Here is a 71,554-nt window from a genome sequence, read left to right on the forward strand (position 1 = left end):
TATTCTTAATTTTAGCCTCTCTTTTTTTTCTTCCCAAAAATATGTACTCTAATTTAATGATTAAGTTGTTGTTCGGTCGATGATTTGTCCGATCTTTCCGGGTAATTATCTGAAACCCACGTTTTTAACGCTTTTGATTAAACACCAACAATTAACGAATGCAATAAAGTTCTAGCTTTCGTACTCTTTTCTGCTATAATAATAATAAATCTCTCTCTCTCAAAAAAAAAAAAAAAAAAAAAAAGATTGAATTTGTTGTGTGCACAATAATACAATATCTTAAATTAAAATTTAATCACATATTTACACAAAAATACTTTTGCGAAGATTTCAATCTTATTTTTTTTTCCTCTCACCCACTACCATACTTTGTCGTAGACGTTAATTTCTGACAAATTTTGATGGACGTCGACAGTTTGCGACATCCCTAAATATTTTTCGGACGTGTACTGCCACAAAATCTCTCTAGCCACCCCAACATTTTAACTTGCCAAAAAATGTACGATTTTGTAGCGATTAAGAGCTTATTTAGTATTTATTAAACGGTTTAGATAGTTTAGTACGTGTTTAGAATGATTTATAGTGTTTTTGTAATGTCTTAAATTGAAACTAACTAAACTTGGGGTTTAAATTTTGGAGAAATTTGATATGGTTTACGATGGTATTAGATGTTTCTAATAGGTTCTGCGATGGTTTGCATAGATTGCGATAAAATTGATAGGGTTTCTCATGTTATTCAATCAAATTTTGGCAATGATCGATGATGGTTTGCAATGGTTACCGATTATCTAAAATGATTGTTTACGTGCTATTTCTTTGTGGTGGTATGTGACGATTTCTGATAGCTTGGGATTATTTACGATGGTAGCCGATGATTTGTGATGCTGACACATTATATTTATATTTTTCTTTGGGCAGAGATGGAGAACTTTCCAGGTTGAGCCATATACGATAGGAGCACGAGCCTGAAAATAGTAAAATTCACGATTTTCTTGTACATAAGATTGAGCCAGCTACTATAGGAGAAATAAATTTTGGCGTAAGGTTGGTGAAAGTCATATTTGGATGGCTTAAATACGCATTGGTCATTGGTTTAAGTATGGATGATGGAACCGTCAAAGGACGATGACAAGCATTTAACGAGTAACATGTGCTTATGGAGTACTTGAATGATGTGAGTTAAGTCGAGTATATAAACTTGGTTAGGGCATTCTCCGCCTATACAGGGGTTGACGATGATTACAAGCTCGGTCTTTGCATCTTTGTCGAGGGTTATATACTTGGGCGAGAGAACAACAAGTACATGCACACGAAGGCTGGGTATGATTCAAGACCTTCCTTACTTCTTGAGTATACCTTGGCACTACTACAAAAATGACTTTTAGAAGCGACGTAAGAAATTAGAAGCGACTTGTCGCTTCCACTGTAATAAACGAAATTCCAACCATTTTATCTTGAAAACTTCAAAATTTTGACATTAGAAGCGACATTATTGCTTCTAATATTTTTTTTAACATTAAAAGCGACTTTAGAAGCGATTTGGCGCTTCCAGACTACCGAAAATTTTTGCTCCTTATTTTTTCCGCCAAATTTTTTTTTCCCCAAAACACCGTCGTTTTATCAATATAGAAGTGACATTAGAAGCGACTTGCCGCTTCCACGTCTTTGAAATTTAGACTTCTTATTTTCTCCGTCAAAATTTTCTGTTTTTTACAAAACGATGTCGTTTTGGTGACCTAAAACATTAGAAGTGACTTGTCGCTTCTAACATCTAGGTTAGACTATAAATATGCGACTTCATCTTCTTCACCTAGCCAGAGTTAAAAAAATCCAATTTTTTTTTCATCTATCTCTCTCTCTTTCCGATTATGCTCCGAAATTCCGGCCACCATCACCCACCGCGCGTCGATCACACACTGCCACCATCACTCTCGCTGACCACCACGCCCAGCTGCCGCTACCGTCCTCTTTTCTTCTCTCCACCGCCGTCATCTATCTCTCCTTCCTTTTTTCCATCACCCTCACTCCAATCACCAACACCACCACCCTCCGCCATCACCACAACCACAACCACCCTCTTTTCTTCTCTCCGTTGCCGTACTCGGAGTCTTCGCCGCTGTCCTCTTTCTCTCCGACCTCAACCTCTCTCTAAGAATCGACCACCACGCCTCAACCCTCATACACTATCGTCCAGACTAGCCCCAGCCATCACGCCACCATCGTCCTCCTCATCTCAGGCGGAGCAGCGCCACCACCGGTCCGGGCCCGCCTCTGAGCCTCGGTATGCCTTTATCTCTCTATGTCCATCTCTCTAACTATCTCTCTTTGTCTGTCCCTCACAACCCAGATACTCCGCTCACGTCGAGCTCCGCACAGCCAGCCTCGGTCGTGTCGAGCTCCGCGTCCACGTCGTCAGCCTCGCAGCTCCGCCTCGTCCCGTTGTCGCCTCAGCCCAGTCGAATGCAGCCCCGTAGGTGAAGGTAATTAGTATTTATTTATGTTAATTAAGTTAGTTGAAATTAAATAGTTTAGTAATTATTTAGTTAAGTTCATTATTTATGTAAATAATTTTGTTAATTAGTTATTTAGGTAATTATTTCACATGTGAATAAATTGTTAATTAGTTATTGGATTAATACATTTGTTAATAAGTAGTTAATTTAATTAACTAGGTAATTTGTTTAATTATTAAATTCTCGGTTAATTAATTAGTTAAATATGTTTGGTTTTAATTTGTTAATATGATAATTGGTATGTTAAATAATTTAGAGAATTGATTAATTCTTAGATAATTAGTTCTGATAACTTAATTTGAAATTGAAATTGTAATAAATTAGGAAATTTAGAATTAATTAAGTTAATATTGTAATTATAATTGTAAAATTACCTCGTTTAAATTTATTGATTTGAATTGTTATATTGATGTTACCGAGCCATTGAAGCTCAGTTTAGGATTTAGTTGTTCAGTAGGATAGTTCTGCCTGGTATATATGTTTTTATAATGAAATTGCGGGTTTTTGGTTTGTCGATATTTTAGGGGCAACTCTATCAAAATTTATAATTACGTAGTTTAAAAACTCATTTTCTCAATCATTGCAATTTTTCGACATCAAAATTTAAAAGTAATGTCTGGTCTCGTTCTCAATATTGCAATATGTCCGCGAGCCTAGGTGGTGGAGACAGTGATCCGCCGGAGACACTTGCGTCTAGAGTACGAGGTGTCACGACGGGTGTCGGTTCTCAGAGGGCGAGAAAGGGAAATAAAGTGATCATGATCTTCGATCCAGTTCTACGAGAGTTTTATTCGCCCATGAGTAGGGCGCAAGGCGATAAGATCAAGAAAGGCGAGATGATTGGGACGTTTTGCCAACAATTTGGGGGGCATGGTATCAGAGCACATTCCTCCGGAGACACCATCGTGGAATGATGTTACGTCGTAGTAACAAGCAGCGATTTTGTCTGATATTTAAGCAGAGTTCGACTTTGTGTAAAAGGACATGGAGATTGGGGAGCTTCGTCCAGCGACTTGCCATCGTACTCCCATCGAGAAGACGATCATCCGCGACACGAAGAAGCGTGTTTGTGATGGAGAGCGAGCTTTGGCGCTGGCTAACAAGCCGAAGACGTTGACTGACATAGACTGGATTGCTGTGTTGGACATGATGGACACTGATGACTTCAAGGTAACAATTGTCGTACATTTTCTGAAAAATAATATTGATACAAGTCAGAAAATTGACTCAATGGAGGTTTCTGCTTGCATTTCTCGGATCATATGCTCAATCTGACGCGTGGTTAATAAAAAAAAGGTTTGACAAGTTCTTAGGCAAGTACGTTTAGAAAACGTTATATATGACTTAACGGTATCCAATTATACTTTCTTGGGAACTTGTAAAGCCTTTTATCAAACACATATCACATTGAGCATAGCAGATCCGAGAAATGTAAGTGCAAACGTCCATTGGGTCAATTTTCTAACTTGAAACAATATTATTTTGCAGAAAAGTCTGAACAGAACAAAGTCAACCAATCCAAGAAGACCACACAAAGTCGGCGTGGAACGATTTCATTCGCTGAGTATTGATGGATGAACGTAAGTTTTATTCAACTATAACTTATTCAACTTAATTAACAAGATATATATAATAATTTGTTATCTACATTCGCAGAGGCTGCCTAGTGGTTTGATGCTCGTACCGCTCATTGTGTGAGAGAGACTCCATCAAACCACTGATGGGCACTAGACTATGCCTATTACTGAAGAATATCATGTAAGTTTAATTATTTTGTTTACACGAATGCTTATTCATCTCAATTAATGTAATTAATTTTAGAATTATTATACGCATGGCCGCGTCATAGAATAGCTAGTTGATATACGACGGCAAGCTCAGGCGGCAGGGCAATCCCCGAGTGAAGATGCTATAGAGGAGGCTACGATGGCTCAAATTCTTGATACACGGCGTGATTGGGCTACAGGGATAGGACCATTGATCCCGCGTTTAGATATGCTAGTAACCCAGGCTCACGACTTCGATGCTGAATCTTCATCAGCAGCTCGAGACACGACGCCCGCGCGAGACGAAGATATGTAAAAAATTATGGGGAGAAGTAAGAGACCTAACTGCTGGTATGACGTCTTGTTTAGGCATAGTGCTGGACCGCTCGACCCAGAGCTTGCATCGAAGGTGAGCCAGATTGCGACCCGCTACGGATCGCCGTCATCGACTTCCCCGCGTACATCCGAGCGTACCTCTGACCAGCCACAACGATGATCACCCAAGGATCCTGGATCTTCATCGGCTCGAGTACCATGTTGTGGCCCGACCCTAGTAAGTTCGAATATGGACCAGCTGGAAGACGCGGAGGAACTCTCAATGTTGATCGTGGTTATTATTATCAGTATTTAAATTTAGACGTTTTATTATGTTTTTCAGACTTTTTATTATGTTTTTCAGACTATGTTTATTTTGTTATGAATGCAACTTTTATGTTCATGTTTTTGAAAATTAAATTAAATGAAATATGCTAATTTTAATTATAATAAGAAAATATATTCAAATAAAAAAACAGCAACATTAGAAGCGACATTCTGCTTCTAATGTCGCTTCTAAGTTTTAGAAGCGACTGAACTTTAAAAGCAATTGTTCGACCTTTAGAAGCGATTTTGGGATAAAACATTTGTGTCACTCTCGACCGACACGATCCACCATCATAAAAACCACAAGTAAAAGTTAGCCAACCCGAGTATCAAGAAAAATGAGGCAAAACGTTGACAAGTAACTGTTGTCAATGGTGCCCACAAGAAGAGTAGTAGTGTCTATTTATGTACATTTGATGTCATATAGTCTTACGAAGACTCTTGCTTGTAATTGCTTATTCATTTAATAATAAAGTTGAAACGTTCATTCATTCTTTCTTTGTTTGAAGCTTTATGATAAAACCTTAGTCTTTTAGTCCATAAACAAACTTAACAACTTACGAAGAGACAAATGTAGATTTGCATGAACAAACTCTTCGTAGTTTGCTTAAAACGATATATTCGCAATCTTAGGGTCAAAGGACTATTGACCTCAGCACGATTGTTAGAAGAATCTATGATGTCTGGTTATGAGGCATTGAGAGTTGGGGACTCTATAGTTCTTCTAGGTATCTTCCGAAGGTACTGAATTGACCAGTGCACTTCTAGAGACAATATAAGAATAAACCATTTAACCTCTTATGTCTCGAAGTCACTATGTATGAATTGCATCATGCTTACCTTAATCCTGAAATGAGACATGCCATTTCACACCTTAGTATTCTCATTTGAGAAAGTCAAAGTTCGGACTCACTATGTGATTCCGAACAAGGCCTATTGGTGAAGTACTAAGTTGTGAGTCTGTCATGAGTAACTTTGTGAAGTTCTCATAGATATGGAATTCATGTACAAGATTGCTGAAATGCAATGTATGTCACCTCATGCTTTGTTCCTTGGAGTGTGAATAAATGAACTGGCCAGTGTCCAAATTGAGTACTGACTCTTTTGGATGAAACAATGTGACTTGTTAGCTCCTCGTCAATACATTGTTTCTAACTTATTCACAAGCGACAAAGGAGTTGAGGAAATAACAGCTAGAAGGGTAAAATGGTAATTTAGTAAATCCCGACTAGCTGATGACATTCATGAAGGGTAAACATAGATAATATTCAGTGGATTCGCTCATCATAATTTGGTTGAATTCTTGAGTAGAAAATAAATTCATTTGAACCGAGAGATTTTCAGTGTCAACTCTTTAGTGGAGTCAGTTGGCATTAAGCTAAACTTGGAAAAGGTTTGTGAACTTTTGAGTCCAAGTGTTTAGCTCAAGCTTTGTTCATTTGGATCCATGAGGTCACTGTCACGAATCACATCGATTAGGAATAGTTAAACTAGAAGCTAAGTCAAAACAAAAACGAGACAAGTTTTACGAAAATTGTCAAAATGGTATTTTAGTCTTTTTGGACATAGGACGAAATGAATGTCAATAAATTATTTTTGACATTGTCATATGATGACAAATGAAATAAATATTACTCAGCCATATTAGTGTAATTGGGCCTTGAGGATTAATTTCATTTCATAGAATTTTACTTGAAAATTCTTAATGGGCTTTTCTTATGTTGTCATGAACAATTGAAGAAACATCTAGAAGCTCCTTCTAGAAGCTCAAATTTCGTCCAACCCAAGGAAAATAAGGCTGAATTTAGTTCATGCCATAGTGGGAAAGAGAGTTTATTTTGTGCATTGATGTATGAAGATACTTGCCAAAAGAAAAAGAGGAAACAAATTTCCTTTAGAAGGAAAGTGCATTTTCGGCCAACTAAGAGAGAACAAATGAGGAAACAAATCCAAGGACTTGCATGACATGTCATGAACGTCCAACATGGGTAGAAAAGAGGAAATAAGATTTGCTCATGCCTCCCCTATAAATAGAGGCCTCATTCCTCTCATTCTAGTCATCCCACATAAGTTAGAGATTGAGAGCTTCTCTCTCTAGACCTTGTGGCCGATCCTCTCTCTCTCCCTCTAGTTATTTTCGGTTTTTGTTTTGGCACCTAGGTCCTCATTTGATCTAGTGGTTTTAGCTCTTCGACTCTGAGACTTGTTCTCGAGTCGTCGTGTTTAAAAGTGCCCACTCACTAATTCCTTTATTTCGAGTGATTTAGTGATAGAAACTTTCGTGGTTGCTTGAGGTGCCGATGAAAGGAAGAGAGACGTGCTGCGAGGGAGACGAGCGTTGCAACTTTCCAAAAGCTTCTCAAAATTCAAGCTTCAAGAAAGGTTAGTAAACTTCTTAGCTCATATTAGTTTTTAATTACATGTACTTGCACTTGTCTAGGTTAGTAAAAACTGTTTTTACTTGAAAAAGAAAATTTTTAAAATTCCGCCGCTTCCCGAAGCGTTAATTATTTTCTTAAACCCTAGATCGATTCCAACAAATGGTATCAGAGCTATGGTCAAAGAGATGCATGTACATGTTTTTTAAAATTATGAGCTTGAAAATCGTTTTCGAAAGTTTACTAATTTTGTGACAAGTTAAAATTGTAATCTTAGATTTTTTTTAATTTAATGCTCTTGCCTTTAAATTAAAAAGCATGTTGATTTTCTATGAGTTTGGGATGTTTTTAAAACACATTAGAATCAGTTCTAAAAGTTTTTAATTTTTTATATTGAAAAACGTGTTTTAAAGGTTTGAGAAATTTCGAGTAAAATTTTGTGACTAGTTTTGATATCTTGCTAGTTTCTTATTTTTACTTGAATCGTTTTATGCATGTTGTTATTTCTTTTATTCTATTTTATTACCCTGCTAATAAAACACAAATAAAAGCTTTAAACAACATCTTAAAACGTTCCGTTACACTCAATTCTTTTTCGCACCTAAAAAGGACCAAACTTTAATTTATTTCTTTTTCTTCGAGCTGGAGTAAACCCGCATTAAAAGTTGCATAACTCTCTGCTCAGAAATAGAAATTTAATGATTCTTGAATCAAATTAAATCTCTGTCCATCCTCTGTCCAATGCCACCGGTTTCGGCTCAAAAGGACATCGGAACCGCCAGATATGGCGATTTTACTCCGAGGTGCGCGGCTGTCTGAAACTCTAGTTTTTTAGAAATCCGGATTTTCAAACCCCACTACCATGAGTTATAGAACTCTAATGAGAAAATTTTCTTGAGCAAAAATGTTTTTCATATGATTATAAACATGATGTGTAAGATTAAAATGTTTTGATTTTTGAAAGTTTAATTGAAATTGAATTTTTACAAAACTAGTTTGAATTTTGAAAAACCGTTTTCACTTTCAAACTTGAAAATATTTTGTCATCCAAATCAAATAAATTTTCAAAATGTTTTCAAAACTATATCTATATCACATATGTTCAAAATCTATATGCTCTTGAAAATTTGAGTGGGAGGTCTCCTTGTAGACAAGCCGAAAAATAAAAAGATGTGTAATCTCAAACTTTCAAGTGTTCGAGTGAGTTGAAGTTCACACTTCCCTCACGCACTTTCCCGAAATAGAAAATAGGAAAAGATCGAGTATGTACCTTGTGCCTTTATGCACTAATACTGCTCTGAACATGTCGATCTAGGATTCTCTTCTAGTTGTCCGCTCTGTCGCTCTCTAACTAGGAAATTTGTTTCCGAACTTAAAAGAGTCGATGAACCAACTCCAAAAACTAAGTGGGAGGGTTATACTTGTTGTTTGTAACCCACGATCCCCAACACTAATGAAAAGTGCAAGTGTCGCCGGACTAAGAGTCACCCTCGTGGCCCTCTCTTAAATGAGAGTACTCAAGGGCGCTTTGCTCTGATCATTGCTCAATGAGCTACGTCCGAGAGTGAGACGATGATGACAAGACCTCCCCTCGGCGGATTGTTTTTCAAAGTCAATCTTTTAGACTAAGTGGTTGGTTACACACTTAGACTCAATCCCTAGTAATCCTCCCTCGAGGCCCTGCGAAAGGATGTGAGTGATCAAACCAATTTACAAGGTGGCTAGTCAAAATTGATGTATTGACATCTTGGCTATGCATTAATGATGAGTCATTTACTTATGAAAGGAGACTCGTTGCGGCCTTCCCTCGAAGGAGTAAAGTGTCATTTCGTTCATACCACCTTTGGATTTTATAAAGTCTTAAACAAACTTAAATCCTAAACCAAAGACTAATCATAAACTTGTTTCAACTTTTATAGGCAATATGTCTCTCAACCATCTCTCAATCTTTCTTTCCTCGATCAAACTCGAAAACGAAAACTACGTAGATTCGAAACGTAACCTCGACATAATACCTACCATTAACAAGCACAAATGGGTATTCACCACCCCGTGTCCTCCTATGACGAATGATGATTCAACTCAAGAGGACAATGACGCCTTAGCGGCCTGGCTTCGATCCGATGAGATTGTGAGGTGCTATATCTTGGCATCTATGAACAATATGCTGAAAGAGCAACATCGTGACATCGAGACTGCCGCCGAAATGCTCTACAATCTCCTTGAGATGTTTGGAGGGCAATGACGTCAAACAAGGCAACAAGCAGTCCAACAGTTTATGAACTGTCACATGAAGGCTAGGACTCCTGTTGGAGACTTTATGATACTGATCATTAGTTTTCTGAATAAAATGGAAATCCTAGGATCTAAGATTGATGGGAAGAATGTCATAGATATGATCTTAGAAACTCTCCCCGCATGTCTTGATACCTCCAAGATGAACTACTCCATAAACAAGCTAGAGTACACTGTTACCAAGCTTATAAAGGAGTTTCACACTGCTGAAGGTCTCACTAAGAGAAAGAGGAATCAAGGAGAGGCACATGCTACTGAGCAAAGAGCCTCCGCCTCTGGAACTAAGAAGAGACCTCACAAGGCCGATAAAAAGAACTGTCCTGCCAATCTCAAAGCAAAGGAACATAGTATTGTACTAGTTACCGAAGCATGCTTAGTAGCTGATAATGTATCAACGTGGATTCTTGACTCCGCTGCTACTAACCATATTTGTTGTTCCTTGAATGGTTTCAAGAAAACCAAAAGCTTAGAGGAAGGCGAGTTCTGTTTCAAATGGGGTGATGGGAGCCTGGTGTCTGCAAAGGCTGTGGGATCCGTGACGCTGTCTTTTGAAGACCGCACTTTAAACTTGAATAATGTATATTTTGTTCCTACCTTTGGGAAGAACTTAATATCCGTTGCTCGTCTTCGTGAGCAAGATTATTGTTTAAAGTTCATTAAGAATGGAATTCGTATTTCGTTTCCTGATAATTCTTTTGTCACTGATGCATGTATGAAGAATGCTCTTTTCTACATCTATCCCACTCAACCTTCTCTTTTAGACACCGAAATAGATAACGATCTAATTAGGGAGCCAAAGAGGATCAAACTTTCTGAATCCTCCGATCTAACAAAATCAACATACCTCTGGCACTTAAGACTTGGTCATATCAGTCTAGATAGGATTAAGAGACTTGTGAGGGATGGTCCACTCCAAGCCTCTGCAATAGGTTCACTACCTACTTGTGAATCCTGCATAGAAGGAAAAATGACTAAGCGACCTTTCTCCGATAAGGGTCGAAGAGCCACTGAATTGCTGGAACTAATACATTCTGATGTATGTGGACCGCTCAACCAACAGGCACGTGGTGGATACGAATACTTCGTTACCTTCACTGATGATTACTCAAGATATGGGTTTGTCTATTTGCTTAAACACAAATCCGAGACCTTTAACGTATTTAAGGTCTTTAGGGCTTTAGTGGAAAAGCAAACTGGCAAAGTGATCAAAACCCTTCGATCTGATCGAGGTGGTGAGTATATGTCTGGAGAGTTCGATGACTTTCTTAAAGAAGAAGGTATCGCTTCTCAGCTTACCGCACCTGGCACACCTCAACAAAACGGAGTGTCAGAGAGAAGAAACCAAACTCATATGGAGATGGTTAGATCAATGATGAATTACTCATCACTCCCGCTTTCCTTTTTGGGATATGCCCTCGAAACAGCCGCCTACATTCTGAACCAAGTTCCGTCCAAAACGGTTCCTGGTACTCCTTATGAACGATGGACTGGCCGTAAAGTGAATCTTGGCCGCATCCGAATTTGGGGTTGCCCTGCACACGTGCTGAGGCAAAAGACTAGCAAGTTGGCTAGTAGGTCAGAATTGTGCCTGTTTGTAGGATATCCAAAGGAAACCAAAGGTTTTACTTTCTATAGTCCCGAGGATGATAAGACTTTCGTTAGCACGAATGCTCGTTTCCTCGAGGAGGACTTTATGAAGGATGCGAAACCTAGAAGCAAAATTGTGCTTGAAGAAAAGTTGGGTGAGGAAGCTTCTACCTCATCTGTAAGAACTGTTCTTACCCCAACTGAAACACAACCTAACTCATCAGAATCTCGTCAAGTAGTACTTCGACGTAGTGGGAGGGCTACTCAAAAGCCTGACAGGTACATGTCTTATGGAGACTCTCTTGTAGCCGTCTCTGACATGGATGATCCTGTTTCCTATAGCCAAGCGATGGCTTGTTCTGAATCAAACCTTTGGCTTGACGCCATGAAAGTTGAAATGCACTCGATGTATGTCAACAATGTCTGGAAACTTGTAGACCTTCCTGAAGGGATTAAACCCGTAGGGTGTAAGTGGATATACAAGAAGAAAAGGGGTCCTGATGGGAACGTCGAGACGTTCAAAGCACGACTTGTGACGAAGGGTTATACCCAACAAGAAGGGATTGACTATGAAGAAACCTTCTCGCCAGTCGCGATGCTTAAATCCATCCGCATACTCCTATCCATAGCAACAGCTCTCGACTATGAGATCTGGCAAATGGATGTCAAGACAGCCTTTCTGAATGGCAATCTTGACGAGCGCATTTACATGGCTCAACCAGACGTTTTCGTGGATAAAGGTCAAGAGACCAAGGTTTGTGAGTTGCTTAAATCCATTTATGGACTAAAGCAAGCATCTAGGTCATGGAATATTAGATTCGATGAAACTGTAAAGAGCTTCGGCTTTGAACAGTCAATAGATGAGCCTTGTGTTTACAAGTTAATACACGAAGGAAAAGTTGTGTTTCTGGTACTATATGTCGATGATATACTACTCATTGGTAATGACGTGGGTAAGTTATCTGAGGTTAAGGTCTGGCTGGCAAAGCAATTCGATATGAAGGATCTAGGAGAAGCCGCGTACATTCTGGGGATCCAAATCTTTCGAGATAGGAAAAACCGGACCCTGGCGCTCTCTCAAGCATCTTATATTGATAAGATAATGGATCACTACTCGATGCAAGACTCCAAGAAGGGCCAAACACCCTTTAGGCATGGAGTTTCATTCTCTAAGGACCAGTCTCCCAAGACTGCACAAGAGATTGAAGACATGAGGAAAATTCCTTACGCCTCTGCCGTAGGAAGCCTCATGTATGCTATGCTTTGCACTAGACCTGACATCTGTTTCGCCGTTGGCGTAGTTAGCCGTTTCCAATCTAACCCTGGACCCGAGCACTGGATTGCTGTTAAGCATGTTCTTAAGTATCTTCGAAGAACTAGGAACTTGATGCTTACATACTCAGGTACTAACCTGACTATGACGGGATATACCGACTCCGATTTTCAAGCGGATAAGGATTCCAGGAAATCCACTTCTGGATCTGTGTTCATCCTTAATGGTGGAGCTGTTGTGTGGAGAAGTATTAAGCAATCTTGCATTGCTGACTCCACAATGGAAGCAGAATATGTGGCTGCTTGTGAAGCATCCAAAGAGGCTATATGGCTTAGAAAATTCCTTAAGTATTTGGAAGTTGTTTCAAACGTCGACGAGCCCATGACCCTTTATTGTGATAATAGTGGGGCTGTCGCTAACTCAAAGGAACCTAGAAGCCATAAGCGCTCTAAAAATATTGAGAGGAAATACCATTTGATTCGAGAGATCGCGCAGCGCGGAGACGTGGAGGTGAAGTAGATCTCTGGCAGATCCATTCACCAAGGCCCTAGCGAACATGGTCTTCGACCAGCTTCGAGAGGGATTAGGCATGTAGGACTACTCACATCTTCTTTGAGTCAAGTGGGAGTTTGTTGTCAATGGTGCCCACAAGAAGAGTAGTAGTCTATTTATGTACATTTGATGTCATATAGTCTTACGAAGACTCTTGCTTGTAATTGCTTATTCATTTAATAATAAAGTTGAAACGTTCATTCATTCTTTCTTTGTTTGAAGCTTTATGATAAAACCTTAGTCTTTTAGTCCATAAACAAACTTAACAACTTACGAAGAGACAAATGTAGATTTGCATGAACAAACTCTTCGTAGTTTGCTTAAAACGATATATTCGCAATCTTAGGGTCAAAGGACTATTGACCTCAGCACGATTGTTAGAAGAATCTATGATGTCTGGTTATGAGGCATTGAGAGTTGGGGACTCTATAGTTCTTCTAGGTATCTTCCGAAGGTACTGAATTGACCAGTACACTTCTAGAGACAATATAAGAACAAACCATTTAACCTCTTATGTCTCGAAGTCACTATGTATGAATTGCATCATGCTTACCTTAATCCTGAAATGAGACATGCCATTTCACACCTTAGTATTCTCATTTGAGAAAGTCAAAGTTCGGACTCACTATGTGATTCCGAACAAGGCCTATTGGTGAAGTACTAAGTTGTGAGTCTGTCATGAGTAACTTTGTGAAGTTCTCATAGATATGGAATTCATGTACAAGATTGCTGAAATGCAATGTATGTCACCTCATGCTTTGTTCCTTGGAGTGTGAATAAATGAACTGGCCAGTGTCCAAATTGAGTCCTGACTCTTTTGGATGAAACAATGTGACTTGTTAGCTCCTCGTCAATACATTGTTTCTAACTTATTCACAAGCGACAAAGGAGTTGAGGAAATAACAGCTAGAAGGGTAAAATGGTAATTTAGTAAATCCCGACTAGCTGATGACATTCATGAAGGGTAAACATAGATAATATTCAGTAGATCCGCTCATCATAATTTGGTTGAATTCTTGAGTAGAAAATAAATTCATTTGAACCGAGAGATTTTCAGTGTCAACTCTTTAGTGGAGTCAGTTGGCATTAAGCTAAACTTGGAAAAGGTTTGTGAACTTTTGAGTCCAAGTGTTTAGCTCGAGCTTTGTTCATTTGGATCCATGAGGTCACTGTCACGAATCACATCGATTAGGAATAGTTAAACTAGAAGCTAAGTCAAAACAAAAACGAGACAAGTTTTACGAAAATTGTCAAAAGGGTATTTTAGTCTTTTTGGACATAGGACGAAATGAATGTCAATAAATTATTTTTGACATTGTCATATGATGACAAATGAAATAAATATTACTCAGCCATATTAGTGTAATTGGGCCTTGAGGATTAATTTCATTTCATAGAATTTTACTTGAAAATTCTTAATGGGCTTTTCTTATGTTGTCATGAACAATTGAAGAAACATCTAGAAGCTCCTTCTAGAAGCTCAAATTTCGTCCAACCCAAGGAAAATAAGGCTGAATTTAGTTCATGCCATAGTGGGAAAGAGAGTTTATTTTGTGCATTGATGTATGAAGATACTTGCCAAAAGAAAAAGAGGAAACAAATTTCCTTTAGAAGGAAAGTGCATTTTCGGCCAACTAAGAGAGAACAAATGAGGAAACAAATCCAAGGACTTGCATGACATGTCATGAACGTCCAACATGGGTAGAAAAGAGGAAATAAGATTTGCTCATGCCTCCCCTATAAATAGAGGCCTCATTCCTCTCATTCTAGTCATCCCACATAAGTTAGAGATTGAGAGCTTCTCTCTCTAGACCTTGTGGCCGATCCTCTCTCTCTCCCTCTAGTTATTTTCGGTTTTTGTTTTGGCACCTAGGTCCTCATTTGACCTAGTGGTTTTAGCTCTTTGACTCTGAGACTTGTTCTCGAGTCGTCGTGTTTAAAAGTGCCCACTCACTAATTCCTTTATTTCGAGTGATTTAGTGATAGAAACTTTCGTGGTTGCTTGAGGTGCCGATGAAAGGAAGAGAGACGTGCTGCGAGGGAGACGAGCGTTGCAACTTTCCAAAAGCTTCTCAAAATTCAAGCTTCAAGAAAGGTTAGTAAACTTCTTAGCTCATATTAGTTTTAAATTACATGTACTTGCACTTGTCTAGGTTAGTAAAAACTGTTTTTACTTGAAAAAGAAAATTTTTAAAATTCCGCCGCTTCCCGAAGCGTTAATTATTTTCTTAAACCCTAGATCGATTCCAATAGTAACATGCACGCCATCTAGTGTTGGCCGACCCGAGTACTAAGCAAAAGGAGGTCAAGTATACATTGACGAGTAACATACGCACCATTCTATGGTTTATTAAGTCTGTAATAGTTTCAAGCTTTTCTTCTATTTAAGCTTGTTTGAGACTTGGTTCAGTATGATTTGTTGGTTCTCTCTCCTATCCTTTCCTTTCTTTGCCTTGATTGAGGTAAATAAGGGTGGAAATTTTGTGAAACTCTCTATCATATCTTTCTATGAAGATTATGTGTTTTCCTTATGGTTTGCCTTATATCTCTAGTAGTCACTGTGACATGAGTATGATTACTGCACGGTTGTTGCGTACCTTTATCAGTCACTGTGACATATAGATCTTGCTAAGAGCTCTTCTGTCTTCCTCGGTCTTTGTTGTTGACTGCTTAGTGAGTTTCAATGTTTCATTGGACGTAGTGTGTTGTGCCTACAAAAAATCATAGTGGGTTTGTTGTTACGTTGAGTTGGCTGTTTATGTTTTGACAAAACTCTTGTTCCTCACGATATTGGAAACATCAGTCTACAACATGAGATGTTTACTTTACACGTCAGTACTGTGACATGGATTTCTGCAGACATGCCTTTTGTCTGATACGCTTCTGCGATTTTGCCGATCATCCAATGAGAGTTCACTATGTGCATTGGAAAACTCTAGCCAATGAAACTACGTTGTCTTTTGTCTTATATTAGGTTCGCTTTCCCTCTTTGGTAGGGTTACCCATCTTGATATTTTGTTGCAATCGTCATCGCCGAAATACTTCGTCCTATGTGTACTTTATACTCTGATTTTGTTGACAGCCATTGTTAGAGTTTTCTCTGAGAGTTAGTTGTATGTTGACTTTTATTCCCTTTTAATTAGGTAAAAACAAATTAAAAAAAAAATATTAGTTAAGTAAGCCACAAAACTAAGAGAATCGCTAAGAGCATCTCCAATGGAGAACTCTAAAACTCTATAAATAGAGTTAGAGTTCTCCAATGATAAAAGTACTAAAATTTTAAAATTCTATATTTGGTGTAATCTTGACACCAAATGAACAGTGTTACATCAAATTTGGTGTAACACTATTCATTTGGTGTCAAGATTACACTGTTCATTAATCAATATGTTTTTAATTGTTTGAAGTTTTATTTATAATCCAAATTAAATTCTTCAATACCACTTAAATTAGGCCAATAATTAAAAAAATTTATAGATATCAAACCATATTAAGCATGTTGTATTATCTATGTAATGAAATTTTTAACATGTTGTATTATCTATGTAATGAATTTTATTATTTTTCACTTTTATTTATTACATTTTTATTTTTAAATAATTTATTATTGATTTATACTATATATTACACATAATTAATAATTGATAAATAATTATAATTTATATATCTAATTAGACATTACAAATAACTGATAAAATTAAGACACTTAATCTAAAAGCATTGGAGCAAAAAAACATAGAAAAACACCAAATTAACATAGAAAAACACTAAAAAAAACATATTACTAGAATATTCCTTTTAGTGTAAAATATGGTGAAATACATTGGAGCAAAAAACATATTTGGTGTAAAAACATCAAATTTAGTGTAAAAATTACACTAAATTTGGTGTTTTCAATGGAGATGCTATAAAGCCAACTATTGGTAAATTTTAGGTAAATAACCACAATGATTACGTGGCAGCATGTGAATGATTTACAATTTCCAATTTTGTCATTCTTTGTATTTTTACATGTATCTGTGTATGAATTTGAAATTTATTAGTCATTATTACGTTCAATTAGTTTCAAATCCTTTAGAATTAGTATTAACATATTTTTCAAAATACTACCCTTCTCTCTCTCTCTCTAAAATTCTCAAATCTCTTCTTCTTCTCGCCGGTGATTCTAGTGAGGGCGAAGGGGTGGGGTTGTACCACTTATCAACGGCAGCGAGGACACCACGGGATCCGACGCGGTCGAGGCGAAAGGCGCGGCGGGAAGGACGTGCATGTGCCTGTGAAATCGTGTTTCACCTTTGCTTTTTGGGTTCGATCGATTGATGTAGTTCAATACGGCATGGTGTGGAAAACCATTGTCCTGGAACCAAGTTATCCGCGACGGAGAGAGAGAGCCAGAACATGTTTCCTAAATCAGATTCAAATGAATATGTGTAAATAGCTATAAATAAGAGTTGCAACATGTATAAAAAATGGTGTACTTTTTTTTTATCTAATAATAATAATAAAATAATTCATTAATTGTTAGTTCTTGAATTCTTGTATTAACAACGTACATGTTAGCAAGTTGAGTTTGATAATACGGGAAAAAACCTATGTTTCAAAGGTTGACTACAAAAATGAAAATCAATAACTGTAAATAGTCGTTTATAACTGCTCGAATCAATAGCTATTTTAATTAATTATGGCGAGAAGTTGGATATAATATTTCGGTCAATTTACGTGTGTTAATAATAGTTTATGACTATTTATCAAAATATTACCAAAAGTTGGCTGAATGGTAAAACGTAAAGTTAAATGAGATAATTAGGCTAGTAGTTTACTTTCTTTTTAAAAAATAAGTATAATTTTATTTTATTCAGAAAATAGTCCATCTGGCTGAAATAAACTAATTTAATTAGTTTAATTAATTAATTAATTTTTTTTCTTCTGTTGGGCTATTTTTTTTAATAATATGAAATATTAGTTAGAATTTTAAAAGAACCTAAAAATTAACTAATTGGAACAAATTCATAGCCATATATATGTACTCGACCCTTTAAAAAATAACCCATCGAAAAGAGAAGTTCTGGAAAATAGAAAATAAGCAATAAATCTGAAAGAAGATAGTGCTTAACTAAGCAACCCATTTGTGCGTCAGAGAATTTCGAGTATGGAATCTTCCGTACAGTTCCAGGCCATTTCTTCCCGCCATATTTTTTCTTGCAACAGATACACAAGAGCTTCTTCTTCTTTATCCTGTTCAGTTCTAAGATTGAGCTCAAACAAGATTTTCACTGTAAGCCACTGAAATCTCTGATCCTTGTTACACAGTTCTGGAATTTCCGAGCATTTCTGATTCCTCTTGAGTTTTTGCTCTTCGTGTTTGGTCAGAAGAGAGGGATTGAGTGTTGCAATATATATTCCAAACACAATCAGTTTCGGAAAAAGCCCGAAGATGGTCAGTGATACGATAAAACCAATGTAGAGTTTCTCTCTTTCATCTTTATATTTCGATTGATTTTTATTTATTTATTTTGAGGATGGAAAAATAGGTGGGAGTGAAGAGAAAATAAAAATAGATAGAAGAAATATGTTGATATTTATCGGAGCTGGAGCGATTTGGAGTTCTGCTTCCAGAGATGGACTAGCCATGGCGGCCCAATTTACTGACAGTAGAAACTCTTCTCTTTTTAAGCTAATTTTATCAACAGATTGTCAATTATTAATTATGGTTCATATCTTGATGACATGATTTATATTTTCATTCAAGAATAATCTGCAACATTATTATACAAGGAATTGAGGCCTATATCAATTGAGATGTATAAGAATCAGTCTCAAAACCAAACGGTAGTAAAAGTAATCTTATAAACATTTTGACATACTGATTTTAGTTTAAATTCAACGAGGTTTAAGCTGATTAAATTCTCATACCGTGTTACGACTCGCACAGTTCTATCTCAAAACCAATGGATACTGAAACCCGAAAATTCGTAATCCTATAAACTTTTTGAAATGAAACTACCTTCTAGCTTCTTCGCAGGTCAAGAAATCAAGCATTATAAAATAAATCCAGTGTGGTACAACGTGCAGTTTTTTTTTTTTTTTTTGAAAAATGTTATTATCATTATGTGATGATTTCAGTGCCAGCACTGAGGGGAAAGGACTACGGGAAGACGAAAATGAGTTATCCGGATTACACCGAAACTGGCTCTGGTCTTCAATACAAGGTTCATCTCCAAATTGTTGTTTTTTTAATGGTGCACATTTGGGAAAATTATTATAATATTATGTATGTTTGCTGACAAGAATGCCTATAGGACTTGAGACCCGGAAATGGCCCAACTCCTAAGATCGGAGACACGGTCGTGGTATGTGATTACATGAACCTTTTTTTTTCTTTTCTTCTTCTTACCCTTTTCTGGAACTGATAATGGTTTGCGATACGTTTAAATGGGAAAATTTTCCAGGTTGACTGGGATGGTTACACCATCGGGTATTATGGCCGAATATTTGAAGCTCGAAACAAGACTAAAGGGGGTTCTTTTGTGGTACTGACTGAGATTTTCTTTTTTCTTTTATATTTTTTTCTTGGGCAAGCCCTTTTGAGTTCTTATAAGTTCATTGTCTTGCATTTTGACTTCTACTTCTTTGCTGCTATTAGGGTGATGATAAGGAATTTTTCAAGTTTAGAGTTGGGTCTCAAGAGGTATAGTTCTAGAATCCATTTTCTTTTTCATTGGTTGAACCATGCGATGTGATCTCTCGGTCACTGGCTGATTATTCCCAGGTAATACCTGCTTTTGAGGAGGCTATTACAGGCATGGCCGTCGGCGGAGTCAGAAGGTTCTCGCATCTATTTTTCTGATATATTATGCGTGTTCGCCGTTCTTAATGCTTAATTGTAGCCGTGATCCTGGAATTGCAAAAAAAAAAAAAAATAAATAAATAAATAATTGTAATGCAAAACAGTCTGTCAAGTCTTTTGTCATGCCGATTTGAATGAGTAATTTTTTTTTTTTTGGCGATTTTCACGAGATGGTTTGCAGCGATGCAGGATTATAGTGCCCCCAGAATTAGGGTACCCTGAGAATGACTACAACAAGAGTGGTCCGAAACCGGCCACATTCTCGGTAACGACCAACTTCTATTTCGCGTACTCTTAGAGCGCATAAATACAAGACACTTTTGTTGAATGCTGTGTTTGAATTCAAATTGTTGAATGCAACCATTTCAGGGTCAGAGGGCATTGGATTTTGTTTTGAAGAACCAAGGACTAATAGACAAGACTCTTTTGTTCGATATCGAATTACTCAAGATAATACCAAACTGAAATTCTTGCGAGTGCGATCGCACCTTCTTCCAAGGCTTCAACAAGAGGTTGGTTATTTTTTTTTTCTTTTATATCTTTTTCTCCTTATCGATTAGCATTTTTTTGGGTTAGTTTGGAAAGGAAAAAAAGTTGAGAAGATTTAACTCATGACTTTTGAAGTGGTGGTGTGTGTGTTTTTATTCAGGTGTTGAGAAAAAAAATTGTAAATCGGTGAAACTGTGGGCTTTTCCGTTGCTTGCTTTTGTACTCTTCGGCCGATATGATTTTTTAACATTTCTAATGTGATTTGCTGGGTTATTAAGTCTGTAATTTGTTTGTTTATGTAATTACTCAGGTAAATGTAGCTGAAATGGATGCTAGAGCAAGTTATATATGCAAGTAAAGTTTACACACACTGCACAGCATAACTTTTTTTTTTTTTTAATTTATAATTTTTTTACTCTTTTTTCTTATTTTATTTTATTATTTACTTCTTCGATCTTATTTTTCACATTTGGCCTCCTAAATTTGTTTTCTGGCTCTATTGTTGATCACTTGATGCCATCGGCTCGGCGTAAAAAACTTTCGTGACCCTCCGACCAGCTCATGAAGGCTTTTCGATTTGGCAATTGGCATGATTAGTGTAGGACTATGATCAACCAATAGGATGTTCTCGAAATCCGCAGGGAAATCCAAATAATAATAAGAAAAAAAATCTCCAAAATACTTGAAAAAAACAAACGAGGACTCGTTATGATTCAAGCTTAAAAGTACGTGATAAGTGAGTAAGAACGCACTTATCAATACCCATTCATAAGCTTGAGAGATCTCATTGTGTAGACTTGATAATGTACTAAATTTCAATATTAGACTTATTAATGTTTCAGCTTCAAAAATATACTTCACATTGTAATATGGATTATAGTGCCCATTAACCACACTATTTCAGTTTATTTATACTCTTTATTTGGTTTAATAATCTCATTTATCTCTTTTTTACTTCCGAAACTTAATTATCGCATCTAAAATATATTTTTGAACTAAAAAGTAATTTTTTGCTTTGAATGTTTTTAGCATATATCAAAATTATTGAAGAACACGTTGAATTTCACTGGAATCGGAAAGAAAAAAAAAACCTATAAATAATACATTTTTTTTAGAGTTCAACAGCTTGTTATTCGATAAATTTCAAGATTCATAAAATATATCCGAAAACACAAAGAACAAATAAAAAAAGGGAGAGTGAGCATACTAGCCCAATCAACCCACCAATATTAGGAGAATAGCCCAAGTTTGAATAAATTAAGTGAATAGTCCAATTAATATTTCACTGCCTAAATTACCCTCATATATAAGAGCAAAACTCAATTTTCCCAAAACCTAAACCTAAACTCGTTCTCATCTTCGTTCATTTCACGCCACCGATCCACTTCACGCCGCCGATAGCCGCCGATCCATTTCACGCCGCCGCGTCGTCGTCAATCGTCGTCCATCGTCGTTGCTGATCCCTAACGTCGCCGGCGAGATCCCCATAGACGCCGTCAAGATCCGCCATAGACGACGTCGATTCCGTCGAGCTCCGGCGGCGGCGATGCTCGGAGAATCGACGGCTCAGATTGACTCGAAAATCGGCGGCGGAGAGGAAATCGGCGGCGATGGAGGGGATTGAGGAGAGACACTTTGTAAATTCGCGAATCGGTTAATTTAATTAACCTACTGGGATGAGTTAGGTTAATTAATTAACTGATTCGTGAAGGATTTGAAATTCACAAAAAATTTACAAAAAATCATAACTTAAGTCAATTGATATTCAAAGCATTCAATTAATTAACCTAATTTCGAATTCAATTAATTAACCTAATTCCGAATTCAATCATTTAGTAAATTAACTTTACTCACAAAAAAATCAGAACTTAAACTAATATTCAACCAATAAGTTAATTAATTAACCTAACTTACTCCAGTAGGTTAATTAAATTAACCTATTCGCGAATTTACCAAGGGCGTTATAGTCTGAGCCGAAAATATGGGCTATTTGCTTAATAAAATGAAACTTGGGCTATTCCTCCCCAATAAGAATGACAAACTTGGCTAGTTACAACAAATTTCACTAAAAAAAATAAGCAATGTTTAGCCTGTAATGAATTTTGAGTGTGATGGATAACAAGTTATATACCTGTGCGTTGCCGCGGGAATTATTGATGCATTTCTAATGATATATTATATATAATTTAGGGCAGTGTAGCAAAATAGCCAAAATGAAATTATGAAATTTGTTTTTAGCCTATGTTTGACAATTTTTAGGGATATAGCCAAGTCGCTTATGTGGCAATAATTAAGGTCTGATTTGCCCTTATTTATTAACAAATTCGTCATTTTCTCTCTCTTATTTTTTTCCTACACATTTTTTTACATAAAAACTTCAAAAAACCATATCTATCTCATATGAACTCGAAATTGAGTGATTCCAAATCCTACGGATTCGTGACGCCGAGATCTTCAAAAATAGATCCATTTTGTTTGATGAAAAATCATGTTTAATACCATAGATGTAGAAAAATCACGTTACTACCTTAAATATGGAAATAACTGAAACTTTTTGAAATTATCGGCATAAATATAATTTTTCATCAAACACAATGGGTCTATTTTTTAAGATCTCGACACTACAAATTTGTAGGATCTGAAATCACTCAATTTCGAGTTCGTATGAGAAAGATACGAATTTTTGAAGTTTTGATGCAAAAAAAAAATTATTTGAAAAAAAATATGAGAGAGAAAGTGACGAATTTATTAATAAATAAGGGCAAACCAAACTTTAATTATTGACACATAAACCACTTGGCTATATCCCTAAAAATTGTCAAACATAAGCTATATCCAAAATCACATGTTTAAAGTGACCTAGTTAGTTACAATCACTACAACAAATATATGTAGGACTAAATAATTTGAAATCTCTAGTCAAATGTATTAACACATAGCTTACCAATTTATACTTGGATAAAATAAAATTTACATAGCTTTTTCTTTAAACAGACGTTATTAATTACATAATGAAAAAGTGGAAAGTTTTATTACGATTAATTGGTTTAATAAACGTAGCTGTATTTTTAGGGAAATAAACGTAGCTATTGAGGGGTTTAGAAGTAATTTTCAAATGAATTGTTTAGAAGTAATTTTTATGTATAATAAACGTAACTACTGGAAAGTCTTTTTTCTGAAAAATAGAAATCTATTATTAATCACAAACATTCTTGATTAATTACAGACTCTATCGAAGGAGGAAAATCCTCCAACCAAATGAGTTTATCATCTATGGAAAGAGCGTAAGTTGCTAACCCATGGGTTGCTATGTTGGCTTCCCTGTAGATGTGAGACAACTTTACTCCTGGAAAGTTAGATAATAAACTAGATACATCAGACAAAATAGAACCAAACTCATTTTTGAATGAAGATTTCCTCTCCAAAGCTTGCACCACCGTCTTAGCATCTTCTCCACAAAGTGGATAGGTAGAAACACGTCCAAAAAGCCGAAGATAAGCCGTAGCGGAAAGCGAGAGCTTCAGCTTCTTTGACCGTGAATTTGCCTGAGAGATTTTGAGTCAATGCAGTCATGACCAGTCCAGAAGAGCTACGAATAATAGCTCCAATTCCAACGAAGTTAGAAGATTTTGGAATTGAGGCATCGACGTTGAGCTTGTAGAGGTCGCAACTTAGGGGTACCCATCTTGTTTGGGAGCGGTCCTGTTTGGGGTCAGAACCGCTCGACAATCTAACAGAAGATGAGCGTTTGGATTGGGCAGCCTGAAATTCAAGAAGAAAATTTGACGTCCACGAAGTAATCTGGTAAGGGTCCTTCTTAATGTTTTCAAAGATCCTTTTATTCCTTGCATTCCATATAGACCAAGAGATACAAAGGAACAAAGAGAAGTCTTTTTTATTAAGAGAAAAGTGGACCGAGTGTATGATGTCATCAAAGTCAAGATTATAAAGCGACTTGAAACTTAGCTTAATGGTAGAGGTCCTCCAAATTTCTTTTCCGAATTTGCAATGAATGAGGATGTGACCTACTGTTTCCCAGGGTCCAGAGCATATATTGCATTTTGGTGATTGAATGATCTTGCGTCTGTAAAGTCCAGTGGCAGTGGGTATGACATTATAATATGCTCGCCAAATTAAAGATTTCACCTTATTGGGAACTGTTATAGAAAGACATAAATAAATTAAAACATGATATTTTGTGAAATTTGAGAAAAAGATTATCGTAATATAATTCCAATAGGCATAAGAACAAGAAAAGATGATATTGTGGGGCGAAAATTTAATACAGTGAAAAATATGAATTCAATCACCGAATATGTATTTGGTCTAGAACATCACTTAACTAAAAATATAAAAAATTCATTAGCACGGTTTGTAATAAAACATTCATTAAAAAACGTAATGAAAAACTCTTTCTGTATCTAAGTTCCCGGGCACTAAAAAAATAGCGTCGATGTTAAATTTATCTTGGGGGGTTCTCTGTTGAAAAAAGAGAAGAAAACTATTGGACGGAATAAAAAGTTCCAAACCGGGTAATACTAATCCTATGTTACAGAGGTCAAAATAAAGCAGATCTGGTTTTAAAATTTAGAATTGATGTACCTAGAGTATGTCATAATGTTTTCCACCATAAGTGAGTTGAGGAGCAGTCCGATGTGGATGCCTCTTGAGGTCTATGACTGGCTAACTTGTAACCTGATTTAACTTGGTAGTTTCCGTCGATCGTGTAGTGCCAAACTAATTGGTCACTATTATCCCTTAGACTTAAGGGAATAGCTTGAATTCGTTGGACGTCTAACTCACTGAATAGATGATGAAGCATATGCGTATTCCATTCTTTATTATCCAAAAGCAAGTGGGATACACTTAGGTTTGACCCTTCAGGTATACAACTAATAGGTCTGAACGCAGGTGAGGTTAGTATCCATGGATCTGTTGCAATATTGATACGCATACCATTTCATATCTTCCATCGGAGACCTTTTTGTAATAATTCATTTCCCCACATGATGCCACGCCAAACTATGGAAGGGTGATGGCCAATTGATGCTGATTTGAGGTTGGTATATGGGAAGTACCTGGATTTGAAGATTTTTGCGATGAGAGATTTGGGATTGTCCAGAATTCTCCAAGCTTGTTTTGCCAGTAAAGCTTGGTTGAAATCTTCGAAGGAACGAAAAACTAATCCACCATCTATCTTTGATCGGCATATGGATTTCCAGTTTTTACGGTGTACTTTATTTCCTTTGGATGTAAAGCCCCAATAAAACTTAGCCATCGCTGATTCAATATCAGAGCATATAGACTCCAGTAATTGAAGCAACTCATGCAGTAAATGGAGATTGATTGTATCACTGCTTTTAGCAAAATTTCTTTCCCTGAAAATTGTATCGAGACAGTTATCAAGATTAAAAAAACATAATATAAATGTATGTAATCAAAGATTCAATATATACAATATGCAAAAATAATACCAAATTAGTGTATCAGTGCATTCCAATATTGATAAGAAAAATGTTTTAGTTTAAACGTAGAGTTAAATGTGACAAACCGAAAAGAAAATTACCAAGTAGCAACTATAAGTTTATAACCAGTTCTAAACTTGATCAGAGCTTGTTATCAGAGTCCAAAATCAATTCTCATGAAATTGAAACTAACAGATCTAGAACCATTATATCAAAGCCAAAGGAAAAATTGATATCAGACATTTACTAATTTATGACGAAATAGAACAATATGTACATATACTAATAATAAGCCTAATACCGGTAACAACTTCCAATGACCCATAAACATTTTTCTATCTAATGATTTGTCACAACATATATCTTAGTCTCAAAGTCATTATTAAAATCAAACACAAACTCTGGGTAATGAACACAGTGAGTATAGTTGAGATTGGGCTCAGTGGCATATTAAACTATACAAGTTGCCAAGTAGAAAGGTGGCCAACAGTTTGAATAACCACGTAAATTATCCTAGAGAACAAACAATGCTTATGTATTAAGCAGAAAGCAAAACAACAGGAGTCATATTTTGAATTCAAAATTAAAACCACCAGTTCATTAATTAGAGTTCAATATTACAATAAAAAACAGGAGACATGTTTAGAATACATACATATATATATATATATATATATACATATATATATATGTATATATTTATGTTTGTATGTACAACAAATCAAGGATTTAAAAGCCGACGAATTTTCAGGAATTTCGCCGGGTAATTTGTTTCCGACGAGTCAATGGCCGTCGAAAGGGTAATATGTCGTTTCGTCGTTTTTCGTTTTTTGTCGTTTGCGTCAATTTTCGTCGTTTTTCGTTTTTACTGTCGTTTTTGTTGTGTCGTTTTTTTTTTTTTTTTTTTTTGCTGCTGTCGTTTTTTTCCTCTGTTTTTTTTAAGAAACAAAATAAGTATTATATACAATGTATCAAGTATTACATACAAAATATTATTACATATTTTAGTCTTCAAATATTTTGTGAAGATTCTATTTTGTTTGAAAATATTACATACAAAATATTATATAAAAAAATATTACATACAAAATAGCACAAATTTATAAAATATTATACATTAATAGCACAAATTTATAAAATATTATATATATATATATATATACAATTTTCTATTAAAAAGATTGTATACATAATATATTTTCTTTATATATGTTTAAAAATTGAAAAATATATGTATATATTACATGTATATATTTTAAATATATTTTGCCACATTTTTCCGTTCGGTTTTCCATGGAAAACGGCATTTGAAAACGGAAAATCGAATGCTCTTTTTCACAGGAGGCTCGAAACGGCAACGAAAACGACATTTTTTCCCTTGCTATAATTAATATATAAAAGTTATTTACGGAATTACTTTATATGCTATTTTTGGAATTACTGTAATTGCTACACTATTTTGGGGGTTTCTTTTAGTTATATAAGATAATGTGATAGATAATGGAAAATGAAAGAAAAAAATGCGGTTGATCGGTAAAAGAAAATGAAGTGTAGAAGTTCAAATGTATTTAGGTATAGATTTAAATAGTAAAATCTATTTTTACAATTTAAATAAAACTTAGTGTAATTTTATTAGTTGGTACACTATTGAGTTCACATAACAAAATTCCAGTTTTCGAGTATTTTGGAGTTTGTGCCACAAAAAAAGCTATCTGGTAAATTTGTTTTACCGTTGACGCCGCAAATTCCAGCGCCGCCGTGGGGTTTTGCCTCTCGACCCACGAGACTCTCCCTCAGTCTCGGCGAACGCCCACAAATCCCAAAAAAGAGATACAAGTTTGGGCCTTCTCTGATATTCGCTGTTTTTTTTTTCGAACAAAGCAAGAAGAAGAAGAAGACGAACCTGAAATTGAGGTAATTTCAATGTTGTTGAGACTCAAAATTTGTGATTTATGTGGTATGGAGTTATAACCAATTCAAATTTTCAGTGATTTTTGTGCCTTGGGTGTGAGTTATATCGGTGTTAAATCCATTATACTTGGTTCGGCAAGCAGATTTTTCCCCAGAAAAATATAATTTGATATTAGTTATTACAATCATATTCAAATTGGTTTTATTTATTGGTAGCGAAGCTGGTTCTAGGGTATGCTATAATGTCACTGTTGTGTGGCGGTCAAGGAATAATTTTGCATCCCAAAGCAACACCAGAGCATTTTAGGTTTGACCGTGACTCGCTTTATTCCAAGGTCTGTCTAGTAATCGTTTTCTTTGCTTCAATTTTTGTATTTGCAGTTTCTCACTTTTCTCTTTCTGCAATTTTCCGGTCATAAGGAATGTTATCTCAGGCGTTCTGTCGAAAAATTGCCAAAATTGATTTGTTCGAGTCATTGTAAGTCAATGCACTTTCTTCCGCTCTTTTTTTTTTATTTTTTATTTTTTTAACTAGAATTCCTTGATAATGACAAAGGCATCGAAGAATTGGTATATACAATTCATAGTTCAAAATTACCAAAGTTTTTAACACAATCTCTTCTTATTCGGTGAATATTTACATGCTCTATAAAAATGGGTCAAGCTCAGAATTTTTGTCGGTGATATGATATAATGTGTTTATTTCTCATGTTATCTACAATTTCTTACACCCTATTAAGTTTCTGAACTCATGTATTCGTTATTTAGGATTTGAACGCACAAGTTAATTCCCTATTAACTTATGGATTGATGATTCCATATCCTCATATTCTTTATCCTTCAGATGCTGGCAATAACCTTGTATGCTTCCCGTGGAAGCAAGGCGCTGTGTCACAGTTTTGTAGTCATTCAATGGAATATTTTAGAACACCACAATTGGAGGTCAAATCGCGAACCCACAAGAAGCTTTCGAGATATGTAGTTGCTAGTTCAGAACTCACCGGAACTGGAAATCCCAGTTCAGCTTTTCCACTATCAGGTTTTTCTGATTATCTTTTTCCTGCTGCTATCGATTATTTTTTTCTGCTTCTGATTCTCTTCACTTTGACTAAATGTGGTTTTTTTTTCTTTCTTTCTTTCTTAATGCAGAACTAAATATTGGTTCGAAAATTAGGGGGATATGCTTTTATACCGTTACTTCTGTTGTTGCAATTTTCCTGTTTGTGCTCATGGTGTTGGCTCATCCTTTCGTAGTACTCTTTGATGGATATAGAAGGAAAGCTCATCACTTGATTGCGAAATTCTGGGCAAGTCTAACAGTCGGTCCATTTTTCAAGATAGAGTTTGAGGGGTTGGAGAATTTGCCACCGTCAGACACCCCGGCCGTATATGTCTCAAACCACCAGAGCTTTCTCGACATATTTACGCTTCTGACACTTGGGAGACCTTTCAAGTTCATAAGCAAGACGAGCATATTTCTCTTTCCTATAATCGGTTGGGCCATGTTCTTCTTGGGTGTAATTCCTTTGAAGCGCATGGACAGTAAAAGCCAGATGGTATCCCTTTTCCCTGGGACCCCTTTTCTTTTTTATTTTTATTTTTGCAGGCAATCTGAATTCCTTGCATTTTTTTTTTTTTCCGCATAGGAGTGTCTCAGGCGATGCATGGATCTTCTAAAAAATGGGGCGTCCGTGTTTTTCTTCCCGGAGGGAACGCGGAGTTTAGATGGGAAGCTAGGTGCGTTTAAGGTGAGAAAACTAGTGACCGGTTTGGATTGTTATGTTTTATTTTCGCCGTTTTGAATGACCGTCGTAAAAAAGTTGTGTTTTCTCACGAATTAATTAAATTTGTGGTGATAAAGTAGTCTCTGTGTTCTCGTGATGTTGACACGCAGAAAGGTGCGTTCAGCGTTGCAGCGAAACTAAAAGCTCCGGTAGTGCCTATTACGCTAATAGGGACCGGGGATCTCATGCCTTCTGGGAAGGAGGGTATGTTAAATAAAGGGTCTGTGAAGGTGGTTATTCATAAGCCGATTGAAGGAAGTGATGCACAAACACTCTGTGACCAGACTCGAAAAGTGATCGCAGCAGCGCTCGATTGTTGAGGCTCAGAAATCTGCCGAACCAGCTGAGCCCAGTGAGTTTGGCCCAATTCAAGTCTGCTATAGCCTTATGAAGTGTACTGGGAGTGGGAGGGAATTATTTTTTTTTTTTTTTTTTTTTTTGCTTTTTTAGATTTGATTAGGTAATAAATTAGACTCTTTTTTATTGTAATAGCTGGAAGGTTTGTTAGGAAGAGAAACCGTGTGAGGTCATGCTTATAGAATGAGAGTTTTCAGCCATCAATCAACCATAGCAACAACGATCTTCTTCCCTGTTCTGCTATTTGATTCATCTCAGTTCATTGTTAGTGCTGTTTTGTATATTATCTGAAAATGGCTTTGGCTATTTTTAATTTAGTTTTTGCCCTGTAAATTTTATTCTTAACAAATGTCTCCCTAATTTTGATTTTCATGATCACTTGCAGCAAAGTTGTGTTTACCTAGAAGGAAGAAGTCGTTGACTTGGCCAAAAAAAAAAAAAAAATCCTTATTCTCAAACCAAGAGATTTTATCATGTCCAGTTTTTTATTTATTTTTTATAAGATGGTCAAGTCCAAAGAACCTAGAAGATGAACGATTTGTTTCGATCCTGGATCTCGATTAAACTCTGAGGCAATCTCTAACTCCAATCCAGTTTCTCTACTACCACTAGTCCATGTAGGTTATACCTGGCATTTCATGGTTTGCATATTCAGAAGTATCTCAAACTGTGCTCATGAGAAACGCTTGTACACATTTTTTTTTTCCGGATAGAGTTCCTGTGGGAAGCATTCATGCGCAGCTCCCCGAGTTATTGTTCTGACTTATTCAGTTCTGGCATCGTGTTCAGTAGCATAGTTCCAGTGATGTTAATTTGTGGATACATCAATTAATAGTTTGGTCCATCCTGAAAGATAACTTGCATTTAAAACAACGCTATGCTATTTGTAAACGATAGAAGAAGTAGAAAATATTGTCTAGCTAGCTTTACTTAACTTCCATAGGCCTTCCTAACCCTATAGAAATTGCATTGGCAACACTTTACAAATGTCTCATAACCAGACATCATAGGTTCTCCTAACAATCATATTGAGATCAATAGCCATTTGATCCTTAGATTATGAATATACTGTTTTAAGCAAACCATGAAGAGTTTGTTCATGCAAATCTGCATTTGACTCTTCATTTGTTGTTAGGTTTGTTTAATGACTAAAGACTAAGGTTTATCATAAAACTTCAAACAAACAAGCAAGAATGAATGAAAGTTTCAACTCTTTATTAATTATTCAACAGTTACAAGCAAGAGTATTTGTGAGACTTTATTACATCAAATGCATATAAGCAACAACTACTACTCTTCTTGTGGGCATCAAAGCCAACAGCACCACCCTCCAACTTTGGACACAGCATATCAGGTTGATTTTGAGTAGAACCAACTCGTGCAGAGTTGTGGTTTGGGATTTCAGCAGCACCACCCTCCATCTCTAGACACGACAAATCAGAGTCGATACTGGGTTGGTCTGGCTTCAATTGCTCCATTGTCCACTACCAAATTCAATTTTGATATGTCCTTTTTCTCCATGCGAAGATGCAAATAACATTTCAAACTTACGCCCGACGCAATAATAACTGGTGGCACCGACCCTTCTGTCTCGTACTTAACATGGAGCTTATGAGTAGAAGGTGAAAGCTGTAGCGTGACATACAATAGATCCAAGAACTCATCGTACGTCGCTTTCGCATGTATTAAATAGCCTCACTCCTCTTGGTCAAGTAACGTGAAAGTTTCACCCATCTTCCGATATGCTTGACGAATGCATGAACGTGTGTCATCATTGCACATAGTCCAAATATACAGAACAATTCCATATTTATAACAAAATAAAGTAATATTTGAGGTCATGCAATGGATATACTTCATGATAACCTGGTCACGAATAAGTTATTTCGTGATTATGTTGTCACGCAATAGATATATTTCGTGATAACATGGTCTCGAATGAGTTATTTCGTGATAATGTTGTCACGCAATCGATATATTTCGTGATAACATGGTCACGAATAAGTTATTTCGTGATTATGTTGTCACGAAATATATAACCAAATCCGGTTTTTCGTTAAAGATATAGTGGCATTGTTGTCACGTAGATTCTAAATTATGACAACATATTCACGAAGCCTTCAATCAAAAAACTAGATTTGTTTAGTGATTCTCGGATCACTAACAAATCTATCAGATTTTGAGAAAAACGTTCAACTAAACTTAGGTCTATGAACAACTTACCGTAATAAGCTTAATGTCGAAGCTTTTGAACTGGTCGTTATGCTGCAGAGCTTTGTCGCTGAGCTGGGAGACATAGCTTGTCTGAGAACATGAGGAAGACAACGAAGAGAAAAAGCTTAGTTGGAGAAAATCAGGAATATGAGAGAGAGAGAGAGAGAGAGAGAGAGAGAGAGAGAGAGAGAGAGAGAGAGAGCGGGTCTCGTCGAAAATTGTGGGCTCGAGGAGAGAGAGAGAGCTGGTCGGAATAATGGGAAGAGAAAGGAAGAGAGATAATGAGCTAATGGGAAGAGACAGCAAGAGAGATAATGAGCTAATTGTATTGTGTAGGGTTTTTGAGCTGGAGAAAATATGGACGATGAGGGAGAGATAAATCACGTAACAGAGAAGATGAGGAAGATGAGAGAGAGAGATGGTCAGAATATATGTGACGAGCTATTGGGTAGGGTTCTTTTTTGGGTTAGATAATAATTTGGTAAGGATTGTGTTAATTGATACAAGGGTAGATAAGGAAAAATTAAACTCTCTTTCTAGAGTTAGTCGTATTTGTGACCTTTTTCTGAAAGAAAGAAAAAAAGTTGGAAAAATCCCATATTTTGGTCCTAGAGTAGGGAAAATCCCAAAGAATAATTGCATGATTATACAAGGGTGAGACGTATTAGCATAGTATATTTGTTAGAAAAATTAGTCGAACTAAACCACCTGAAACGTTGAAATTGTAATATAGCCAACGTTTCGTCCAAATTTTCACTCTAGCAAAAAATGATGACGTGTCTTAATTATGTAAGATGTTAATTACTATAATATCCTCTACTAGAATTTGACTTAAAAACTTGTAGCCCACGTTTTATCATTCAAAATTTTCGAAGTTAATACACGTGTATATATTTCGAATTTTTAAAAAAATTATATATTTGGTAAAGTTGGTTATTGAACGTTTATTTCTTTAATGAACATTATAGCCGTGTAAGCAAATACAGTGTAAATGTTTGTAAATTTTTGTTAATCTCCGCTGCTTTGTTAATGTATGTTAATTATGGTAAATCTACATATGTGCAGGTAGAACCGATTTCTTTCATTTCCTTTAATACACATTTAATACGGTCTTTTTGTTTTCCAAATTTATTTTCAAATTTTGAACGGGTCATGAGTAATTACGTGTATTCATTATCCTGTTTGACTTATTCAATCAATAAATATTTCCTTTCCGTTTTAATTACATTACCGAATCTCCTATTATGAATTCAAAAATCTAAAATTAAATTGTTGTATACAATATAAATCGGTCAAACGCGGGCTAGTGATTTGATCACGTAAGTATAAGAAAAATGGTAAATTAGGTATTTTATAGCCGTAAATTTCAGTAAATGGCTAGATTGCAAAATTTACCAAACGTTGGCTAGATTCAAAAGCCATGTTTCAAAATGGCTACGTTGTTAGTTTGCCCTATTTGTTATTATTATATTTGTATATGATTATTTTAGTCTTTTCCTTATTTGGTTGTATTAGAGTTACATACATAGGCTATTGTGTTTTCTCATTCACGTGTAATTATTCAGATTTTGAGGTTTTTTATTTCAGTGGGAATAAAATTGTTGGTTTTTTTTTGTAGTAGTTTGGTATTTCTAAGGGCTAGATGTTGATGTTTTTTATTTAACTGAAAACAAATTTTGTTGGTTTTTAATTTTCAATCAAGTTTGAAATTTTGCAGAAAAACAAAGATACATGTTGTGAATTTTTACAATGGATCGACCCTGAAATGTGTAGTAGGCCAGTTGAAATTATTCCAGGCTTGCTGAGAAAGATTAATGAAGGTGACTACAATTATGGAACTCATGAAGTCGATGAACAGAATGGCCGTGATGCCATTATCGATAAATTGAAGAACTTCAGTCAACAGATTCAACGTGTAGGAAAATTTTTGAAGTTTCTGCTATTTGTGATTGTAATTTTTCTTTGTGTTATAGTCATTTATAAGTAGGATATCCTTATAAGTAATGCAGTGAATGACATCAGACTGAGTTCTAGGACAATCTCAGTGAATGACATTAGACTGAATTCTGGGACAATCTGCAAAGATTTTGCAGTTTTTGCTATGGATCCTTTTGGTTTATGTGAAAGTATCATAATGAAATGTATTGTTATCAACTTCTATGTTATAGTCATTTCATGTAATTAAATTATGTGTAATGAAATGTGTTTTGCAATATATCATAATGTAATTAAATTATGTTGTCAATCAAATTCTGTTGTTATTGACCTTCAATATACTACTATTTGGTCACATAATAAACAACATAAACAGATTCCAAAATGTTCAACACCACGTAGGTAAAAAAACCAACTCCAGGGGCTGTAAAACATGAAACACAAAAAACTCATTCAGTATTGAAACAAATAGAATATACAGTAAAAATGGACGATGCTGGCCCATATGTTCTCTACGCTTAGACAAAAAATGTGATATCAAGATAATAAAAATACTTAACAATGCACCATTAAATATGTATCACCAACCAACAAACATAAAATTCAACGATGTGGTCCCTACCTATGTGATTCGAGCAATGAATAAAAAAAAAGATAGGCGTGCAATGTGGTCCTGAGAATAAAGAGACAAGCTTTAACACTTTCTTATATATACTCTTACTCACCATAGTTTGGAGTTGTTCTTCTGATTCCTTCTCCAACATTCTGTTCAGGTTCCTTCGACGGATATTTCTTCTTCGTTGGAGTTTTCTTCCCACATGTCTTCTTCGGAGGTGTTTTCTTCTTCGGAGGTGTTTTCTTCTTAGGTGGCGTTTTCGGTGTTCTCTTTGCCGGAGGTGTTTTCTTATTCGTCATCGCTCAGTTTGAATGTCGAAGAGTATCATAATTTCATTTCGATTTTTAGGGATTTTCGGGGGAAATTTTTTTCCTTTCTCTGAAGCTTTTAACATAGGATTTCAATTCTCAGTATTCAATTCGACATTGATTAACATCTTACGATAATGCCCTCTGAAATGGGCACACGTGCGACACACGTGATCTAAATGGTAATAGAATCGACCACAACTTGACGGAAGGACATGATGTGCAAGGGTTTGAAAATTATATGGTGACCGGTTGTAACAAAATGAAAGTTGGGATAATGTTTGTGCTTCGTCAACAACTTTAGGGGGCAAAAGTGAAATTAATCATATATTTTATAATAATTGTGTGTAGAATATCGTGTAATTTTGTTATAATTGATTTTACTTTTGTAAAATTGTTGGGTTTTTTTTTTTTTTTTTTTTTTTTTCAGATTGCTGGTTGATTTTTTTTTTTTTTAAATTGCTGATTGTTTTTTTTTCTTGGAACGAGTAAACGGGTCTATCGGATTTACTCGATTCGGGATCCGAAAACTTTAAACGAGTAATTGGTTGGACACTTATCTAATTGTTTATCTGGCGGGTACCCATTATTTGGCTCGCTCTAAAAATCAGATAAATAAGTTCGGGTAACGGAACAAGTGAAACTGATTGGATCCATACTTGTTTGCCATTCCTAATTGATGCACATAGAAGATAAGCATGTCATTTAATGAATTATCGGAGATTATTATAGTAGATTTTGTTTTGATAATTATGTGACTTTGATACACATGGTAGTTTCATTGATACCATCTTCACTTTTCTGAATCTCAACAAGAATTGGAGAAAATAAAATAAAAAGGTAAAAATAAAAAACTGGTCTCTGATAACAGTATATAACCTCATTTTAATTTTTTCCTACATATATTTATTCTCATATTATTATCATTACTATAATAGTTACATGTTAATAATCATTAATATGATAATTTGACGCATCGCAATTTTTCTTATTTATATCTAAAATTAATTAACAATAGAGCAGATAGCTGATTTCAATTGTCGTCGATTCATAATATTTATCATTTTTGCAACGTTTACATGCGAACAATCATTGATAAGATAGTTCCCCAATTCTCGAACAATCATTTTTGATTTCTTAGTTTTGTTGAAAAAAGAGACTAGAGGAAATTTATTCCCTGTATTTTCTTATTTTTATTTCATTTTTTAAGAAAAGATAAATTCTAATCATGTCATACCATTTAACTAAACAATGACAAACATAATCTAAATTGAATATTTCCTACCACTTATAATATTTTATTTTGTTTTGTTAAGGATAACTAATGAACGATACAAATTATGATTCTCTGGTTAGTAGTTGCTTACAGCTGAACGCAACTTTTTTTTTTCCGCATTTAGACGTAGCTGTATGTAGCCATATATGTATGTTTAAGTCTTTAACCTCGCGAATTCCAGATCGAGACGGAGATCTGGTCACATCATCGTGCAGATCCAGACCGATCTCTGGGGACTCGCCTTCACCAGGCTTTGCGCCCGCTCCTCCTTGAAGGACACGTCCGAGATGGAGACCACGCGTCAGGTCGGGACCACGGCGGCGGCGAGGAAGAGGAGGTACTCGAGCGGCCACGACGGTTTGAACTTGGCACTGATCCCGCACATGACTCCGTTCATGACCACGCCGCTCCAAAGCCCCTCCTGGCCCGGCCGGAGCGTGATGAGCAGATTTAGGGCTCCGCCGAGGGACTCAGCATGGAGGAAGGTCGGGAGTGAGGAGAATTGGGATCAGAATTCAGTGAAGAAGGTTATACAGTCGTCGACGACGGGGTTGACGTCGGAGAAGCCGTGGCCCTAGTGGTCGATGGCACAGACGGCGAAGCCTACTCGGTGATGAGGACGGCGATGAGCTGGACCAGCCAATAGGATTCTCCGATGAAGCCGTGGACGACGCCGAAGGGCTCTGCCGGAGGGAGAGGGGTCCACCACTGGGTGAAGAGCTTGATGCCGCGGGGGTGTAGGCGGAGGAGTGCGATACAAAGTGCTTCAAGTATAACTCCTCCAGCGTCATGGAGACGAACGGGCTGTTCTCATCGGCATAGCCGATCGGGTGGCGCGGGATTGACATCTTGTTAACCTGCGATGGAAAAGAGGAGGAGAAGATTGATTTTGAAGATATTTGTGAATTCAATTCGATTTGGGAGAGATAGAGAGGTTAATTATAAATCCGGAGTTATTTAATTACAAAATCTGTTGATATTAATCCATGAAAATCATGCAATATATTTGGATAATCATTGACTTATTCATATGATTCTTTCTTCAAATAAAACGAGATTGCATTAAGGGTATTTCCGACATAAAAATATTGGTTGAAACGTCACGTCAACGAGATTGACTATTTCTCAAAATAAATGTAAACGTTGACTAATATGCAATCTCAACGTTTGAATTTGGTTAGTCCGTCTCATTATTGTTTAATTTTCTATGATTGTTTTGACATACAAATCTTTCTTTCTTCTCATCTCATTAGCATATCGTACTTGGAAAATAAATTTAATCGCAAATACGCAGAGCAGAGTGGTGGAAATATATATAGTGTGAAAAAAAAAAAAAAAATTAAGCCAAATAAAAAGTTGAGGGTATTTTGTACAATTTTCCCCAAAAAATGCCAACACAATAATAATTGGGCTTTTCGAATTTAAGAGGCCGAAGGAATTGCCCATGGAGACTACATAATAAAAGGAGATGAGAAAAACTCGGTGGCTATAGAACTTGACTTAACCCTAACCTGATCGATTTCCCCTCTGTGTCTCCGAAGGTCAGAATCCCCAATCTCTGTTTGCCTTTGTTTGTGTTTCGTTATCGTCGTTCTAATAAAGCAGGTTCTTATATTCGCTTTTAATTGTTAATTCACAGCGGCGGAGATGACGGTCGTTGAATCATCATCGAAGCGCGGCGAGGAAGTCTGCATTGTGGTAACTCCTTGTCTTTACGAAACCCCTTACAGGAACTATATCTATATTGTGGATATGAAGGAAAGAGAGAGAGAAAATGTGGCTTTACCCAGAAACGCCAACATTCGAGAGAGAGAAAATGTGGCTTTACCCAGAAACGCAAACATTCGAATCTCGCGCGAATTTCCAACGGATATGGGGTTTGCTGTTTTGGGATCCACACTGTTCATCTTCGGCGGCTTTATGTCGAACACATCGTTTAGTTACAGTCTAGCGCCTCATCTCGGAAAATCGGAACCCATCGAGCCGTGTGATATCAAGTTGAGGGATTGTAAACCCATATCCGCTCATAAACACCAGAAATTGTGCTGTAAGTCAGTGCTGATCGGGGCCAAAATCTGTGTATTTAGCCAAGCCCTTAGAGAAGATGCCAAGGATTTCGAGCTCTACGATCCCGATTCCGACGGCTGGTCGCTTGTACCCAATCCACCCTTGAAATTCGACAAGGAAGAGGTTAAGGTGATTAGCTGTTTCGTCGACGGCCTCCGATTTTTCATATCCACGCGTCTCGGCTCGTTCGCGATAGATTTCGGCCGAGAGGACTGGATTTGGGAGCGGATCGCCGACTTTCCGAAGATGTCTGCTCGCTGTTTCCAACCCGTGTTGAAGGACGGCGACTCGTTGATCTCGCCCTACATGCTAGTCTACGCCGATGCTTTTGCAAAGCCAAGCGGAGAAGAAGAAAAAGGCGAAAGCTTTTTTCATTTGAGGCAGAGGAAATGCGACTATATGAGGAGCTGCGTGGACATAGTACGTCTGCCGAAAGTGGGCAAAGAGCGATTGAGGGCTTGCATTGTGGACGGCGGATGCCATGCACCCGCGTTAGGCCGTTTCCGCAAACCCAGTGTTCGGGTTTCTTTGGTTCGTTTCGATGATGATGCCAAACTCCTCCCTGCCCACCTCTCGGACGTCGCATATTTCCACTTGGAGGACTCATATGACGAGTTTGGTCTCTACTTGTCTGCTTTTGCAATCTAAGTTTCAACATCGAACGTGTGTGCGCGCGCTTATATATATGTTACTGCAGCGAGAGGACCGGAGTTTTTATATCCACGTGTGTGATATCCTCTCGCTGCAGTTTCTATGGTAACATTCTTTATCCCCGGTTTTACTTTCTGGTTTTACTTGTTTTCTGTAGTCAATCTTAGTTTTACAAGGCTTGCTTGTGACACGGAATACGTCTGATCCCGACTATCATATTGGAATATTTATATGTTGTCAATCGTAAGTTTACAAGGCTTGTGTCATTTTTTATGCTCTTTGGTTCTTCTTTACAAGAGGAAACCTATAATACCTAATCCCATCAACTATCCTTTTGGAATATTTATATATACAAGAAAACGTGTGGTGTATTTCTTTTGCCGGGATGCCAGTTTAAATTTTGCTTACTACATAAAGTGGTGAGCTTTCTTTGCCGAAACGGAAAAAAAAAATATAGTTCAAAGGCAGTTTGTTGATCAACTTAGAACAACCAACACGATACAAACTTTCCGGTGATATACATAAAAACAGGAAGATCCTGAAAATGGTTGTATGATTTACTTACTTAAAAATACAAAAACTTGGAAGAATTATCAAAAGCAAGAACATGGTAAAAAATCTTTATAAACAGAGGGGAAAAGAAAATACCGTTTACAAAGGCTATATATACACCACATCGGAATATGCAAGAGAATGGCGGTATATATTTTGAACTAACTTTTATCTTGAAAAATATAAATATTTCAAACAAATTTTTTAATCACACTTTGATAATTTACAACGCACTTTTTAATAAGAAGTTGCGTTTTCTAGCCAAATTAAACTTGTGCTGCATAATAGCCCGTGCCAAACTGTGCTTCCCTTGCTCTGTGAGCCCGTGGAAAACCGTCCTGAAATTGATCGTGCTCGGTACAATACCACATCTCAACATGTCTTCCTAAAGCTTCATCGCTTCCACGGATTTTCCCACCTGACACAGAACGTCGATGAACATTGAATACGTCCTGAAATCGGGGAATGAACCTTCTTTTTTCATCCGATCAAAGACGTTCCATGCCTCGTCGGGCTGATTCCGGCGCTCATCATGGACTCGATCTTCTCGAGAGCTTCGTCGACCTCAGAAGCCCGTGGAAAACGCTCCCCTATTTGAAGAGCTCGAGGTTCTCTCTCTCGCTCCCGGCTCTGTAGATCAGACCTAGAGCTTCATCGACGAAGAGCGAATAGCTCTGCGCGACGGAGAATCCGACTTTGTTGCGCAGAAACTTGACGCATTTCTTCGCGGCCGAGAGGTTTTCGGTCTCGCAGAGGCAACCGAGGTAAGTCTCGACGAGCTCTTTGTCCGGTACGAAACCCGATTTGGTCATCTCTTTGAACAGTCTCATCGCTTCTTCGGGTTTCCTTCTTTTTCCTCCCGCAGAGAGTCGGGATCAGGTATTTGTACGTACTCGCGGTGGGTTTGCATTTCTCGGCTTTCATTTATTTGAATGTGTTGAGAGCGATCTCGGTCAAGCCGGTTCGACCGTACTGCATGATCATGATCGTCCACGTGTCCGGCGATACAACGACTCGGTTCCTCCTAATCTCGTGTAAGAGCTCTCTCATGTGCCTGAAATCTTTTCCCTGTCCCGCGAGCTTCATCGCCGCGTTGTAACTCTCCGGCATGTGTTCGAAATCTCTCAGTTTCTTAAACCACGAGAAGAATCTCATCCCGACCGAGCCATTCGTGTTGCAACGCCACAACGCCTCCGAAACGAGCTCCGACGTGAATCCGATCCCACACTTCTCTAAACCCTCGAGAATAACCGATCATTTTCGAGGCGACGACGATAACAAGATTTCGAGGAGCGATTAGAGATCATCTTCGTCGTACATCTTTTGAGGCAGGTCGATCTCTGACTTGTCCAGCAAGTCAACATCTTTTTCCAATCTCCGAATTCACTTCATTCGTTTGAATTTCTCGGCCTCTCTGGTTCTCTCCATGTGAGATGTGACCCATCGGAACTTATCATCTCTGATCGGCTCTGCATTGCAAAGAACCTTCACGAGCGTCTCGAAATGCTCATACCCGATCGAAACGTCCTCGTTCCTCGGGTCCCGGATGAACTAGTATGATTTTCTCAAATGTGTTCGATTTTAAATAATTTCTAAAATTATATCAAATATATAATAAATTATAAACATAAATGCTTCACTTGGTTTTCTAAAAATTATAATATTTTTTATGTCAATCATGGGCAAAGTCTTAGAACAACAAGGGGTTGTTCGCCTTACATTTTGCGGTTGTCCTGTCTTATTTTTTGTTGTTCTCCATACTATTACAAATATTGAAGACATCTTAGTATATATGTTTGATATTATAACCTGAAATATCTATTTTCAATAACTTTATTAAAAAAAACGAACACATTGGATAAATCATACTAGATCTAGTATAATCGTTAATGGACAAGTGGTCAAAACTAAAGCTTAACGCATATATAACATTTACCGAATAATTTTCATCAGCTTATTAAGAGTTTGATGTATCTAAATTAATGTTTCACTTCGTTTTGTATAAATAATAATATTTTTGATGGGCAAAGTATTGGAACACAATGGGTTGTTCTCAGTGCATTTTGCTGTTGTTTAGTCTTATTTGTTGTTGTTCGCAGTACACGACCCGAGACGCAGAAGCTCTTGAGAACGACGCCGTACACGACCTCGATCGGAATCTTGCAGACTCGGACCATGTCGTCCGTGATCGATCGGATGTCCATCGCGTCCCTCGATCTCGCTACGCACCCGATGATCTTCTTGTAGAGCTTCAACTCGAGTCTTGGATCGTTTTCGAGCTTGACCATTTCCTTGTAAAACTCCATCGCGATATCACCTTATCCGACTTTGCATAGCGATCGGATTAGCTTGATCGTCCAAGTCTTGACGTCCTTCTCGCAAGAACTCCTCTCCATCTCGTCGACGAGCTTATCCACCAATCCAAATTTTCTCGCTTCGCCCGCAATGTATAGCATCGTGTTGTAGATCTCGCTCGTGCCGATAAACTCGTCTCTCTTCCTCACAAACTCAAAGAACCTCACCACCAAATCAGGCTCCTTGAAACACCTCTTCAACACTTTCTCGACGATCTCGGGATCGTATAATTCAATCTCGGATTTCTCTAACCATTCCTCCATCGACTCGGAATCCGATTCTCCCCTCAAAATCTGAGCCACCCGATGAACTAACGGACTCACGTCCTTCTTCTCTTCAGAAACACCAACTCTCTCCTCAGCATTTTCGCAAACACTTTACTTTCCTTGCCCTGTTTGGAATTTTCAGATAACCACTCTCCAGATAAATTTCCATCTGAAACAGAGTTTTAGTCGCCGATAATCTCTGTAATCTCTTCGAAGAGCGAGCGAATAGCGCCATTAACTTCCGGTTCTTTCTGTTTCTTCTTCGCGTGGGTCTGAAGAGATTTCTTGGGCTGTAAGTGAAGCCGTTTGATGTAATAACCTGAATATTGAGTTAATCGAGTGGGATTTGAATGAGGGACAGGGAAGATCTTGTAAGGTATATTGGGACTCAGAAATGGTTGGAGTGTGAATAAGCATCTCATATTTGAGGAATGCTCTGCATGAACATTTGGTGAGAGACAGTGTGGCTAAAAAACACAGTCGGTGTGTGTGTGTGTGTGTGTGTGTGTGTGTGTGTGTGTGTGTGTGTGCGCGTGCGTGCGTGCGTGCGTGCGTGTGTGTGTGTGTGTGTGTGTGTGTGTGTGTGTGTGCGCGCGCGTGCGTGCGTGTGTGTGCGCGCGCGTGCGTGTGTGTGTGTGAAATTAACTTTTGAAAGTATATTGAATTCTTATCTAGAATGAATAAACATGACAAGATATTTAGCTTTTGATAGTCCAGATCTACCGTGTAGCCTGCTTGTTAGATGATGATAAGAACAACAATAAAAACAACATGCAACCTGTAATAATGAAAGCAAGAAAAAGAACACCAAGAAATGGTAACCCAGTTCGGCCTCAAAATCCTACTCTGGGGGGATATCAATCCCGGTCAAAAGAACTACTTCACTAGACAATATGCTGAGTACACGTCGGAAATGGATGGTCACCTTCCACTATTTCTAACTCCAAGCTATTTCTATGGTGTTGTTAACCTAAACTCCCTATAGGTTTGAGTTCCCCTCACTTTTCACTCTTACATCTCCCGGTGTTTCACTTCATTACAATAACAAAATCCACAGCAACAACTGTAAAATACACTAGGTAAGACTTCTCCGGACGAGAGTAAAAAACCTAGAAAAACAAATACACACACACACTTGAAAGATTGATTTTCGGATGTAAAGTGTGATACCACGTCTGGGGTAAAAACATTATCTTTTTTATATGAGACACCAAAAGAGAATGTCATGTAATCGGACACCAGGACAGATGCCACAAAGTAGGACGAGGAGAGACAAAAAAGCTGTCAGGAAGACCACGTCGACACCTGACCGTACAACAACAATAGTGTTCTGAGCAATTCTTGAGACAACATCAAGGACAATAGAGTTGCCTGAACCAAGAGGTCCAATCTCCCCATTTGGCTTTGAGAAGGCAAAACTCTATCATGCAACAACTGAGCTCTCAACAATGTGCTGCAAGATTTACTGATGTCATAGTGACTGAGAGAGGAAGGAAAAAGAACGTAACACACTAAGATATAGAGAGCATTGTATCAGTTAGACAACAGAAAACCAGAGTTGCAAATGACTCCCCATTTTTACCAAGCAAAGACAAAAAGGAAAGAGACTAAGAGTAAGAGAATAAATATTACAGACCAGAGGATTTTAGAAGAAGGAAGATGAAACAAATAAAAGAAAATAACAACCACATCTTTGCAACCAGGGTGATCAGTTAGAAGACGAGGAAGGATCTCCAGAGAACATTTTCTTCAAAGCTTCCTCAAGGATCCTCTTGCGCTCCAAGGACGTCGCAATGATGGACTCCAAGTGTTGAATCTCATTCTGAATGGAGAGAGCAATGAGCTTCTTGATGTCCGCTGACATGGGTGGAACAACTAGTGCATCAGACGAGCAGAACTTGGCGTGAGGAAGACTGGACTAAGGCGGCTTCTGAATGTCAGCTACATGGTGCTTCTAGAACAACTTGTAGCTGAATGCCTTCAGTTCCTTAGGAGAAAGAATGTCAGGGTGCTGGCGAAGAATGATCCCAGTAATCATAGCCGAGTAGGCTATGGGAAGCTTGATGGTGTCGGATACTGCATGCTTGATGACTTCGGAGTTAAAGAACTTCCCAAAATCCAGCGTCCTCCCAGTCCCTATCATATACAAGAATTGAGCAAGTGCAAGAGAGACACCTGTGGAGTGAGCAGAGGGAAGCCAGTTTTTTACTCCGATCTTGTGCAAGACAGAGTACTTGGAGCTATGCAGAGAGGCTCGGTATAAACCAGTCTCAAGCCAACCCTTCTCATCTTTTCCAGCCGACAGGTCATTCACAAGCTCAAACCTGGAAGGCATAGAGTCTTCAGAAGCAGGAGCATCCGTCCCCAGGAACTCGTGGATCACCTTGGGAGAGAACTCGATGCACTTGGTCATCACCACAACCTTCTGGAAGTTTGGGGAGGTCGCATCATCGACCTGGTCTGGCAGGTTCACTATGAAATCTCGCACCAACTGAGCATGATCAGGACCCACAACAGTAGCAGAAGAGAAAAGGCCAGCTTCCTTCAGAAGGTTGACGATATCAGTGCAGCTCAAGGCCTCATCCGACAGCACATGCTCTGAGGCAATGATGCGGAGGATGACATACTTCCATCTTCCTGCGTTCTTCAAGGTGTGGAAGGAGAGACCCGTGATAGGAACATTTGGAACTTCTTGCCGTTGGACCTTCTTCTTCTTCTTCTTCCGAACGGGGACTCTTTCTTCTTCAACTTCTTCTTCAAATGCGTTAGTGACGTGGTCTGCCACATCTTCTTCTTGCTATTCTTCTTCTTGATCTTCTTCACCAGGCTTATCCTCAGGAACTCTTTCTCGCTTTTTCGCCTTGGGCATCTTTTTCACCTTATTCTTCTTCGGGGGCGGAGCATGGACAGAGTCTTTGCCACGCTGAGATAGGATCCCAGTGCCCATGACTCTTTCGAAGTCCTCTTGAGAAATCCATCCTTCGGACCCTCCTCAATCTCCTCAGACGAGTACCCATTTCCCTTCAGTTCACTTGTCATTTTAGCAAGAGTCAGGTTATCGACCTCGGCTTTAGTCGGGGACGGGTTAGGGTTGTCAGAGGGGGTGTTTCTGACATAAGCTTTTTCAGGCTTCCCGAGGTGGAACATGGAATCGGTGTCTGAAGACACATTTTCTCTCTCAGGCAGACTCGACCCAGATGGACCGATTTGTTGCATGCTGCCAAACAAAACCCTAGAGGGAGAAACATGGCAAGAAAGAACAGTTCCATTTACTTGTGGGAATGTAGGCAAATCCTTCTGAAGATTGGGAATTTCAACATGAGGAACAGGATCTACGGTCGAACTCTCTACCATGTCCTTTTTAGCCTTGATGATCTTTACCCTATGTCTATTAACCTCTGAGATGATCTTCTTGTTGTCAATGGTGCCCACAAGAAGAGTTGTAGTCTTTATTTTGTACATTTGATGTAATAAAGTCTCATGAAGACTCTTGCTTGTAATTGCCTATTCATTCATTAATAAAGTTGAAACGTTCATTCATTCTTTCTTTGTTTGAAGCTTTATGACAAAACCTTAGTCTTTTAGTCCATAAACAAACTTAACAACTTACGAAGAGACAAATGTAGATTTGCATGAACAAACTCTTCGTAGTTTGCTTAAAACGATATATTCGCAATCTTAGGGTCAAAGGACTATTGACCTCAGTATGATTGTTAGAAGAATCTATGATGTCTGGTTATGAGGCATTGAGAGTTGGGGACTCTATAGTTCTTCTAGGTATCTTCCGAAGGTACTGAATTGACCAGTGCACTTCTAGAGACAAGATAAGAACAAACCATTTAACCTCTTATGTCTCGAAGTCACTATGTATGAATTGCATCATGCTTACCTTAATCCTGAAATGAGACATGTCATTTCACACCTTAGTATTCTCATTTGAGAAAGTCAGAGTTCGGACTCACTATGTCATTCCGAACATGGCCTATTGGTGAAGTACTAAGTTGTGAGAATGTCATGAGTAACTTTGTGAAGTTCTCATAGATATGGAATTCATGTACAAGATTGCTGAAATGCAATGTATGTCACCTCATGCTTTGTTCCTTGGAGTGTGAATAAATGAACTGGCCAGTGTCCAAATTGAGTCCTGACTCTTTTGGATGAAACAATGTGACTTGTTAGCTCCTCGTCAATACATTGTTTCTAACTTATTCACAAGCGACAAAGGAGTTGAGGAAATAACAGCTAGAAGGGTAAAATGGTAATTTAGTAAATCCCGACTAGCTGATGACATTCATGAAGGGTAGCATAGATAATATTCAGTGGATCCGCTCATTATAATTAGGTGAATTCTTGAGTAGAAAATAAATTCATTTGAACCGAGAGATTTTCAGTGTCAGCTCTTTAGTGGAGTCAGTTGGCATTAAGCTAAACTTGGAAAAGGTTTGTGAACTTTTGAGTCCAAGTGTTTAGCTCAAGCTTTGTTCATTTGGGTCCATGAGGTCACTGTCACGAATCACATCGATAGGAATAGTTAAACTGGAAGCTAAGCCAAAACAAGAACGAAAATAGTCAAAAGGGTATTTTTGTCTTTTGAGACAAAGGATGAAATGAATGTCAATAAATTTTTTGACAAGGTCATTTTATGACATGTTTCACTCGGCCATGACTTGATCATTGGGCCTTGTGAATTAATTTCATTTCATAAGAATTTTATTGAAAATTCTAAATGGGCTTTTCTTATGTTGTTATGAACAAATGAAGAAAAATCTAGAAGGCTTCTAGAAAGTCTTACACGCCCAAACCCAAGAGAAGAGAGAATTTTGTGCATGAATGTATCTAGATACTTGCCAAAAGAAAAAGAGGAAACAAATTTCCTCTATGAGGAAAGTAGAATTTCGGCCAAACAAGCCAAGAGAGAGTCAAAGGCATGGAACAAAAAAGGAAACAAATCCAAGGCTTATTGAAGCCTAGTTTGGCCGTGTGACTCAATAAAGGAAATAGGGAAATTAGCTCATGAATATGTGATATTCTATAGAAGAGGAAACTACCTTATAGAAGGTGAGACCTCTCCTATAAATAGGAGCCTCATTTCCTCACATTTCATTCATCCAAGTTTAAGAGATTTGAGAGACTCTCTCTCTAGAACTTGTGGCCGAAAATCCTCTCTCTCTCTAGTTTATTTTCGATTTTTTCTTGCTTTGGCACCTAGGTCCTCACTCGACCTAGTGTTTAGCTCTACGACTTCGAGACTCGTTCTTAAGTCGTAGTGTTTAAAAGTGCCCACTCACTGATTCCTTCTTTTCGAGTGATTTAGTGATAGAAACTTTCGTGGTTGCTCGAGATGCCGAGGAAAGAAAGAGAGACGTGCAGCGAGGGGAGACGAGCGTTGCAAACTTTCCAAAAGCTTCTTCAAAGTTCAAGCTTCAAGAAAGGTTAGTAAACTTCTAGCTCATATTGGTTTTAATTACATGTACTTGCACTTGTCTAGGTTAGTAAAAACTGTTTTACTTGTAAAAGAAATTTTTTAAAATTCCGCCGCTTAACGAAGCGTTAAACTTTTTCTTAAACCCTAGATCGATTCCAACAAATGGTATCAGAGCTATGGTCAAAGAGATGCATGTACATGTTTTAAAAATTATGAGCTTGAAAATCGTTTTCGAAAGTTTACTAATTTTGTGACAAGTTAGAATTATTATCTTAGATTTTTTTTTAATTTATTGCTCTTGCCTTTAAATTAAAAATCATGTTGTTTTTCTATGGTTTTGGGATGTTATTAAAACACATTAGAATCAGTTCTAAATTTTTTTAATTTTTTATATTGAAAAACGTGTTTTAAAGGTTTGAGATATTTCGAGTAAAATTTTGTGACTAGTTATATTGTCTTGCTAGTTTCTTATTTTTACTTGAATCGTTTTATGCATGTTGTTTTTTCTTTTATACCTTGTTATTACCTTGCTAATAAAACACAAATAAAAGCTTTAAACAACATCCTAAAACGTTCCGTTACACTAAATTCTTTTTCGCACCGAACTTTAATTATTTTTTTTTCTTCGAGCTGGAGTGAAAGCCTCAGTAAAAGTGGCATAACTCTCTGCTCAGGAATCTAAATTTAATGATTCTTGAATCAAATTAAAGCTCTGTCTGTCCTCTGTCCAATGCCACCGGTTTCGGGTCAAGAGGACATCGGAGCCGCCAGATATGACGGTTTAACTCCGAGGTGCGCGGCTGTGCTGAAACTCCAGTTTTTTAGAATTCCGGATTTTCAACCCCACTACCATGAGATATAGAACTCTAATGAGAAAATTTTCTTGAGCAAAATTGTTTTTCATAAGATTATAAACATGATGTGTAAGATTAAAATGTTTTGATTTTTGAAGGTTTAATTGAAATTGAATTTTTACAAAACTAGTTTGAATTTTGAAAAACCGTTTTCACTTTCAAACTTGAAAATATTTTGTCATCCAAATCAAATAAATTTTCAAAATGTTTTCAAAACTATATCTATATCACATATGTTCAAAATCTATATGCTCTTGAAAATTTGAGTGGGAGGTCTCTTCGTAGACAAAGCCGAAAAATAAAAAGATTTGTAATCTCAAACTTTCAAGTGTTCGAGTGAGTTGAAGTTCACACTTCCCTCATGCACTTTCCCGAAATAGAAAATAGGAAAAGATCGAGTATGTACCTTGTGCCTTTATGCACTAACACTGCTCTGAACATGTCGATCTAGGATTCTCTTCTAGTTGTCCGCTCTATCGCTCTCTAACTAGGAAATCTGTTTCCGAACTTATAAGAGTCGATGTACCAACTCCAAAAACTAAGTGGGAGGGTTATACTTGTTGTTTGTAACCCACGATCCCCAACACTAATGAAAAGTGCAAGTGTCGCCGGACTAAGAGTCACCCTCGTGGCCCTCTCTTAAATGAGAGTACTCAAGGGCGCTTTGCTCTGATCATTGCTCAATGAGCTACGTCCGAGAGTGAGACGATGATGACAAGGCCTCCCCTTGGGGGATTGTTTTTCAAAGTTGACCTTTTGAACTAAGTGGTTGGTTGCACACTTAGACTCAATCCCTAGTAATCCTCCCTCGAGGCCCTGCGAAAGGATGTGAGTGATCAAACCAATTTACAAGGTGGCTAGTCAAAAATGGTGTATTGACATCTTGGCTAAGCATTAATGATGTGTCATTTACATATAAATGGAGATTTTTTGCGGCCTTCTCTTGAGGGAGTAAATTATCGTTTAGTTTATAACACCTTTGGATTTTATCAAAGTCTTAAACAAACTTAAATCCTAAACCAAAGACTAAATCATAAACTTGTTCAACTTCTATACGCAATATGTCTCTCAAACATCTCTCGATCATCCTTTCCTCGAACAAACTAAAAAAAAATGAAAACTACGTAGATTCGAAACGTAACCTCGACATAATAGTTACCGTTAACAAGCACAAATGGGTACTCACCACCCCGTGTCCTCCTCTAACGAATGATGATTTGACTCAAGAGGACAATGACGCCTTAGCGGCCTGGCTTCGATCCGATGAGATTGTGAGGTGCTATATCTTGGCATCTATGAACAATATGCTGAAAGAACAACATCGTGACATCGAGACCGCCGCCGAAATGCTCTACAAATCTCCTTGAGATGTTTGGAGGGCAAGGGCGTCAAACAAGGCAACAAGCAGTCCGACAGTTTATGAACTGTCACATGAAGGCTAGGACTCCTGTTGGAGACTTTATGATATTGATCATTAGTTTTCTGAATAAAATGGAAATCCTAGGATATGAGATTAAAGGGAAGAATATCATAGATATGATCTTAGAAACTCTCCCCGCATCTCTTGATACCTCCAAGATGAACTACTTCATAAACAAGCTAGAGTACACTGTTACCGAGCTTATGAAGGAACTTCACACTGCTGTAGGTCTCAATAAGAGAAAGAGGAATCAAGGAGAGGCACATGCTACTGAGCAAAAAGCCTCCGCCTCTGGAACTAAGAAGAGACCTCACAAGGCCGATAAAAGGAATTGTCATGCCTATCTCAAAGCAAAGGAACATTGTATTGTACTAGTTACTGAAGCATGCTTAGTAGCTGATAATGTATCAACGTGGATTCTTGACTCCGCTGCTACTAACCATATTTGTTGTTCCTTGAATGGTTTCAAGAAAACCAAAAGCTTAGAGGAAGGCGAGTTCTGTTTCAAATGGGGTGATGGGAGCCTGGTGTCCGCGAAGGATGTGGGATCCGTGACGCTGTCTTTTGAAGACCGCACTTTAAACTTGAATAATGTTTATTTTGTTCCTACCTTTGGGAAGAATTTAATATCTGTTGCTCGTCTTCGTGAGCAAGATTATTGTTTAAAGTTTATTAAGAATGGAATTCGTATTTCGTTTCATGATAATTCTTTTGTCACTGATGCATGTATGAAGAATGCTCTTTTCTACATCTATCCCACTCAACCTTCTCTTTTAGACACCGAAATAGATAACGATCTAATTAGGGAGCCAAAGAGGATCAAACTTTCCGAATCCTCCGATCTAACAAAATCAACATACCTTTGGCACTTAAGACTTGGTCATATCAGTCTAGATAGGATTAAGAGACTTGTGAGGGATGGTCCACTCCAAGCCTCTGCAATAGGTTCACTACCTACTTGTGAATCCTGCTTAGAAGGAAAAATGACTAAGCGACCTTTCTCTGATAAGGGTCGAAGAGCCACTGCGTTGCTGGAACTAGTACATTCTGATGTATGTGGTCCGCTCAGCCAACAGGCACGTGTAGGATACGAATACTTCGTTACCTTCACTGATGATTACTCAAGATAAGGGTTTGTCTATTTGCTCAAACACAAATCCGAGACCTTTAACGTATTTGAGGTCTTTAGGGCTTTAGTGGAAAAGCAAACTGGCAAAGTGATCAAAACCCTTCGATCTGATCGAGGTGGTGAGTATATGTCTGGAGAGTTCGATGACTTTCTTAAAGAAGAAGGTATCGCTTCTCAGCTTACCGCACCTGACACACCTCAACAAAATGGACTGTCAGAGAGAAGGAACCGAACTCTTATGGAGATGGTTAGATCAATGATGAGTTACTCATCACTCCCTCTTTCCTTTTGGGGATATGCCCTCGAAACAGCCGCTTACATTCTGAACCAAGTTCCGTCCAAAACGGTTCCTGGTACTCCCTATGAACGATGGACTGGCCGTAAAGTAAATCTTGGCCGCATCAAAATTTGGGGTTGCCCTGCACATGTGCTAAGGCAAAAGACTAGCAAGTTGGCTAGTAGGTCAGAATTGTGCCTGTTTGTGGGATATCCAAAGGAAACCAATGGTTTCATCTTCTATAGTCCCGAGGACGATAAGACTTTCGTTAGCACGAATGCTCGTTTCCTTGAGGAGGACTTTATGAAAGATGCAAAACCTAGAAGTAAAATTGTGCTTGAAGAAAAGTTGGGTGAGGAAGCTTCTACCTCATATGTAAGAACTGTTCTTACCCCAACTGAAACACAACCTAACTCATCAGAATCTCGTCAAGTAGTACTTCGACGTAGTGGGAGGGCTACACAAAAGCCTGACAGGTACATGTCTTATGGAGACTCTCTCGTAGCCGTCTCCGACATGGATGACCCTGTTTCCTATAGCCAAGCGATGGCTTATTCTGAATCAAACCTTTGGCTTGACGCCATGAAAGTTGAAATGCACTCGATGTATGTCAACAAAGTCTGGAAACTTGTAGACCTTCCTGAAGGGATTAAACCCGTAGGGAGTAAGTGGATATACAAGAAGAAAAGGGGTCCTGATGGGAACGTCGAGACGTTCAAAGCACGACTTGTGGCGAAGGGTTATACCCAACAAGAAGGGATTGACTATGAAGAACCTTCTCGCCAGTCGCGATGCTTAAATCCATCCGCATACTCCTAACCATAGCTGCAGCTTTCGACTATGAGATCTGGCAAATGGATGTCAAGACGGCCTTTCTGAATGGCAATCTTGACGAGCGCATTTATATGGCTCAACCAGACGGTTTCGTGGAAGAATGTCAAGAGACCAAGGTTTGTGAGTTGCTTAAGTCCATTTATGGATCAAAGCAAGCATCTAGGTCATGGAATATTAGATTCGATGAAACTGTAAAGAGCTTTGGCTTTGAACAGTCAATAGATGAGCGTTGTGTTTACAAGTTAATACACGAAGGCAAAGTTGTGTTTCTGGTACTATATGTCGATGATATACTACTCATTGGTAATGACGTGGGTAAGTTATCTGAGGTTAAGGTCTGGCTAGCAAAGCAATTCGATATGAAGGATCTAGGAGAAGCCGCGTACATTTTGGGGATCCAAATCTTTCGAGATAGGAAAAACCGGACTCTGTCGCTCTCTCAAGCATCTTATATTGATAAGATTATGGATCGCTTCTCGATGCAAGACTCCAAGAAGGGTCAAACACCCTTTAGGCATGGAGTTTCACTCTCTAAGGACCAGTCTCCCAAGACTGCACAAGAGATTGAAGACATGAGGAAAATTCCTTACGCCTCTGCCGTAGGAAGCCTCATGTATGCTATGCTTTGCACTCGACCTGATATATGTTTCGCCGTTGGCGTAGTTAGTCGTTTCCAATCCAACCCTGGACCCGAGCACTGGATTGCTGTTAAGCATGTTCTTAAGTATCTTCGAAGAACTAGGAACTTGATGCTTACATACTCAGGTACTGACCTGACTATGACGGGATATACCGACTCCGATTTTCAAGCGGATAAGGATTCCAGGAAATCCACTTCGGGATCTGTGTTCATCCTTAACGGTGGAGCTGTTGTGTGGAGAAGTATTAAGCAATCTTGCATTGCTGACTCCACAATGGAAGCAGAATATGTGGCTGCTTATGAAGCATCCAAAGAGGCTGTATGGCTTAAGAAATTCCTTAAGTATTTGGAAGTTGTTCCAAACGTCGACGAGCCCATGGCCCTTTATTGTGATAATAGTGGGGCTGTCGCTAACTCGAAGGAACCTAGAAGCCATAAGCGCTCTAAGCATATTGAGAGGAAATACCATTTGATTCGAGAGATCGTGCAGCGCGGAGACGTGGAAGTGAAGAAGATCTCAACGGTGGACAACCTCGCAGATCCATTCACCAAGGCCCTAGCGAACAAGGTCTTCGACCAACATCGTGAGGGATTAGGCATGAAGGACTACACACACCTTCTTTGAGTCAAGTGGGAGTTTGTTGTCAATGGTGCCCACAAGAAGAGTTGTAGTCTTTATTTTGTACATTTGATGTAATAAAGTCTCATGAAGACTCTTGCTTGTAATTGCCTATTCATTCATTAATAAAGTTGAAACGTTCATTCATTCTTTCTTTGTTTGAAGCTTTATGACAAAACCTTAGTCTTTTAGTCCATAAACAAACTTAACAACTTACGAAGAGACAAATGTAGATTTGCATGAACAAACTCTTCGTAGTTTGCTTAAAACGATATATTCGCAATCTTAGGGTCAAAGGACTATTGACCTCAGTATGATTGTTAGAAGAATCTATGATGTCTGGTTATGAGGCATTGAGAGTTGGGGACTCTATAGTTCTTCTAGGTATCTTCCGAAGGTACTGAATTGACCAGTGCACTTCTAGAGACAAGATAAGAACAAACCATTTAACCTCTTATGTCTCGAAGTCACTATGTATGAATTGCATCATGCTTACCTTAATCCTGAAATGAGACATGTCATTTCACACCTTAGTATTCTCATTTGAGAAAGTCAGAGTTCGGACTCACTATGTCATTCCAAACATGGCCTATTGGTGAAGTACTAAGTTGTGAGAATGTCATGAGTAACTTTGTGAAGTTCTCATAGATATGGAATTCATGTACAAGATTGATGAAATGCAATGTATGTCACCTCATGCTTTGTTCCTTGGAGTGTGAATAAATGAACTGGCCAGTGTCCAAATTGAGTCCTGACTCTTTTGGATGAAACAATGTGACTTGTTAGCTCCTCGTCAATACATTGTTTCTAACTTATTCACAAGCGACAAAGGAGTTGAGGAAATAACAGCTAGAAGGGTAAAATGGTAATTTAGTAAATCCCGACTAGCTGATGACATTCATGAAGGGTAGCATAGATAATATTCAGTGGATCCGCTCATTATAATTAGGTGAATTCTTGAGTAGAAAATAAATTCATTTGAACCGAGAGATTTTCAGTGTCAGCTCTTTAGTGGAGTCAGTTGGCATTAAGCTAAACTTGGAAAAGGTTTGTGAACTTTTGAGTCCAAGTGTTTAGCTCAAGCTTTGTTCATTTGGGTCCATGAGGTCACTGTCACGAATCACATCGATAGAAATAGTTAAACTGGAAGCTAAGCCAAAACAAGAACGAAAATAGTCAAAAGGGTATTTTTGTCTTTTGAGACAAAGGATGAAATGAATGTCAATAAATTTTTTGACAAGGTCATTTTATGACATGTTTCACTCGGCCATGACTTGATCATTGGGCCTTGTGAATTAATTTCATTTCATAAGAATTTTATTGAAAATTCTAAATGGGCTTTTCTTATGTTGTTATGAACAAATGAAGAAAAATCTAGAAGGCTTCTAGAAAGTCTCACACGCCCAAACCCAAGAGAAGAGAGAATTTTGTGCATGAATGTATCTAGATACTTGCCAAAAGAAAAAGAGGAAACAAATTTCCTCTATGAGGAAAGTAGAATTTCGGCCAAACAAGCCAAGAGAGAGTCAAAGGCATGGAACAAAAAAGGAAACAAATCCAAGGCTTATTGAAGCCTAGTTTGGTCGTGTGACTCAATAAAGGAAATAGGGAAATTAGCTCATGAATATGTGATATTCTATAGAAGAGGAAACTACCTTATAGAAGGTGAGACCTCTCCTATAAATAGGAGCCTCATTTCCTCACATTTCATTCATCCAAGTTTTAGAGATTTGAGAGACTCTCTCTCTAGAACTTGTGGCCGAAAATCCTCTCTCTCTCTCTAGTTTATTTTCGATTTTTTCTTGCTTTGGCACCTAGGTCCTCACTCGACCTAGTGTTTAGCTCTGCGACTTCGAGACTCGTTCTTAAGTCGTAGTGTTTAAAAGTGCCCACTCACTGATTCCTTCTTTTCGAGTGATTTAGTGATAGAAACTTTCGTGGTTGCTCGAGATGCCGAGGAAAGAAACAGAGACGTGCAGCGAGGGGAGACGAGCGTTGCAAACTTTCCAAAAGCTTCTTCAAAGTTCAAGCTTCAAGAAAGGTCAGTAAACTTCTAGCTCATATTGGTTTTAATTACATGTACTTGCACTTGTCTAGGTTAGTAAAAATTGTTTTACTTGTAAAAGAAAATTTTTAAAATTCCGCCGCTTAACGAAGCGTTAAACTTTTTTTTAAACCCTAGATCGATTCCAACACTTCTTCAAGCTGGAGATCTCTTGTCACTTAATTTCCCGCCACTTTTAGCGACATATTCATGTTCTAGTGTGCACCATTTTCACGGATATGATAACAAAATGGCGCTGAGGGAAACATAGATGAACCCGAGGAAGAGAATTCGAAAAAGAACTGCTGACAAAAGTGAGATCAGTGAAGGTAATAATTACCCCGAATGGGCCTTGTAGAGATCAAGACACATGCCCACACGTGCCTTGACCAGCCAATTAATTGCTACAAATCGGGAATGTTGGAATCGATCTAGGGTTTAAGAAAAAGTTTAACGCTTCGTTAAGCGGCGGAATTTTAAAAATTTTCTTTTACAAGTAAAACTAGTTTTTACTAACCTAGACAAGAGCATATGCATGTAAATAAAAACTAATATGAGCTATAAAAGTTACTAACCTTTTTGATGCTTGAACGTTGATGAGCCTTTGGAAGGTTGGCAACGTTCGTCTCCCCTCGCAGCACGTCTCTCTTTTCTTTCCTCGGGAACTCGAGCAACCACGATAGTTTCTATCACTAAATCACTCGAAAAGAAGGAATTAGTGAGTGGGCACTTTTAAACACTACGACTTAAGAACGAGTCTCAAAGTCGCAGAGCTAAAGACTAGGTCGAGTGAGGACCTAGGTGCCAAGACAAGAGAAAACCGAAAATAAACTAGAGAGAGAGAGAAGAGGACTTCGGCCAAGTTCTAGAGAGAGAGTCTCTCAAATCTCTTAAACTTGGATGAATGAATTGTGAGGAAATGAGGCTCCTATTCATAGGAGAGGTCTCACCTTTAATAAGGTAGTTTCCTCCTCTATAGAATATCACATATTCATGAGCAATTTCCTCTTTTTTCCCTTTGAGATACTCGGCCAAGCTAGGGCTTCTAGAAGCCTTGATTTGTTTCCTATTTTGTTCAAGGCTTGCCTTGTCTCTCTCTTGGCCGAATTCCATATAGCATCCTTATGCAAATTTGTTTCCTCTTTTTCTTTTGGCAAGTATCTTGATACATTTATGCACAAAATATTCTCTCTTGGTTGGGTATGTTGGGCGCCCAAGGCCTTCTAGAAAAGGCTTCTAGAAGCTTTTCCATTTGTTCATGACAACATGAAAAAGGCCCAATAAGAATTTTCAATAAAATTCTTATGAAATGAAATTAATTCACAAGGCCCAATGATCAAGTCATGGCCGAGTGAAACATGTCACAAAATGACCTTGTCAAAAAATTTATTGACATTCATTTCATCCTTTGTCTTAAAAGACAAAAATACCCTTTTAACTATTTTCGTTCTTGTTTTGGCTTAGCTTCCAGTTTAACTATTCCTATCGATGTGATTCGTGACAGTGACCTCATGGACCCAAATGAACAAAGCTTTAGCTAAACACTTGGACTCAAAAGTTCACAAACCTTTTCCAAGTTTAGCTTAATGCCAACTGACTCCACTAAAGAGCTGACACTGAAAATCTCTCGGTTCAAATGAATTTATTTTCTACTCAAGAATTCGACCTAATTATGATGAGCGGATCCACTGAATATTATCTATGTTTACCCTTCATGAATGTCATCAGCTAGTCGGGATTTACTAAATTACCATTTTACCCTTCTAGCTGTTATTTCCTCAACTCCTTTGTCGCTTGTGAATAAGTTAGAAACAATGTATTGACGAGGAGCTAACAAGTCACATTGTTTCATCCAAAAGAGTCAGGACTCAATTTGGACACTGGCCAGTTCATTTATTCACACTCCAAGGAACAAAGCATGAGGTGACATACATTGCATTTCAGCAATCTTGTACATGAATTCCATATCTATGAGAACTTCACAAAGTTACTCATGACAGACTCACAACTTAGTACTTCACCAATAGGCCTTGTTCGGAATCACATAGTGAGTCCGAACTTTGACTTTCTCAAATGAGAATACTAAGGTGTGAAATGGCATGTCTCATTTCAGGATTAAGGTAAGCATGATGCAATTCATACATAGTGACTTCGAGACATAAGAGGTTAAATGGTTTGTTCTTATCTTGTCTCTAGAAGTGCACTGGTCAATTCAGTACCTTCGGAAGATACCTAGAAGAACTATAGAGTTCCTAACTCTCAATGCCTCATAACCAGACATCATAGATTCTTCTAACAATCATACTGAGGTCAATAGTCCTTTGACCCTAAGATTGCGAATATATCGTTTTAAGCAAACTACGAAGAGTTTGTTCATGCAAATCTACATTTGTCTCTTCGTAAGTTGTTAAGTTTGTTTATGGACTAAAAGACTATGGTTTTATCATAAAGCTTCAGACAAGGAAGATTGAATGAACGTTTCAACTTTATTAATGAATGAATAGGCAATTACAAGCAAGAGTCTTCATGAGACTTTATTACATCAAATGTTCAAAATAAAGACTACAACTCTTCTTGTGGGCACCATTGACAACAGGGAATACAAACCCCTAATGCGGAGCGCAGTTTTTCAAACTTAGTGATGTCCAGGGGTTTTGTAAAAATGTATGCCGACTGATTCTCGGTGCTGACGTGTTCCAAGGACAGAATCTTATAGTTCACAAGATCTCTGATGTAGTAGTGCCTGATTTCAATATGCTTGGTCTTACTGTGTTGAACATGATTTTTGGCTATATTGATAGCGCTGGTGTTGTCACTGTTGGAATTAATCTAGGGTTTAAGAAAAGATTTAACGCTTCTAGCAAGCGGCGGAATATAAAAAATTTCTTTAGAACAAGTAAAACAATTTTACTAACCTAGACAAAGAGCAAGCACATATTATAATTAAAAATATCTAAGAGAGATTACACGTTTACTAACCTTTATGAAGCTTGATCGTTGAGAAGCTTTTGGAGGTTGAATCGCTCATCTCCTCACGCAGCTCGTCTTTCTTCGTTCTTCGGGAACTCGAGTAACCACGAAAGTTTCTATCACATGAATCACTCGAGATTAGAAGGAATTAGTGTGTGAGCACTTTTAAACACGATGACTCAAGAACAAGTCTAAGAGTCGAAGAGCTAAAACACTATGTCAAATGTGGAGCTAGGTGCCAAAACAAAAACGAAAAGAACTAGAGAGAGAGATGGAGTTGGGCGGCCACAATGTCTAGAGAGAAAAGCTCTCAATCTCTAACTTATGTGGGATGAGAAAACAATGAGAATGAGGCCTCTATTTATAGGAGAGGGTTCACATTCAATAATTCATGATGAATAATGGAACAACAATGCTATCTGTTTAATAATGATGGATAAACCACATAATGCAGTATGGCAGATGTTATCATTGAATTGTTGTCTGAATAGAGTCCGTATCATGGTGAACTGTATTCAATCTTTCTTCCTTCAGAACGAACTGAGCAACTGAAACAGCTATCCCGAAGTGTTGGTTCTATAAACAATGAGAGTTAATGATAACTAGTTTCCTCTTCAATAGAATATCACATATTCATGAGAAAATATTTTACCTCTCTTTCTCTCAAGTGGACGTCCAAGCCTTCTTCTAGAAGACCTTGGATTTGTTTCCTCTTTTGTTTGCTCCTTAGTTGGCCGCCCAAAAACATTCCTCATAAAGGAAATTTGTTTTCTCTTTTTCTTTTGGCAAATATCTACATACATCAATGCACAAAATAATTCCTCTTCTCTTGCTTATGTTGGACGTGTGAAAGGCTTAGAAGGATCTTCTAGATGTTTCTTCATTTGTTCATTACAACATAAGAAAAGCTCATTAAGAATTTTCAAGTAAAATTCCATGAAATGAAATTAATCCTCAAGGCCCAAAATTCTCATCATGGTTGAGTATTTCATTTTTCATTTCTTCCTATGTCCTAAAAGACAAAAAATACCATTTAGACAATTTTCGTAAAACTTGTCTAGTTCTTGTTCTGACTTAGCTTCAAGTTTAACTACTCATACTCGATATGACTTGTGACTGTGACCTCATGGATCCAAATGAACAAAGCTTGAGCTAACATACTTGGACTCAAAAGTTCACCAACCTTTTCAAAGTTTAGCTTAATGTCAACTGACTCCACTAAAGAGTTGACACTGAGAATCTCTCGGTTCAAATGAATTTATTTTCTACTCAAGAATTCAATTTAATTGTGATGAGTGGATCCACTGAATATTATCTATGTTTACCCTTCATGAATATCATCAGCTAGTCGGGATTTACAAAATTACCATTTTACCCTTCTAGTTGTTATTTCCTCAACTCCTTTGTCGCTTGTGAATAAGTTAGAAACAATGTATTGACAAGGAGCTAACAAGTTACATTGATAAATCCAAAAGAGTCATGACTCAATTTGGACACTGGTCAGTTCATTTATTCACATTCTGAGGAAAAAAGCATGAGGTGATATACATTGCATTTCAGCAATCTTGTACATGAATTCCATATCTATGAGATCTTCACAAAGTTACTCATGACATCTTCATAACTCAATACTTCACCAATAGGTCATGTTCAGAATCACATAGTGAATCCGAACTCTGACTTTCTCAAATGAGAATACGTAAGCTATGAAATGACATGTCTCATTTCAGGATTGAGGTAAGCATGATGCAATTCATACGTAGTGACTTCGAGACATAAGAGGTTAAATGATTTGCTCTTATTTTGTCTCTAGAAGTGCACTGGTCAATTCAATACCTTCAGAAGATACCTAGAAGAATTATAGAGTCTCCAACTCTCAATGTCTCATAACCAGACATCATAGATTCTCCTAACAATCGTACTGAGATCAATAGTCCTTTGATCCTTAGATTGTGAATATATTGTTTTTAAGAAAACCATGAAGAGTTTATTCATGCAAATTTACATTTGTCTCTTCATATGTTGTTAGGTTTGTTTAAGGACTAAAGATTATAGATTATCATAAAGCTTCAAACAGACAAGTAAGAATGAATGAACGTTTCAACTTTTATTAATGATTCAGCAGTTACAAGCAAGAGTTTTTGTAAGACTTTATTACATCAAATCTATGCAGGTTATGACTAATACTCTTCTTGTGGGCACTAATGCCAACAGTCACAGTACAATGTGATGACATCCTGTGGAACATCGTACTCTTCCAGCATAGATTTGAGATAGACTAGTTCAGTGCAAGCAGCACCAGCATCAATGTATTCAGCTTCAGCCGTGGAGAGGGATACATAATTTTGTTTCTTGCTGAACCAAGAGACCAGGTTATTCCCAACGAAAAAACAACCTTATGAGGTGTTTTTTCTATCATCTGAGTTGTCTCCCTAAAATGCATCGGAAAAACCCACAAGACAAGAATTTGTGTCAAATGAGTAGATGATACCATAGTCGGTGGTGCCATGTGTTCGAATTGATCTAGGGTTTAAGAAAACATTTAACGCTTCGGGTAAGCGGCAGAATTTAAATATTTTCTTTTGACAAGTAAAACGATTTTACTAACCTAGACAAAGAGCGAGTACACGTAAATAAAAACTATTATGAGCATAAAATAATTTACTAACCTTTGAGAAGCTTGATTGGTGAGATGCCTTCGGAAGGTTGAAACGTTCGTCTCCCCTCGCAGCACGTCTCTCTTCTTTCCTCGGCAACTCGAGCAACCACGACAGTTTCTATCACAAGAATCACTCGAGAGAAAATGAATTAGTGAGTGGGCACTTTTAAACACGACGACTCGAGAACAAGTCTCAAAGTCGAAGATCTAAAATTACTAGGTCAAATGAGGACCTAGGTGCCAAAACAAAAACGAAAGAAAACTAGAGAGAGAGAGAGAGGGAAATGAGCGGCAACCACAAGTTCTAGAGAGAGAAGCTCTCAATCTCTAACTTATGTGGAATGAATAAAATGTGAGAATGAAGCCTCTATTTATAGGGGAGGGATTACCTTCAATAAGGTAGTTTCCTCTTCTATAGAATATCACATATTCATGAGCAAAATTTGCTCAATATCCTATAGAGTCACACGGCCAACATAGTCCAAGCAAGTCCTTGGATTTGTTTCCTCTTTTAATTTACTCTCTCCTTGCCTCTAATTGCTGCCCATATACTTCCCTTCTAGAGGAAATTTGTTTCCTCCTTTTCTTTTGGCAAATATCTTGATACATTAATGCACAAAATTGGTCTCTCCGTTGCCAAGTTGGACGGTCACTTTTTCTAGAAGGAGCTTCTAGAAGCTTCTTCATTTGTTCATGATAACATAAGAAATGCCCATTAAGAATTTTCATGTAAAATTCTATGAAATGAAATTAATCCACAAGGCCCAAATATTTTAACTTGGCCGAGTGATTTTAAGTCATCATATGACCTTGTCAAAAAATTTATTGACATTCATTTCATGCTATGTCCAAAAAGACAACATTACCCATTTGACAATTATCGTAAAACTTGTCTCGTTCTTGTTTTGACTTAGCTTCTAGTTCAACCATTCCTACTCGATATGATTTGTGACAGTGACCTCATGGATCCAAATGAAAAAAGCTTGAGCTAAATACTTGGACTCAAAAGTTCACAAACCTTTTTCAGGTTTAGCTTAATGTCAACTGACTCCACTAAAGAGTTGACACTGAAAATCTCTCGGTTCAAATGAATTTAGTTTCTACTCAAGAATTCAACCTAATTGTAATGAGTTGATCCACTGAATATTATCAATGTTTACCCTTCATGAATATCATCAGCTAGTCGGGATTTACAAAATTACCATTTTACCCTTCTAGTTGTTATTCCTCAATTCCTTTGTCGCTTGTGAATAAGTTAGAAACAATGTATTGACGAGGAGCTGACAAGTCACATTGTTTCATCCAAAAGAGTCAAGACTCAATTTGGACACTGGCCAGTTCATTTATTCACATTCTAAGGAACAAAGCATGAGGTGATATACATTGCATTTCAGCAATCTTGTACACGAATTCCATATCTATGAGAACTTCACAAAGTTACTCATGACATCTTCACAACTTAGTACTTCACCAATAGGTCATGTTCAGAATCACATAGTGAGTCCGAACTCTGACTTTCTCAAATGAGAATACGTAAGCTGTGAAATGGCATGTCTCATTGCAGGATTAAGGTAAGCATGATGCAATTCATACGTAGTGACTTCGAGACATAAGAGATTAAATAGTTTGTTCTTACCTTGTCTCTAGAAGTGCACTGGTCAATTCAGTACCTTCGGAATATAACTAGAAGAACTATAGAGTCTCCAACTTTCAATGCCCCATAAGCAGACAACATAGATTCTCCTAACAATCGTACTGAGGTCAATAGTCCTTTGACCATTAGATTGCGAATATATCGTTTTAAGCAAACTATGAAAATTTTGTTCATGCAAACCTACATTTGTCTCTTCGTAAGTTGTTAAGTTTGTTTATGGACTAAAGACTAAGGTTTTATCATAAAGCTTCAAACAGACAAGAAAGAATGAATGAACGTTTGAACTTTTATTAATAAATAAGCAATTACAACCAAGAGTCTTCGTGAGACTATATTACATCAAATGTACATAAATAGACACTACTACTCTTCTTGTGGGCAACATTGACAACACCATGGAAGTACTTTATGATCATCTTGACATAACTCAAGTGGGTTGTAGTAGGTTAAGCTTGGAACCTTGGACAAACTCCCACTGAGTAAGAAATGTCTGGTCAGCTAGCTGTCAAATTGCATTTGTTCCACAAAGTGGTCCACCATGGTTTGGGACATCCCACCAAACACTATGTCATCCACATAGATCTGAGCGAACATCATCTCCGAGCGAGATCTCTTGATAAAGAGAGTTTGATCATTCACCCCTCTGATGTATCCCTTCTGAGTGAGATATTCTACAAGGCGCTCGTACCATACAAGGCTTTGTGAAGCTTATAGACATGATTTGGAAACTTAGGATCCACAAATCCCTTGGGCTGCTCAACGTACACTTCTTCATTCATAACACCATTCAGAAAGGCACTCTTGACATCCATATGGAACAGTTTGAACCTCTTGAGGCACGAAATACTGAGAAAGAGTCGAATAGCTTCATGTCTAGCCAAATGAGCAAAAGTTTCATCAAAATCCAGGCCCTCAATCTGAGACTAACCCTGAGCAATCAACCTGGCTTTGTTCCTCGTGACATTGCCAAGAGCATCAGATTTGTTCTTGAAGATCCATTTTGTTCCAATAACATTCACTCCCTCGGGTCTGGGAACAAGCTTCCAGACCTCATCTCAGGTTGTGGGCATCAAAGCCAACAGCACCACCCTCCAACTTTGGATACAACATATCAGGTTGAGTTTGAGTAGAACCAACTCGTGCAGAGTTGTGGTTTGGGATTTCAGTAGCACCACCCTCCATCTCTGGACACGGCAAATCAGAGTTGATACTGGGTTGGTCTGGCTTCAATTGCTCCAGTGTCCACTACCAAATTAAATTTGGATATGTCCATTTTCTCCCTGCGAAGATGCAAATAACATTTCAACTTAGGTCCGACGCAATAATACCTGGTGGCACCGACCCTTCTATCTCGTACTTAACATGGAGCTTATGAGTAGAAGGTGAAATCTGTAGCGTGACATACAATAGATCCAAGAACTCATCGTACGTCGCTTTCGTATGTATTAAAATAGCCTCACTCCTTTTGGTCAAGTAACATGAAGGTTTCACCCATCTTCCGATATGCTTGACGAATGCATGAACGTGTGTCATCATTGCACATAGTCCAAATAGACAGAACAATTCCAAATTTATAACAAAATAAAGTAATATTTGAAGTCATGCAATGGATATACTTCGTGATAACCTGGTCACGAATAAGTTATTTCGTGATTATGTTGTTACGCAATAGATATATTTCGTGATAACATGGTCTTGAATGAGTTATTTCGTGATAATGTTATCGCGCAATCGATATATTTCGTGATAACATGGTCATGAATAAGTTATTTCGTGATTATGTTGTCACGAAATATATAACCAAATCCTGTTTTTCGTTAAAGATATAGTGGCATCGTTGTCGCGTAGATCCGAATTTATGACAACATATTCACCAAGCCTTCAATCAAAAAACTAGATTTGTTTAGTGATTCTCGGATCACTAACAAATCTATCAGATTTTGGGAAAAACGTTCAACTAAACCTAGGTCTATGAACAACTTACCGTAATCAGCTTAATGTCGAAGCTTTTGAACTAGTCGTTGTGCTGCAGAGCTTTGTCGCTGAGCTGGGAGACACAACTTGTCTGAGAAAATGAGGAAGAGAACGAAGAGAGAAAGCTTAGTTGGAGAAAATCAGGAATAGGAGAGAGAGAGAGAGAGAGAGAGAGAGAGAGAGGGTCTAGTCGAAAATTGTGGGCTCGAGGAGAGAGAGAGAGAGAGAGAGCTGGTCGGAATACTGGGAAGAGAAAGGAAGAGAGATAATGAGCTAATGGGAAGAGACAGGAAGATAGATAATGAGCTAATTGTATTGTGTAGGGTTTTTGAGCTGGAGAAAATATGGACGACAAGGGAGAGATAAATCACGTAACAGAGAAGATGAGGAAGATGAGAGAGAGAGATGGTCAGAATATATGTGACGAGCTATTGGGTACGGTTCTTTTTTGGGTTAGATAATAATTTGGTAAGGATTGTGTCAATTGATACAAGGGTAGATTATGAAAAATTAAACTCTCTTTCTAGAGCTAGTCGTATTTGTGACATTTTTCTGAAAGAAAAAAAAAAGTTGGAAAAATTCCATATTTTGGTCCTAGAGTAGGGAAAATCCCAAAGAATAATTGCATGATTATACAAGGGTGAGACGTATTAGCATAGTATATTTGTTATCATTATATTTATATATGATTATTTTAGTCTTTTCCTTATTTGGTTGTATTAGAGTTATATACACAGGCTATTGTATTTTCTCATTCACGTGTAATTATTCAGATTTTGAGGTTTTTTATTTCAGTGGGAATAAAATTGTTTGATTTTTTTTTGTAGTAGTTTGGTATTTCCGAGGGCTAGATGTTGATGTTTTTTATTTAACTGAAAATAAATTTTGTTGGTTTTTAATTTTCAATCAAGTTTGAAATTTTGCAGAAAAACAAAGATACATGTTGTGAATTTTTACAATGGATCGACCCTAAAATGTGTAGTAGGTCAGTTGAAATTATTCGAGGCTTGCTGAGAAAGATTAATGAAGGTGGCTACAATTATGAAACTCATGAAGACGATGAACAGAATGGTCGTGATGCCATTATCGATGAATTGAAGAACTTCGGTCAACATATTCAACGTGTAGGAAAATTTTTGAAGTTTCTGCTATTTGTGATTGTAATTTTTCTCTGTGTTATAGTCATTTATAAGTAGGATATCCTTATAAGTAATGCAGTGAATGACATCAGACTGAATTCTGGGACAATCTGCAAAGATTTTGCAGTTTTTGCTATGGATCCTTTTGGTTTACGTGAATGTATCAGAATGAAATGTATTGTTATCAACTTCTATGTTATAGTCATTTCATGTAATTAAATTCTGTGTAATGAAATGTATTTTGCAGTGTATCATAATGTAATTAAATTATGTTGTCATTCGAATTCTGTTGTTATTGACCTTCAAAATACTACTATTTGGTCACATAATAAACAACATAAACAGATTCCAAAATGTTGAACTCCATTTCACCCCCATGGTGAACCACGTAGGTAAAAAAAACCAACTCCAGGGGCTGTAAAACATGAAACACAAAAAACTCATTCAGTATTGAAACAAATAGAATATACAGTAAAAATGGACGATGCTGGCCCATATGTTCTCTACGCTTAGACAAAAAATGTGATATCAAGACAATAAAAATACTTAACAATGCACCATTAAATATGTATCACCAACCAACAAACAGAAAATTCAACGATGTGGTCCCTACCTATGTGATTCGAGCAAGAAATAATAAAAAAAAAAGATAGGCGTGCAATGTGGTCCCGAGAATAAAGAGACAAGCTTTAACACTTTCCTATATATACTCTTACTCACCATAGTTTGGAGTTGTTCTTCTGATTCCTTCTCCAACATTCTGTTCAGGTTCCTTCGACGTATATTTCTTCTTCGTTGGAGTTTTCTTCCCACGTGTCTTCTTCGGAGGTGTTTTCTTCTTAAGTGGCGTTGATACACATGGTAGTTTCATTGATACCATCTTCACTTTTCTGAATCTCAACAAGAATTGGAGAAAATAAAATAAAAATGTAAAAATAAAAAACTGGTCTCTGATAACAGTATATAACCTCATTTTAATTTTTTTTTCTACATATATTTATTCTCATATTATTATCACTACTGTAATAGTTACATGTTAATAATCATTAATATGATAATTTGACGCATCGTAATTTTTCTTATTTATATCTAAAATTAATTAACAATAGAGCAGATAGCTGATTTCAATTGTCGTCGATTCATAATATTTATCATTTTTGCAACGTTTACATGCGAACAATCATTGATAAGATAGTTCCCCAATTCTCGAACAATCATTTTTTATTTCTTAGTTTTGTTGAAAAAATAGACTAGAAGAAATTTATTCCCTGTATATTTTCTTATTTTTATTTCATTTTTTAAGAAAAGATAATTTCTAACCATGTCATACCATTTAACTAAACAATGACAAACATAATTTAGATTAAATATTCAAATAATTACCTGTTTAGCCATCTAAAACACTAGCAATTTGGTTTTAGCCAACCTTTCGTTAATTTCCCGTAAATAGCCATCTTGCTTACGTGGCAGCTTATTAATTGAATTAGTTTTACCTTTTTGTCCTTACGCTATTTTAATTAGGCATTTTTTTAAAAAAATTTCGAATTAAATATTGAAACCGAAAAGGGAAGTTTTCAAATTTGAAATTTGAATTTTGAGCAGATTTTGAAAGATATCAGCCATTAATTGTTATGTATTTGGAAATTTTCAACATTGACTTTAGGTAATTAGTTTCTATTTTCGTTGCAATTCATTAGGTAATTAATTTCGAATTAATTCTTCATTCATTGATATTATTTTGTCTTCCATATATTCATAATTTCCAGAATTTTCGTGCTCAAAATATTTCCATAATTTTTCAGTTTATTTACACGATTAACTGTAAATAGGCCATGTATTTAATTACAAATCTGTTGATATTAATTACAAAATCCGGAGTTATTTAATTACAAAATTTGTTGATATTAATCCATGAAAATCATGCAATATATTTGGATAATCATTGACTTATTCATATGATTCTTTCTTCAAATAAAACGAGATTGCATTAGGGGTATTTTCGACATAAAAATATTGGCTGAAACGCCACGTCAGCGAGATCGACTATTTCTCAAAATAAATGTAAACGTTGACTAATATGCAATCTCAATGTTTGAAGTTGGTTAGTCCGTCTCATTATTTTTTAATTTTCTATGATTGTTTGACATACAAATCTTTCTTTCTTCTCATCTCATTAGCATATCGTACTTGGAAAAATAAATTTAATCGCAAATACGCAGAGCAGAGTGGTGGAAATATATATAGTGTGAAAAAAAAAAAAAAAAAAATTAAGCCAAATAAAAAGTTGAGGGTATTTTGTACAATTTTCCCCAAAAAATGCGACACAATAATAATTGGGCTTTTCGAATTTAAGAGGCCGAAGGAAATGGCCCATGGAGACTACATAATAAAAGGAGATGAGAAAAACTCGGTGGCTATAGAACTTGACTTAACCCTAACCTGATCGATTTCCCCTCTGTGTCTCCGAAGGTCAGAATCCCCAATCTCTGTTTGCCTTTGTTTGTGTTTCGTTATCGTCGTTCTAATAAAGCAGGTTCTTATATTCGCTTTTAATTGTTAATTCACAGCGGCGGAGATGACGGTCGTTGAATCATCATCGAAGCGCGGCGAGGAAGTCTGCATTGTGGTAACTCCTTGTCTTTACGAAACCCCTTACAGGAACTATATCTATATTGTGGATATGAAGGAAAGAGAGAGAGAAAATGTGGCTTTACCCAGAAACGCCAACATTCGAGAGAGAGAAAATGTGGCTTTACCCAGAAACGCAAGCATTCGAATCTCGCGCGAATTTCCAACGGATATGGGGTTTGCTGTTTTGGGATCCACACTGTTCATCTTCGGCGGCTTTATGTCGAACACATCGTTTAGTTACAGTCTAGCGCCTCATCTCGGAAAATCGGAACCCATCGAGCCGTGTGATATCAAGTTGAGGGATTGTAAACCCATATCCGCTCATAAACACCAAAAATTGTGCTGTAAGTCAGTGCTGATCGGGGCCAAAATCTGTGTATTTAGCAAAGCCCTTAGAGAAGATGCCAAGGATTTCGAGCTCTACGATCCCGATTCCGACGGCTGGTCGCTTGTACCCAATCCACCCTTGAAATTCGACAAGGAAGAGGTTAAGGTGATTAGCTGTTTCGTCGACGGCCTCCGATTTTTCATATCCACGCGTCTGGGCTCGTTCGCGATAGATTTCGGCCGAGAGGACTGGATTTGGGAGCGGATCGCCGACTTTCCGAAGATGTCTGCTTGCTGTTTCCAACCCGTGCTGAAGGACGGCGATTCGTTGATCTCGCCCTACATGCGAGTCTACGCCGATGCTTTTGCAAAGCCAAGCGGAGAAGAAGAAAAAGGTGAAAGCTTTTTTCATTTGAGGCAGAAGAAATGCGACTATATGAGGAGCAGCGTGGACATAGTACGTCTGCCGAAAGTGGGCAAAGAGCGATTGAGGGCTTGCATTGTGGACGGCGGATGCCATGCACCCGCGTTAGGCCGTTTCCGCAAACCCAGTGTTCGGGTTTCTTTGGTTCGTTTCGATGATGATGCCCAACTCCTCCCTGCCCACCTCTCGGACGTCGCATATTTCCACTTGGAGGACTCATATGACGAGTTTGGTCTCTACTTGTCTGCTTTTGCAATCTAAGTTTCAACATCGAACGTGTGTGCGCGCGCTTATATATATGTTACTGCAGCGAGAGGACCGGAGTTTTTATATCCACGTGTGTGATATCCTCTCGCTGCAGTTTCTATGGTAACATTCTTTATCCCCGGTTTTACTTTCTGGTTTTACTTGTTTTCTGTAGTCAATCTTAGTTTTACAAGGCTTGCTTGTGACACGGAATACGTCTGATCCCGACTATCATATTGGAATATTTATATGTTGTCAATCGTAAGTTTACAAGGCTTGTGTCATTTTTTATGCTCTTTGGTTCTTCTTTACAAGAGGAAACCTATAATACCTAATCCCATCAACTATCCTTTTGGAATATTTATATATACAAGAAAACGTGTGGTGTATTTCTTTTGCCGGGATGCCAGTTTAAATTTTGCTTACTACATAAAGTGGTGAGCTTTCTTTGCCGAAACGGAAAAAAAAAATATAGTTCAAAGGCAGTTTGTTGATCAACTTAGAACAACCAACACGATACAAACTTTCCGGTGATATACATAAAAACAGGAAGATCCTGAAAATGGTTGTATGATTTACTTACTTAAAAATACAAAAACTTGGAAGAATTATCAAAAGCAAGAACATGGTAAAAAATCTTTATAAACAGAGGGGAAAAGAAAATACCGTTTACAAAGGCTATATATACACCACATCGGAATATGCAAGAGAATGGCGGTATATATTTTGAACTAACTTTTATCTTGAAAAATATAAATATTTCAAACAAATTTTTTAATCAACTTTGATAATTTACAACGCACTTTTTAATAAGAAGTTGCGTTTTCTAGCCAAATTAAACTTGTGCTGCATAATAGCCCGTGCCAAACTGTGCTTCCCTTGCTCTGTGAGCCCGTGGAAAACCGTCCTGAAATTGATCGTGCTCGGTACAATACCACATCTCAACATGTCTTCCTAAAGCTTCATCGCTTCCACGGATTTTCCCACCTGACACAGAACGTCGATGAACATTGAATACGTCCTGAAATCGGGGAATGAACCTTCTTTTTTCATCCGATCAAAGACGTTCCATGCCTCGTCGGGCTGATTCCGGCGCTCATCATGGACTCGATCTTCTCGAGAGCTTCGTCGACCTCAGAAGCCCGTGGAAAACGCTCCCCTATTTGAAGAGCTCGAGGTTCTCTCTCTCGCTCCCGGCTCTGTAGATCAGACCTAGAGCTTCATCGACGAAGAGTGAATAGCTCAGCGCGACGGAGAATCCGACTTTGTTGCGCAGAAACTTGACGCATTTCTTCGCGGCCGAGAGGTTTTCGGTCTCGCAGAGGCAACCGAGGTAAGTCTCGACGAGCTCTTTGTCCGGTACGAAACCCGATTTGGTCATCTCTTTGAACAGTCTCATCGCTTCTTCGGGTTTCCTTCTTTTTCCTCCCGCAGAGAGTCGGGATCAGGTATTTGTACGTACTCGCGGTGGGTTTGCATTTCTCGGCTTTCATTTATTTGAATGTGTTGAGAGCGATCTCGGTCAAGCCGGTTCGACCGTACTGCATGATCATGATCGTCCACGTGTCCGGCGATACAACGACTCGGTTCCTCCTAATCTCGTGTAAGAGCTCTCTCATGTGCCTGAAATCTTTTCCCTGTCCCGCGAGCTTCATCGCCGCGTTGTAACTCTCCGGCATGTGTTCGAAATCTCTCAGTTTCTTAAACCACGAGAAGAATCTCATCCCGACCGAGCCATTCGTGTTGCAACGCCACAACGCCTCCGAAACGAGCTCCGACGTGAATCCGATCCCACACTTCTCTAAACCCTCGAGAATAACCGATCATTTTCGAGGCGACGACGATAACAAGATTTCGAGGAGCGATTAGAGATCATCTTCGTCGTACATCTTTTGAGGCAGGTCGATCTCTGACTTGTCCAGCAAGTCAACATCTTTTTCCAATCTCCGAATTCACTTCATTCGTTTGAATTTCTCGGCCTCTCTGGTTCTCTCCATGTGAGATGTGACCCATCGGAACTTATCATCTCTGATCGGCTCTGCATTGCAAAGAACCTTCACGAGCGTCTCGAAATGCTCATACCCGATCGAAACGTCCTCGTTCCTCGGGTCCCGGATGAACTAGTATGATTTTCTCAAATGTGTTCGATTTTAAATAATTTCTAAAATTATATCAAATATATAATAAAT

The 71,554-nt window shown here is 37.7% G+C and overlaps 5 protein-coding genes and 3 pseudogenes across 9 annotated transcripts; 4 read left to right on the forward strand and 4 right to left on the reverse strand.

The window, feature by feature from the left end:
* The first annotated feature begins 18,059 nt into the window (after positions 1-18,059).
* LOC149401967 (FKBP-like peptidyl-prolyl cis-trans isomerase family protein) lies at positions 18,060-20,891 on the forward strand. Of its 4 annotated transcripts, none has more exons than XM_089608147.1 (11): positions 18,060-18,281; positions 18,377-18,443; positions 18,538-18,657; positions 19,130-19,215; positions 19,306-19,356; positions 19,456-19,536; positions 19,650-19,694; positions 19,776-19,831; positions 20,043-20,118; positions 20,223-20,365; positions 20,503-20,891. In XM_089608147.1, the coding sequence occupies exons 1-10, from the start codon at positions 18,156-18,158 to the stop codon at positions 20,316-20,318; spliced, it is 804 nt and encodes a 267-aa protein (XP_089464273.1). In that variant the 5' UTR covers positions 18,060-18,155; the 3' UTR covers positions 20,319-20,365; positions 20,503-20,891. The 4 variants fall into 4 exon arrangements, 3 of the variants coding, with proteins under 3 accessions (XP_089464273.1, XP_089464274.1, XP_089464275.1); XM_089608148.1 differs by having other exon boundaries at positions 20,653-20,891; XM_089608149.1 differs by having other exon boundaries at positions 18,380-18,443.
* Positions 20,892-27,451: 6,560 nt separating this feature from the next.
* On the forward strand, positions 27,452-30,176 carry LOC149401968 (1-acyl-sn-glycerol-3-phosphate acyltransferase BAT2, chloroplastic-like). 2 transcript variants are annotated; one of them, XM_089608327.1, is made up of 7 exons: positions 27,452-27,721; positions 27,935-28,053; positions 28,124-28,196; positions 28,563-28,757; positions 28,868-29,274; positions 29,365-29,466; positions 29,613-30,176. In XM_089608327.1, exons 2-7 carry the CDS (start codon positions 27,961-27,963, stop codon positions 29,820-29,822), a joined length of 1,080 nt encoding a protein of 359 aa, XP_089464453.1. In that variant the 5' UTR covers positions 27,452-27,721; positions 27,935-27,960; the 3' UTR covers positions 29,823-30,176. The 2 variants fall into 2 exon arrangements, with proteins under 2 accessions (XP_089464453.1, XP_089464452.1); XM_089608326.1 differs by having other exon boundaries at positions 27,453-27,721; positions 27,940-28,053.
* Positions 30,177-36,407: 6,231 nt separating this feature from the next.
* LOC149401969 (caffeoylshikimate esterase-like) lies at positions 36,408-37,056 on the reverse strand (annotated as a pseudogene).
* A 589-nt stretch (positions 37,057-37,645) lies between these two features.
* On the forward strand, positions 37,646-39,297 carry LOC149401970 (uncharacterized). The gene is made up of 2 exons (XM_089610128.1): positions 37,646-37,749; positions 37,848-39,297. Exon 2 carries the CDS (start codon positions 37,856-37,858, stop codon positions 38,921-38,923), a length of 1,068 nt encoding a protein of 355 aa, XP_089466254.1. The 5' UTR covers positions 37,646-37,749; positions 37,848-37,855; the 3' UTR covers positions 38,924-39,297.
* Positions 39,298-39,407: 110 nt separating this feature from the next.
* On the reverse strand, positions 39,408-43,963 carry LOC149401971 (putative pentatricopeptide repeat-containing protein At5g06400, mitochondrial; annotated as a pseudogene).
* Positions 43,964-44,053: 90 nt separating this feature from the next.
* Positions 44,054-44,968, reverse strand: LOC149401972 (uncharacterized). The gene is made up of 2 exons (XM_089609387.1): positions 44,923-44,968; positions 44,054-44,853 (listed from the first exon to the last, which is right to left on the reverse strand). The coding sequence occupies exons 1-2, from the start codon at positions 44,966-44,968 to the stop codon at positions 44,054-44,056; spliced, it is 846 nt and encodes a 281-aa protein (XP_089465513.1).
* Positions 44,969-68,097: 23,129 nt separating this feature from the next.
* LOC149401973 (uncharacterized) lies at positions 68,098-69,754 on the forward strand. The gene is made up of 2 exons (XM_089610160.1): positions 68,098-68,206; positions 68,305-69,754. The coding sequence occupies exon 2, from the start codon at positions 68,313-68,315 to the stop codon at positions 69,378-69,380; it is 1,068 nt and encodes a 355-aa protein (XP_089466286.1). The 5' UTR covers positions 68,098-68,206; positions 68,305-68,312; the 3' UTR covers positions 69,381-69,754.
* Positions 69,755-70,464: 710 nt separating this feature from the next.
* The window catches only part of LOC149401974 (putative pentatricopeptide repeat-containing protein At5g06400, mitochondrial), a 7,261-nt pseudogene continuing 6,171 nt past the window's right edge, over positions 70,465-71,554 (reverse strand).

The sequence above is a fragment of the Urtica dioica genome, chromosome 3, assembly GCF_054948205.1.
Source record: "Urtica dioica subsp. dioica isolate 48M chromosome 3, U.dioica_male_clone48M_v1_H2, whole genome shotgun sequence".
In the NCBI taxonomy this organism is placed as follows: Eukaryota; Viridiplantae; Streptophyta; class Magnoliopsida; order Rosales; family Urticaceae; genus Urtica; species Urtica dioica.

Coding starts and splice junctions, on each gene's coding strand:
- LOC149401967 (XM_089608147.1), top strand. CDS start 18,156: ATGGAATCTTCCGTACAGTTCCAGGCCATTTCTTCCCGCCATATTTTT. Junction 19,216..19,305: donor GCTCTGGTCTTCAATACAAG/GTTCATCTCCAA, acceptor GAATGCCTATAG/GACTTGAGACCCGGAAATGG. Junction 19,695..19,775: donor TTAGAGTTGGGTCTCAAGAG/GTATAGTTCTAG, acceptor GATTATTCCCAG/GTAATACCTGCTTTTGAGGA.
- LOC149401968 (XM_089608327.1), top strand. CDS start 27,961: ATGTCACTGTTGTGTGGCGGTCAAGGAATAATTTTGCATCCCAAAGCA. Junction 28,758..28,867: donor TTCAGCTTTTCCACTATCAG/GTTTTTCTGATT, acceptor TTCTTAATGCAG/AACTAAATATTGGTTCGAAA. Junction 29,467..29,612: donor GGAAGCTAGGTGCGTTTAAG/GTGAGAAAACTA, acceptor GTTGACACGCAG/AAAGGTGCGTTCAGCGTTGC.
- LOC149401970 (XM_089610128.1), top strand. CDS start 37,856: ATGACGGTCGTTGAATCATCATCGAAGCGCGGCGAGGAAGTCTGCATT.
- LOC149401972 (XM_089609387.1), bottom strand. CDS start 44,968: ATGCCCAAGGCGAAAAAGCGAGAAAGAGTTCCTGAGGATAAGCCTG. Junction 44,854..44,922: donor AGTTCCTGAGGATAAGCCTG/GTGAAGAAGATC, acceptor ACGCATTTGAAG/AAGAAGTTGAAGAAGAAAGA.
- LOC149401973 (XM_089610160.1), top strand. CDS start 68,313: ATGACGGTCGTTGAATCATCATCGAAGCGCGGCGAGGAAGTCTGCATT.